The sequence below is a fragment of the Daucus carota genome, chromosome 5 (genome assembly GCF_001625215.2).
Source record: "Daucus carota subsp. sativus chromosome 5, DH1 v3.0, whole genome shotgun sequence".
In the NCBI taxonomy this organism is placed as follows: Eukaryota; Viridiplantae; Streptophyta; class Magnoliopsida; order Apiales; family Apiaceae; genus Daucus; species Daucus carota.
In genome coordinates, this window is record NC_030385.2 from 30,420,186 (window position 1) to 30,492,274 (window position 72,089).

At 39.4% G+C, this 72,089-nt stretch overlaps 4 protein-coding genes across 6 annotated transcripts; 2 read left to right on the top strand and 2 right to left on the bottom strand.

Moving 5' to 3' along the window:
- Nucleotides 1-17,386: 17,386 nt before the first annotated feature.
- On the top strand, nt 17,387-22,857 carry LOC108223741 (uncharacterized). Of its 2 annotated transcripts, none has more exons than XM_017398139.2 (15): nt 17,387-17,681; nt 18,124-18,420; nt 18,529-18,617; nt 19,134-19,234; nt 19,347-19,469; nt 19,624-19,693; nt 19,965-20,051; nt 20,164-20,229; nt 20,360-20,452; nt 20,723-20,779; nt 20,877-21,005; nt 21,110-21,200; nt 21,520-21,608; nt 21,843-22,036; nt 22,446-22,857. In XM_017398139.2, exons 2-15 carry the CDS (start codon nt 18,201-18,203, stop codon nt 22,546-22,548), a joined length of 1,512 nt encoding a protein of 503 aa, XP_017253628.1. In that variant the 5' UTR covers nt 17,387-17,681; nt 18,124-18,200; the 3' UTR covers nt 22,549-22,857. The 2 variants fall into 2 exon arrangements, with proteins under 2 accessions (XP_017253628.1, XP_017253630.1); XM_017398141.2 differs by having other exon boundaries at nt 17,541-17,681; nt 18,133-18,420.
- Nucleotides 22,858-23,904: 1,047 nt separating this feature from the next.
- On the bottom strand, nt 23,905-28,841 carry LOC108220194 (uncharacterized). Its single transcript, XM_017393888.2, has 8 exons — nt 28,527-28,841; nt 28,311-28,435; nt 28,190-28,227; nt 27,446-27,556; nt 27,285-27,364; nt 26,729-26,765; nt 26,123-26,164; nt 23,905-24,292 (listed from the first exon to the last, which is right to left on the bottom strand). The coding sequence occupies exons 1-8, from the start codon at nt 28,740-28,742 to the stop codon at nt 24,222-24,224; spliced, it is 720 nt and encodes a 239-aa protein (XP_017249377.1). The 5' UTR covers nt 28,743-28,841; the 3' UTR covers nt 23,905-24,221.
- A 4,371-nt stretch (nt 28,842-33,212) lies between these two features.
- Nucleotides 33,213-41,528, top strand: LOC108222924 (uncharacterized). 2 transcript variants are annotated; one of them, XM_017396909.2, is made up of 14 exons: nt 33,213-33,523; nt 33,668-33,698; nt 33,802-34,011; nt 34,116-34,252; nt 34,446-34,595; nt 35,218-35,319; nt 36,136-36,300; nt 36,421-36,531; nt 36,720-36,817; nt 37,527-37,650; nt 37,844-37,933; nt 39,059-39,103; nt 39,921-40,241; nt 40,994-41,528. In XM_017396909.2, the coding sequence occupies exons 1-14, from the start codon at nt 33,479-33,481 to the stop codon at nt 41,021-41,023; spliced, it is 1,659 nt and encodes a 552-aa protein (XP_017252398.1). In that variant the 5' UTR covers nt 33,213-33,478; the 3' UTR covers nt 41,024-41,528. The 2 variants fall into 2 exon arrangements, with proteins under 2 accessions (XP_017252398.1, XP_017252397.1); XM_017396908.2 differs by having other exon boundaries at nt 33,341-33,523; nt 33,650-33,698.
- A 952-nt stretch (nt 41,529-42,480) lies between these two features.
- LOC108222926 (UDP-glucuronate 4-epimerase 1) lies at nt 42,481-44,359 on the bottom strand. Its single transcript, XM_017396910.2, has one exon. It carries the CDS (start codon nt 44,147-44,149, stop codon nt 42,854-42,856), a length of 1,296 nt encoding a protein of 431 aa, XP_017252399.1. The 5' UTR covers nt 44,150-44,359; the 3' UTR covers nt 42,481-42,853.
- Between the last annotated feature and the right edge of the window lie 27,730 nt (nt 44,360-72,089).

The following is a 72,089-nucleotide window of genomic DNA, read 5'->3' on the forward strand; positions in this document are numbered from 1 at the left end:
CATATATTTCACACATGCAGACTACGAGGGCATCAACCCGGATCACAACGAAGCCCTGGTCGTATCCCTGGACATAGCAGAAAATGAGGTAAAAAGAATATTGGTGGATAATGGCTCCTCTGCGGACATCTGCTTCCAGCACACCTGGGATCGACTGCGCCTGAACAACGCGGTTCCCGAACCCTGCCTTGAAGAGACACCTTTATACGGTTTCGGACACAACGCCGTGCCCATAGCGGGAGTAGCCCATCTGCCAGTCACCTTCGGGTCACCCCCCCACCAAATCACCAAGACAATCAAATTTTATATCATCAACGCGGTTTCCTCGTACAACATGATCCTAGGGAGACCAACCCTGAATGCGCTCAGAGCAATCCCATCGACCTCACACCTCAAAATGAAGTTTCCAACTCCCGCGGGAATAGGCGAAATCAAGGGGGATTCTGAAACCTCGAAGCGATGCTATGGGATAGCCTTAGTCCTAGCGGCCACCGAGCCCGGAAACATCAAGCGGGAAAACGCCGACAAGCGAAAACAGGAGAAGCGAAAGAAACACGCAGAGAATCTCCAAAGGAAGAACAAGCGGCACCGAGAGGTACAAGTCATAGAAACCCACGATCCCACACACGAAGAGCCCCCGCGCATGGACGCCGAACTCAAAAAATGCTTGTTACGGGATGAGCAGCCCGTGGCAAAACCTGCCGTGGCAACAGAGCAAATTCAGCTCTCTCCCACCGACCCTACGCGGAAAATCAGCATTGGGACCGGTTTGGAGTCAGTGTTTAAGAAGGAACTCACAGATTTGCTGCGTGAATACGCAGACGTCTTTGCATGGAGCCCAAAAGACATGCCCGGCCTCGATGAATCCGTGGCCATGCACAAACTGAGCGTCGACCCCAAGAAGGCACCAAAAAAGCAGAAGCGGCGCAACTTCGCGCCTGACCGCCAAAAAGCAATCGACGCGGAAATAGATAAACTGTTGGACGCAGATTTGATCTGTGAGGTCTCATACCCGGATTGGGTGGCAAACGTTGTGCTCGTCAAAAAAGCTAACGGGAAATGGCGCATGTGCGTCGATTACACAGACCTTAACGCAGCGTGCCCTAAGGACCCATACCCGTTACCAAGCATAGACCAACTCATTGACGCAACGGCCGGGCACCTCATGCTCAGTTTCATGGACGCTTTCTCAGGGTACAACCAGATTAAGATGGCACCGGAAGACTGCGAGAAAACTGCTTTCATCACTCATAGAGGAGTATACTGCTACAAGGTCATGCCTTTCGGTCTCATCAACGCGGGCGCCACCTACCAACGCATGATGAATAAGATCTTCGCACCGCAATTAGGACGCAACATGGAAGTCTATGTCGATAACATGATTGTCAAATCTATGCTCCAAGAGACGCACTTGACCGACCTGCGAGAATGCTTCGCAAACCTCAGAAAACACAACATGAAACTTAACCCCGACAAGTGCACTTTCGCCCTGGGAGCGGGAAAATTCTTGGGTTTCCTGGTGAGCCAACGCGGGATCGAGGCCAACCAGGAAAAAATCCAGGCCATCATTGACATGCAGCCCCCAAAAACCATCAAGGACGTTCAACGCCTCACGGGGCGCCTCGCGGCATTGCGACGGTTCATATCCAAGCTTGCGGAACGATGCCTCCCTTTCTTCGACACCCTCAAAGGAGCACTCAAAACCAAAAAGCTCACATGGACAGAGGAATGCAAAAAGGCCTTCGAGGACCTCAAGACATACCTGGCGTCCGCGCCACTCTTGACGACCGCGTCCCCTAGCGAACCATTGTCACTATATCTGGCAGTTTCTGACAAAACGGTGGGCGCAGTGCTTATTAAGGAAACAGAAACGGTGCAAAGGCCAGTTTACTATGTCAGCCAAACACTAAAGGACGCAGAAACCCGCTACCCCAATACAGAGAAAACAGCCCTAGCCCTTGTCATGGCAAGCAGGAAGCTTCGTCACTATTTCCAAGGACGAGAGATACGGGTCGTCACGAACCAACCCTTGCGCAAAATTCTCCACAAACCTGAGCTGTCAGGGCGCCTTATTAATTGGGCGATCGAGCTCAGCCAATTCCACCTCACTTACGTCCCGAGAACCGCGATCAAAGCACAGGCCCTGGCAGACTTCGTCGTGGAATGCAACTTTACTAAACCAGATGAGGAAGCACCGGACAACCAAAAACTCACCCCCGTCGCGAAAGGGTGGAAGCTCTACGTGGACGGCTCCGCCACCAACACCAGATGCGGGGCCGGGGCCATACTCATTAGCCCGGATGGCTTCTGCATAAAACAAGCCCTCCAGCTCAACTTCAAGGCCACCAACAACCAGGCGGAATATGAGGCCCTACTTTCGGGTTTAGACCTCGCCATCACCCTACAACTGCAGAACCTAACCATATACAGCGACTCCCAACTAGTAGTCCGCCAGACGACGGGAGACTATGCGGTCAAAGATTCGACTCTAGCTCAATATCAACAACAAGTGCAGACCCGCTTGTCCACACTCAAAAGCTACCAGCTCCACCAAATAGACCGAGAAGACAACTCACTGGCTGACAGCCTATCCAAGCTCCTAGAGGGAGAATACACGACCTCGGATGGTCCCGTCTACTTCCTATCTCTCCCGCATCCCTCAACAGAAGCCAAGGAACAGCTCAGCATTACGCTCAACGAGGACAACTGGATGACCCCCCTCGTCGCTTACCTCCGGAACGGAACTCTGCCAACCGAGCATAGCAAAGCCCGGCAGGTCAAGGCACACGCAGCCAAATTCTTCCTACAAGACGATGTTCTCTACCGTCGAAGCTTCGACTCACCCATTCTCAAATGCGTCGATGACGATGAAGCAACATACTGCATGCGGGAAGTTCACGAGGGCATATGCGGGGATCACATGGCGGGCAAGGCCCTTACACATAAAATCTTGCGCCAAGGATATTATTGGCCAACCATGGCAAAAGACTGCAAAGCCTTTGTCAGAGCGTGCCACCAATGCCAGCTCTTCAGCAACGTCCCGCGCGCAGCCCCCGCAGTCCCAGTTTCAATACTCTCCCCTATCCCGTTCGCTGTGTGGGGAATCGACATTATGGGACCATTCCCCAAAGCCCGCGGGGAACTCCAATTTGTCATGGTGGCCATCGATTATATGACCAAATGGGCGGAAGCCAAAGCACTCAGGACCATCACCCAAGAAGACGCAATCCGGTTTGTCCGCAACCAGATAATCACCCGGTTCGGTATCCCCACGACTCTCATCTCTGACAACGGGACACAGTTCGTAGGAAAGAAATTCACCACCTTCCTCTCTGATCACGGGATCAAGCACAAAAAAGCATCGGTATGCCACCCGCAAAGCAACGGACAAGTCGAAGTCACAAATCGCATCATCCTTCGCGGGCTAGAAAAAAGCCTCACAGAATCCAAGAAAAAATGGCCAGAACATCTACCCCAAGTCCTATGGTCCTACCGCACCACGCAGAAAACAAGCACAGGGGAAACACCATTTAAACTAGCATTCGGGGCAGAAGCACTGGCGCCAGTGGAAATAGGATCACCGTCCTTCCGCATGCAAAATTTCAACATCAACGACAGCATTGAGGGAATGCGGACTAACTTGGAGTTACTGGACGAGGTCCGAGCAGACGCAGTCCAGAAAATGGAGCTTTACAAAGAAAAGACAAGGGACTTCTTCGGAAAGCGGGTCCGAATGCGGGCATTCCAGGTGGGAGATTTAGTCAACAGAGCAACCGAGGCATCAGACCCGCGCCACACGGGTAAGCTAATGCCTAAGTGGGAAGGTCCATACAAAATAGCACAAATCATCCGTCCCGGCTCTTACAAGCTATCCCACTTGGATGGCACGGAGGTCAACAATACTTGGCATGCAGAAAAGCTCAAGAAATATTATCAGTAGCAGACATGGCCTAACGATTCATAGCATGTAACCGGGCATCCTTTTGGACTTATATATATATTATTAACGATGTTTTCTGTTAATTTGCATCCTGGTGATTCATCCAACAAGAAGCACATAAAAAGCACAGTATATAAAGCACATCTCAACAAAAGCACACAAAAGCACATTTACGCACAAGACAAAAGGACACCTTATAATATATAATCCATAGTTTACAAAGATCAGCTAACGACCGCCGCGGAAACAACGCTACCCGGGTCAAGCCACATCAACATGTACCAAGCATATTACAAACACACGCATACGGAAAACATAAACAACAATGGACCCCCCAAACATACAACGGGGGTACTTAGGAAATACAACAACTAGCATGGCGATAACGACATCTAAAATGCCTCATCCTCCTCGCTCGAGTCACTCGCGGAAAGCTCGTTGTGAATGAGCTGCAACTGCGCCCAAATCGCACCACGGCGTTTCACCTGGCGGGCACGAACACGCTCCATCTTCTTGTGATAAGATTCATGCAGGTCTTTGTTCTTCTGCATCAACTCCTCAAGGGCACCTCGAGCACGAGTGCTAAGCGGCTCGTCAATCCACACTTCATAGTAACAATCACCCGCGACACAAGCCTCCATACGCCGCCCAGCATTCCGGCCACCCCAGATAGTCTTCATCACCACAGGACGATCACAGTAACAGCGAGAGCCTACAAGGTTGGACATGGTTAACACAATTTTTACAGCGCACAAGGATGAAACAACAAAGGTGTGAAGGAGCATAATACCTCCGTTTCGGGGGCAGGCTATTTATACTACTCCCGCGCACGTGCCTGGCAGCCACCTGTCACAAAGCAAGCATATAACCTAGGGGGAAGGACGACCACCGCCATCCCTCCCCTAAACCAAATCCACACGCAACAACAAAATATAGCAAGGCATGGCCGCGTATCCACAACCATGCCCTGACAACGGCAAGGCTCCCACCTGTAAACTCGAGCAAGCAACACAAAGCACAAGCACATACACGCAACTAAAAAGCAAAACAAAAGCATATTAAACGCACAGCCCAAATCCACACACAAGTCAACCGCCATTGTACGGCAAATTACAATCCCAAAAGAATAAGTTCAAATAGTCTAACCAGCCAAGTTCAAACGTAACTTAAAAAGCAACAGTTTAGAGACAAAGGAGTTAAATGGTGGGGGTCTCGGTCGAGTCATCAACAAGCTCTTCATCTCCCTCCGGGGTGGCAGCTTCGGTTCCGGGTTGCTTCTCTGCGTCAGCCATGACCGTGTCCGGGTTCTCCCTTTCCTCAGCTGCGGAGCGGGAAACCTCTGTTTCCTCCGCCGCGGGATTCTCATCCACGGTTTCCAAAGCTTTTGGACTCTTTGTCCCAGCACTACCTCCAGAGCTACCACCCGCGCTCTCAAGCTCTTTCACCCGATCGGCAAGCTTCTTGTTCTTCTTCTTCCTCTTATGTGCTTTAGACTTTGCCTTCTTCAAGGAGGATGCCAGATCTGCTACCCGCTTTTCCAAAGCGTCAACACCGGAAGAAGAACCACCCGCGCCCGCCACTAAGCTCAAGTACTCTGCACTTTCTTTCACAGAATAGACTCCCTCCTCAAAAGCTTTGGCCAAGGCAGCCCGATATTCAACACTAGCCTGATATTTCCGGATGGCCATCTCCTCAGTGGGTCGCGACGCAACCATAGCTTCAGCTTCTTCGGCACGCTTACGCAGCTCGGTGAAAGTCCGCTCCGAGGCCGCCTCCTTCCCCTCCCAAAACAGCCTTTGAGTCTCCAACTCCTTATCCACAAGGCCCCTTCGATCCGAAAGCACCTGCCAGTCAGCTTTAAGAGTCTCCATTTCTTGGGCAAGTGCTTTCTTCTGATCCTCGACTGCATGGAAGTTCTCCACCAAGGTCTTCTTTTGACCTTCAAGATCAGCAACCTGCTTCCGCAGTGCAATGTTGTCCTGACGGAACATTTCTCCCCGGGTGCTTAACGCCAAGTCATATCCTCGAGCCTGCAACAACCATCAGAAAACATATCACAACCCACATACACAAAATTAAAACGCTAAGTGCAAAAGCAACTGCACAACACATACCTTCCTGTGATGGAGCTCGGAACGACGCACCAGCTTTTTCCATCCCAACCCATCCAACTTCTCAAAATCATCTTCAGTAAGGCCAACCTGTCCTGGTGGCCCGGCTCCAAACAAATTGCCTCGCCCCACACGGCGGGCATCCACAGGTCCCAATTCATCTTCGGTCCCGGACGCATCCCCAGCACTGACACCCGCCATCAAATCCACATTGCCGCGGCGCTTCACGCGACGACCAATCTGGGCACTCAAGGTCAACTTCCGACCACTACCAGCACTGCGAGCCCGCTTTCTCCGTCTGGGAACCTCGGGAGTCCGTCCCCCTGTTGTCGGGTTCTCCAGCATCAATACAGTCGACGACCCGCCGACCTCAACACCTTCTTTCTCACCAGCTGCACGGGACGATCCCGCCTCCGCAACTTTCCCGCCAGCCTGTATACTGACCTCAGTTTCACCCTCCCCGCCAAGACCATCGTCAAACTCACCCGCGGTGGTATGACCGCCACCTTCTCTTTCCTCGCTGTCTGCAATCTCATGGATCTCAGGACTCCTCTCAACGTCCTCCTCATCATCATCATCTGCATCCCCAAACACATCTTGGTTTTCCACCTCCTCACTTGGCACATTTTCTTCCTGCTCAGTCGCGGGCTCCGGTTCATCCCTCAAAAGCGGCACGCGGCCTCGGGACGCCGTCCCCGAAGTAGAGGCACCAATGGCCGTTCCCGCAGGTTGCCCCACCGCCCCCCGTGTCGCCCTGGCAGCCGCGCGTCCCGCTCGGCTTTGAGCCGGCGTACGTCGCCTTGCCTGCGACCGCCCCTCACCTTCACCCCGGGCAGCACCCCTATACCTGGGGGGATTTCGGTTCAGCAGGCCCGTGAGCAGTTTTATCTCTTCTTCAGCCGTCATGCCCTCCAAGGGCGCCAACTCCGTCAATCGCGGGTCCAGGACTGCAAAATCAAGCAACATATCACAACACTATAAAGCCAAAAAACCACCAAACACAAAGCAAACCCCCCCCACATTTAGTAAAGTCAAAAACTTACGCAGGTACAGTTGCAACCTCCCGTTCTCAAAGAATGCATTCTTGGTCCAGGTACTCCCCAACGCCTTCGTAATACCAACCAGTATCTCCACGTCAACCGCGGACAATTGATCCCGCGGCGCGCGATAACTCTTCTCTACTTTCCGGGCCATATTAGGCATCCACGCCAGTTCGCCACCCGCCACCACCAGAAACTCATACTGCCAGTCCGTCATGCTATTCGGAAAATCAAAGGGCATATAGTCCACAAGCTCTCTGCCAATCACGCTGCTCTTATTGGCAAAAGGAAACTCCACAAACGGCTTGGCCGTGCTCGTCTTGATATTAAACAGGTGAAAAAAGGCCTTAAAGGTAGGCTGCTTCCCCAGAGCGGTGCAACTCGCTATAAACCAGTTAATAGCCCGGATCGCGTTGGGCGTGATCTGCGAGATAGAGCACTTCAAATGCACGCAGACAAGGTCCCACATAAAGCGGTGCATTGGGAACCTCAAGCCCGCCTTCAGCTGTTCGAGGGTCACGCATATGGACCCGCCAGCACCACGATGATGCAACCTCTCCTCTTCCCGGGCAGGCCTCCAGCTATAGTCACTCCCAAACCTAAACAACTTCGCCATGTATGGCCCATACTCCGCCACATTGAACGTACTCCTCCTCTGGAGATGATCACAGCCTGCCAGTTCTTGCTCCACTTTGGCATTGTTTATCTCCACAGGGCGTATCTTAAAGGTCCGGTAGAAACTACTCTGATCCTCAAAGAACCTGTAATGCAGATCTTTCGGCGGGAGTGGAATAGTAAACCGCGGAAAATCCCGCCATCGACCAGACAAACTAATCAGCGGCCTTGCCTCCCGCGTCACGGGATCAAAACAATCTTCCCCGGGCATGGCAGCCATTTCTTCTTCAGTACCCGGATGAATAGCTTCCAGACGCACCTCTTCAGCCACAGCAGTCATCAATTACCTGCAAGATGGCCACACAGAGAACAGCCCGTTACAAACATCACCTCCATCCCGTCAACATCAGAGGCATACAAATCAAAGACAACAACCCGTTTCACAACACAACCCCTCTTTGTTACCCGCGACCCTCATACAAACATATTATCAAACACCTACAGTACAAACACGTGCAACCGCCGCATATTACAAACCTTAAAACTTCAACCTAACCCTAATGGTGCACAACCCGAGACAATAATCCCGAGGTCGCTACACCGCCCTCAAACCGCAAACGCCACCGTACAGACGGCAGCCATGGCGACAAAAGTTTCACTACTACCATCACAAATCAAAGACGAAAGCACAAACATACAGACATTTCAAATACCCAACAGACAAGCCCTAAAACACCGATCTACCCACACTACGGCGCAACAACACGATTACGAGACTTATATACGCCGGCGAGCAACCAAATACGCAAAATACAGTAAGAGCGGCAACAAACGCGATGAACAAAGCAAAGTCTAAAAACATCAGCAAAATATGACTAAGCAGCAACATCAAGAGAAAAAACAAGCATAAACTTAAAGGATCGCCGGCGATGCTTACTTGTTAACGGAAATGACAAAAAGAACGGTTGCACTTTACTCCTCCGGACGACCTCTCGCAACTTACAGAGAAAGAGCAGAGCACTTCGGAAAAGCTAAAGCTTCAGACAAATATACTCAGAACTGGGTTTTAAGACATACATATATACTACCACAATTACCAAGAGATGCATTAACTACATGGCCACGTGTGCACACACGATTGGCTCAGAAACTGCACCATCACACCCACCTCTCCTCAAAAGCCGCATAAACCGTACTTCATCCCCAAAAAACCCCCAACTTTGAAAACCGATGCCTCTTCGATTACCCATGTACACAAATACATATACGCCACTCTACTTATCAAATCTCACCCACAACATTCTCGCATTCAATTTTATTCCCCATTTATTACCCACTTTATTACCAGTCATAAATTGGTCGAAGACAAAAAACATAAATACAAGCAAGCCAAAAGCCAGCGGGTCAGCAAAACACTTCACATATATATATTAAGATTCTTTTTTAATACAAGCCAAAGCGGACTCAGTCCGCGACAAAGAAGCCCTACTCTACAGCTGAGCCTCCAGGTCCGCAATGCGGGCTTGGACATCCTCTAATCGCTCCTGCAGCTCGTCCCTCTCTTCCCGGGCCGCGGTCAGCCTCTCCGCCACCGTAGCCTCCGGCACGGGTTCCGGCCGATCAATGGGCACATACCACCGCCCATTGATCTGCACCGCTGCTCGCCCGCGTCCCGGGACCAGCATCCTCTCATACACCTCCTCAAGGAGGTCATCGTAGGGAAGGCCGTCCTCCAGCATATCAGCCAACCTCCTAGCAAACGGATCGGTCGGCAAATCATTGAACAAGGTCAAAAGTTCAACCCTTCTCATCCAACGCATCTGCGTCCTGTAACTACCACTGGACACATCACTGCCATTACTCACAGATGCCGAAGAATTATCAGACATTTTTTACAGTAATTTCACAGGAAAAAGAACGATTTGACGAATTAGAAGAGAAGAAAGAAGATGAACGCACAGATGAAGTGCACAAATGAACTTCTCTAGCCTTTATATAGCCACAGCCACAACTCCGCAATAAAAGCAGATGGTGTTCCCAAAGCGTTCAAACTTCCCACAGGCGTTTCCTAGGTCAAATATAACTCAAACGCACCTGGAAAACCAGCGGTCAACAGTCTCCTCGGTGAATGTCTGTGCAGTGCATTTAATGCACGCGGACACCCACACCCCTAACGGTCACCCGAGTCAACTACCCACGACCATGCCACTGCCACTCCTAGTACCATCCCGCCAGCTTAACTTCCCTCATTATTGGCCGCGTCCAGTACTTGGAGGGCACCTTTTCATTTCACTTCAAATTTCTAACTTCCCTCATTATTGGCCGCGTCCAATACTTGGGGGGCACATTTTCATTTTTTACCAAAATTTTTACCTTCCCTCATTATTGGCCGCGTCCAATACTTGGGGGGCACATTTTCATTTTACTTCAAATTTTTAACTTCCCTCATTATTGGCCGCGTCCAATACTTGGGGGGCACATTTTCATTTCACTTCAAATTTCTAACTTCCCTCATTATTGGCCGCGTCCAATACTTGGGGGGCACATTTTCATTTTTTTACTAAAATTTTTTCACCTTCCCTCATTATTGGCCGCGTCCAATATTTGGGGGACACATTTTCTTTTTACTTAAAATTTTTTCTAACTTCCCTCATTATTGGCCGCGTCCAATACTTGGGGGGCACATTTTCATTTTTTACTAAAATTTTTTCACCTTCCCTCATTATTGGCCGCGTCCAATATTTGGGGGGCACATTTTCTTTTTACTTAAAATTTTTTCACCTTCCCTCATTATTGGCCGCGTCCAATACTTGGGGGGCACATTTTCATTTTACTTAAAATTTTTAACTTCCCTCATTATTGGCCGCGTCCAATACTTGGGGGGCACATTTTCATTTTTTACTAAAATTTTTTCACCTTCCCTCATTATTGGCCGCGTCCAATATTTGGGGGGCACATTTTCTTTTTACTTAAAATTTTTTCACCTTCCCTCATTATTGGCCGCGTCCAATACTTGGGGGGCACATTTTCATTTTACTTAAAATTTTTAACTTCCCTCATTATTGGCCGCGTCCAATACTTGGGGGGCACAACCATCATTTTTACTACGAGTTCTGTTCGCTTCAAAACTTTATCGCAGGAACTAAACTCAAAACACAGAGGCAACACAAGGCAATAAGCGAATAAACGGTTTCACATTAAGGCAGAAATTCCATTACAATCAGACACGGGCTACTACCGCATCGAAACTACCTAAGGAAGCTGAGCCCTCAGCTCCGCAATCCGCTCATCTACAGCTTCCAGCCTGGTAAGCAGGCCTTCCCTCTCCACCTCCGCGTCCCGCAACCGCTCCCGCACCGTAACACCAGGAGGGACCGGCGGGTTGTCAATCGGCACCATCAAACGCCCATCCACCTCCTCCGCGTCCCGGGCACGACCCGGTAGCAGAAGCTCATGGTAAACAATCTCCAGAGCAGACTCATAGGACTGCTCCTCGTCCTCCAGAGCCTCCGCGATTCTCACCGTGATAAGCTCGGCCGGCAACCGGCGAATCCGGTTGATCAGATCCTGTCGCCGGCGCCACTCGCTCGACCGACCATAGTACAGGTTAGAACTAGCTGCAGAGCTGTCAGAAGACATATCACCTGCACAAAACAAACCACGGCAAGACGACCGGTTAAAAGTTCCGATCAGATAACAAAGCAAGAAAACAGATGATCACTACGCCGGCAAAGCCTAGACTCGAACACTCACCAATATTGCAGAGACAAGCTTTTACAAAGATACGCGGTGAACTGAGCACTTTTCACCGAGATAAAAACTCCCTTTATATAGACAGCACTCCAGCCCTTTGAACTTCAGCCGTTACTTCCCTAGGCAGTTGAAGCGCCAAAAAATACACATCCATCACCCCCGTCAAAAGCCTCATACATGTATCTGTGCCAGTAATTAATTGGCACAAATATCCGCACCAAATACCATCAGTCAAATTAACCTTGCATGCAACTACAGCATCAACCACTCACAGTAAGCCACGTGGAAACACCGTACATTCCCCATACGGAACGACAAGACCAGGCGGCAAAAGGCTTCACACCTTTTGAAAAATTTTGAAATCTATGGCCCAGCAAAACACAAACCGGGTGAAGCAAGCCAATAACCCGCCACAGCAACCCATTCATTCCAAAATACACACTTGCACAAATACAACCCGGGATGGCAACTTTGCGGGAGGCATTTTACTTACCCCTCCCACCCGCTAAAGCAGATGGGAGGCGTAGGGGGGCAATGATAAGGTACCACGCTACAGTGACCGCCAACAGTACCCGCCCTCGCTACAGGACTTGAAGACCCCCAAAGTCAGACCTCATCAGACCTCATCATTACTAAGTACAAGGCAAACAGGGTAACAAGCATGCACCAACCCCAAAAGGACAGAAAAAAGGACAGTAGGTGCACCAAAACAGCCACCCATGCTGGGGAGTGGCTATAGACCCATACCCGCCACTGTAGCAACAGTGGCGGCCAAGGGCCTATATAAGGAACTCCCCAGCCAAAATGGAAGGTAAGTGCAAATTTCTCCCTAAAACTCTCTCTGAAAAGCATCTCTCGCCATACATTTAGAGTGAAAACTCTCTGATTTCCCTTACTTGTCAAGCACATCCAAATCACTGATTATCACGCCGGAGGCGCCTCACGGGATGTCACCCCCCGTGTAGCGTTGTTTTGCAGGTTAGGTCCTGCCTGAAGCTTCCCGGAACAGTGCACTGGAACCCTAGACGAGATTTGGAGTTATCAGTTTGAAACCAGGACGAAAATGATGACTATTTCCGTTTTTTGGTTTTTCTTCCGCTGTTATTCGTGACTCTGACTTGAAATTGATATTACTAATTTTATTAAAAAGATCTAACTTGAAAATAAAATAAAGCTTATTACTATTACTAGTAGTATAATCCTCCAGAAATAAGAGCTTAAAAATACGTCGAACAAGAAGAAAACGGAGCCTGAGAAAAGCTCCCGAGTCTCTGACAGCTACATTGGGCCTGCATCAAAGCGTAGCCCACTAATGATGAAAAATATGGTGCTACGGAGTGGCAGTAGACCCTGGCAAGCAACTGTCAATCTATTTCCCGGTTCCTACCTACCAGGCACAGGGGATTTGGGGTCCTCTCTCCGCTTATCCAAAAATGTCAAGCTTTAGTAACCGTGTCCAACATGGGATTTACATGAAACAATCCGGTAGCTTAACTTTTTTTAAGGCTCCGCTCATGAAAAATAATTTGATTTCGAAAAATATATATTTCCTAAATTATTTTAATTAAACTGTTTTTGTAGAACCATTTTTTTAGAAAAATGCTTTATTAAATATCGTTTTCTGCAAAATATATGTCCAAAATAATTTTTCTTAATATGTTTTAATTTGAAGAGATTTTGGAGAAAAATATTTCAGAGAAATTTCGATGTAATATTCTTGAGAAATTTGCTTTTGAAAATTTTTCCTTGAGAAGAAGAAATTTTCTGAGAAGATATTTGCAAGAAAGTTTATTCGAGAATTTTTTGAGGAAATTTTTCAAGAAAAAATGAGTTTCGAAATTTTTTCAAGGATTTTTGGGGAAAAAATCATGAAAATTTTGTAAGAAATTCTCGAGACTATTTTCCCTGAAAAATATTTAAATTATTTAAAATAAAAGTACAATAAAATCAGACCAACGTAGCATTAATTAACTCAAACCCTGTTTAATTCCTCTTAGACAAACTAGTTGAGAAACCGCGCGTTGCGGCGGCTATAAAAATTATATTAATGATTCAAAATTAATATGAAACAAAAAAAAATTTATTTTTGATATTTTCATCCAAAAAATTCAAAAAATTAGAAAAATAGTACGGAGGTATCTGAGAGGCGTGCACGCCCCTCGCGGCGGCCTATAAAAATTATATTAATGATTCATATTAATATTTGTAAAATAAAATAATTTTGTGGCTGTCTATAAAATGTATATTAATGTTTCAAAATTAATATTTGTAGGATAAAATAAATTTTATATTATAAAGATCTTGATGTACTACCAATACTAATATATAATATTGAAAAATTGGACTATAATTTATGGTGAGAAAATGAAAATAAATTTATACACATAATTAACAATTTAAATCACGATGAATCTTTATTTTTTTGTTTTTGTTTTTTTTAAGTAATCATGTTTTTACATTGTCACCTTCCTCCAATGTTCTTAAATCACGACGAATCTTGATTTAAATCCGTGAGATAGCGGTCTATAACTACTCTTACTTGTAACAATCTTTATTTTTTAGTATTGTATAAACAGCTTTCACTTAAAAGTTGCTTGAACGAAGCAAACAGATTATGCATGAATAATTTTTTCTTGTATACAAAGTAAAGCATATAAAAATTAACAACAACAAACATGTTCGGTGAACAAAACAAATATTATAAAGGAATAACCAACAAACATACATCACTAATAGTTAATTTATTGATATCATCCATCAATATCATGTCAAGACGATTGGATTTGTCGACTCCCCCGTAGTGGTCTATAACTACCTTTCCTTGCAACAACATCATCCATCAATATCATGTCAAGACGATTGGATTTGTCGACTCCCACATGGCGGTCTATAACTACATTTGCTTGCAACAACCTTTTTTTTAATACTGTATAATCAGCCTTCACTTATCGTTGCAGAAGAACGACACCACCGAGTTAGAATTCGAGCAAGATAACTATCACCAGAGAAAAGTAGGGTTGTGGTATTAAAAGAAAGGAGCGTGTGTTTAGATAATCCAAAACCCTACAATTTATAGGGGTATTTATAGGTGCAGAGAGACTTGTGTGCTACTCTTTCCCGAGTTGTGTGCTACTCTTTCTCATAATTAAATAATTTGTAACAAAATTAGATTAAAACATTCAATCTACTATATTCTATAAATAATTTGAAACAAAATCAGATTCCGAAACTTGCTTCTAATATATCCGAAATTAAAAAAGGTAATTCTAATTTTTGATATTTTTTCATCCAACAATTCCAGAAAATTAGAAAAATAGAACAGAGCGATGTTAGAGGCGCCACCTATACGCCCCTCGCTTCTCCTTTATATAAGTATATTGATGGGTTGGATACGAAAATTAGTGAAAATTTATAAAATAGTGGGAAATTGAAAAACAAATGAATAAAATGATAAAATATATCTAATATATAAATAAGTATACTGAAGTAAAATAGTAAATATAATTAATATTTATAAGGTAAATATTTATAATAAATTCCGAAAACTTCCTATACTCGCTAAGTGATAACAGGCCGCGTATGATGAACTAACTGACATCAATAGTAAAACACAAGTGTTAGACCTCAGCCCAACTAAGGAGCCCGCTTTATAGAAAAAAATATAACGACAAGAAAGTGACGATTGTAATAACCCGAAACCGCCCATGCTTTTACTATCAGCGTACGTTTATTATAAATAGTGGGGGTCACGGTCAAGGTCCCAAGGACATGGACCACAAGACTATTATCGAATGAAAGGTATGGGCTGGGCTGGAAATTTGTTGCCAAGTTTTATCCGACTACTTGATCTCAGTGTAGGGGGTAGTCCAATTTTAATTATCTTTATTACACAGTTGGTAAGGTTGTGGGGACGGGGACCATGCATTCTTCTGTAAAATTATAAGCATATTCCACTATTTCTCCCTCCATTCCCCTCCCACACACAGTGTTCTAAAAATCCCCGATTTAACCGATAAATTCCCGATTAATCCCCTGAAAGATCGGCCACTGATTCGATTTTTGAAATTCGATTAATCCTTATATATATTTCTTAATGGAAGTATATATGAAAATTATTAAAATTAAAATACTATATTACTTTAAATATGAATAATTATAGAGTTTATGAATATAGTAAATATATTAGTTACTAAATAGCTAAGATAATGATAACTGAATATTAAATAATATTTTAATATTAAAATAAATCTGATTTTCACTTTGATTAATCCTTCCGATTAATCCCCGATTTCTGATTAATCCCTGAATCGGTAGCTCAACCGATTAGGTCCGATCCCCGATTTCTGTAACACTGCCCACACATATTAATTGAACGTTTTTTTTTTTTTTTTTGTCACAGGTTAATTGATCACCTAGTATAATAGACTTAGGTACTGAGAACTGCTGTGTTGATACTAAATATTTTAAAGTATGTATTAGCAAAATTTAATATAGATATTTCATTTTTAATAACAAGTAACTGGAAATAATTATATTCATCTTCTTATATTTATTGTCTTCTTATGATCCATCTTTATTAATCTTAATCTATGGCGGACAAGAATTAAAGTTTAGTGGGGTCACAACATTCGAATAATAAAAAAATTAGCAGAAAATATGTAATATAACATAAAAAAAAAAAGATATTATGCGACTCCGTCTTCTTTGTTAGCCGATTAGTATATTATATAAGATCCTCGTCCCTCGCATATGTGTTAAGTAACTTATGATGAATGTATTAAAATTTTGTTATACTTCTGATAGCTGGATATTCATCCAACAATCAAGAATTCAGGTATGTCAGATATCACGATCCTATTAGATAATAGACTTCTTATTATTAGTGTATTTTATTTGTTGGTTGGACGGGGCATAATAATTTAATTAATGTGAGTATGTGACATCTGTGTGAAGCTATATACAAGATGTAATCATGTTGGATCAATTTGACTGGGAGCCATGCCCCCAAGTGTGTTAAGTGTACGTCCGTTCCGGGCTCTGTCCCAATCATTTTTTTATATTTTTCTTTTTTTCTTTGAGATATCCTTATTAGTTCATTACATTTTAAAATTTAACAAATATAATCAAATTTAATAATATAAAGGTCAACTGTTTTATATAATTTTTTTCACTATACATTTTTTTGAATAACTTCTTCACTATACTTATTTTATATATTAAATTTCAACTTATTTTTCACTCATATTTTATTTATTTTTTAAGCACCCTGTCCCATCCAAATGTTTGGGTGGGACCGAGGATAATACACCTTACAGTATTTTTTTTTTATGATACCGTTGATGTATACAAACACTGATAAACACTAAACAGTACCATAAAGAGAAGCCAGCATGATACTCCCTCCGTCTCAATTTATAGGTCCAGTTTGGAAAAAAAATTTGTCCCAAAATATTTGTCTCTCTCTTCTTTCAATACAAATTTATCTACGTATTAATTGTGATTTTTTTGAAACTCAACATTATTCTCATTTCTCAATGCACTAAATCCCTATATTTATTGTGATTTTTTGAAACTCAACAATATTCTCACTTATCAATGCACTAATTAATGATACATGAGATAAGATTCTATCTAACTAACTTTTTTCTTAATATGTGTGTTTATTCCAAAATGGACCTATAAATTGAGACGGAGGGAGTATATTTCTAGAATTCTTACTTCTTCTAACGCTGCTGTATAATTTTATTTAATCATATCTTGGTTTTATTCTAAACAACTTAAATTCAAGAAAAAAGGAATATTTCAGTATCAATTCATGTCACGGAAATATATTTTCACCCGTGCCCCACTGACAAATGACCACATTACACGGTTGAACATGCTGGATGAGTCAGATAAATTGAAAGAAAGAATCTAATATAAAGATGATCAATGTGTCAAAACAGCACATACATATAGAAAATATACGTACGCAACCAAATAATAAAAAAAAGGCTGCAGGCTCAAAGAGTTTTGGAGACCCGGATCCCATTGTGAAACCTCTCTCCTTTTTATACTCTCTTCTTCTAAATTCTAGGAGTCCCAGAGATTAATGCTTACATGTTTTTTTATTTCCCAAAAAAAAATATAAAACAAACCCATATATCTATACTCTCCATACCTTCTCCGGAACTTCATCTTTCTTGACTTGTGTATCAGTTTTGCCATTATTGTCCCATCAAGGTATTGTCTATCTACTCTTCTTGACTGCATACAAAATATAATCTTTTTTATTAATTGCTTATAAAGTTACCAGCTTTATTGCATAATTGTTCCTAATTTGCAGGATGGTATCAAGATTTTGTGACATTAGTAGTCATTCTTGTAAATTCTGCTTCTGTGTGTGTATATACATGCTTATATTAATGGATGAACATAAATTTAATTCCTTTGATGGATCATGTGAATTTTGTAAAGTAATTTGTTCTTAGCAGTATATGATATTCTTGGTTTGTTAGAAAAGGTAAAAAGAAGGATTGGTTGATACCATTAAATAGTGCTTTAACTGAAAGATATTCATGTAGTGGAAGATTTAACTTTTTAGATTTCTTGGTATATTTGTTGATAAGATAGGGGTTATTTTCATCAGGAAATTTTCCATATAATTTTTGCTGAATTGATTCAGATTATTCAGATACTTATGAGCACCTATTGGAGGTGTTCATCAAGGTAGTGATTTGAATTTCTGGACCCAATTTGAAGATGAGAAGATTTGTTGCTTGCGGACGACATCTAAGATCAGCTTTTCGACGCCAGAGTGATATTATCTATTGTGGAATAGGCAGAAGAAGTTATTTTGTTGATACAAATCGGAAGGCCCTGTGTAAGCAATCTTATAATGTCGACCAATGCTTACATGGACACCTCTCTTTTGTGATATCAAGAACTTTATATGCTGATGTTTCAAGAAATACTGATGAAGGTATATTGCCATTTTCTTTTTTGTTTGTGTGGTTTTGCCCAATACTGTATTATTAATGGACTTCTGTATCATATAAATATGCTCTGGCTTTTGATCAATATATCACAGAATTGAGCAGTTCTTGGCCTTCTGGCCCCTTGGTGGAGTACGAACGTAGAATTGCTGCAGGGGAACTCGTGGACGGTGATACTTGCCAGGTATAGATGAATAGTTACTTGCAACATTCTTAAGCTCATGTGCTCTGGCTTATGAATAGTCCATTTTAATTTTCCCCAGTTCATTATTATTATAACTGGAGTAGGTATGCTAGATTAATCAACCTTATTACAATTTACAACCCTTCCAGATTTTTGCATATGTTCATATTTTAATTGAATTTAACTTTTGGTGGTATCAGCTTGCTAATAGAAATTATATATGCACACTTTGTCTAATTCACTATTACTTCTTGCATAAATTGCTGAAAGTAAGTTCAAAATTTGAGCAAACATTCTAATTGGTTGTATGTATTGAAAATTTGCAATCACATGACACACTTCTTATTCCTATCTGTCAAGTAATATTATAAATTTCTAGACCTCAGAGTAAAAGCAGTGAATGAACTTTTGTTCTAGAGTGCTGGAGAAGTAGTAAATCGTAAGCAAAATGTATATTTTCTGATATGCAAAGTGAAGTTTTCCTCTATTAAAGTACCTTATTGCTACCTTTTCCAGATAGGAACCTTAAAAGAACTTCAAAGACTATATGATGAACTTGTCAAGTCAGCTGATGCTTGTCGTTTAGATCGGTATGCTGCTTCAGAAAAAGCAGCAAGGTAAGGTCTTTAATAAATAATTTCTCAAAGCTATTCAGGGATATTGTGATTTTCGTTTGTAGGCCTGCACGTATATATTCATATGTGTGTTGATGCTTTTGTTCAAGTTCAGGAGTAGGTGGTTATGGTCCCGTTTTATGCCGCAGTCATCATACTCACCTGTGAAAGGTCTCTATCTTTATGGAGGTGTTGGCACTGGGAAAACTATGCTGATGGATTTGTTTTTTGAACAGTTGTAAGAATTTTTATTAATAAGTTCCCTTTTAATTACTTTGATGTTGATAAGAATACCACTCGTTTCACTTTATGTATATAAGCATAATGTTCAGAAATTCGCTGCTCCCTTGTACCATATAGTCATCTTATCTTGTTGTGTCTTGTACTCCCAGACCTTCAAATTGGAGGAAAAAGCGGATCCATTTTCATGACTTTATGTTGACTGTTCACAGCCGCTTGCAGGTAAACATATTTCGTAATGTCATATTAGCTAATTCTGGAGTTGGTCACCGATTTTTCCTCAATTAGCATCTCCTATCATATTCCTGTGTTTTATTCCTCAACTAGGAAGTGCCAAAATATTTACATCTTATTAATGAGATATAGAAATGGCATTAATACCACAGCAGAAACAACCTCATACTTCGACTATTGCATATTGTTCTTATTAGTTCCAAAAGGAGGATCAGTTATCATGTGACAGGAGAATAATTTATAATTTAATGTATTGCAGAAACACAGGGGTGTTGCTGATCCCCTTGAAGTTGTTGCAGGGGAAATCTCTGATGAATCAATATTGTTATGTCTAGATGAATTTATGGTATGTCGTGGCTACCCAAGAATCTTGGCCTTACAAGCTGACAGTGTCTGAAGGTCCCTATGTTTGCTCATTGCTGGTTTTCTTATACTTCCTTCCTCCTTTTGTCTTAAAGGTCACTGATGTTGCTGATGCATTGATACTAAATCGCTTGTTTGGACATTTGTTTAACAACGGTGTTGTAAGTTGACAAACTTCCTGTTTTTTTGTCTGAGTATTCTCTTTTTTTAATTCGACTTTTGATTCACTTTTAGAGTATGACTTGGAACTTTACTTGGTGCTTATTCATTGATCCATGAAAACTACTGTAGATTCTTGTTGCTACTTCAAACCGGGCTCCAGATAACCTGTATGAACGTGGACTGCAAAGAGATCTTTTTCTACCTTTCATTGCTACTTTGAAGGTATGCATTAGTCAAGTAATATGGTGATAGAAAAGCTAATTCCAGTAAACATCTCATTTCTTGCAGCAATGTAAGAAACAAGTTTGCGTTTAAATCCTTAACATACACTTCTGACATTGTTGAAAATTCTGTGCTGGGTTTAGCTTATCTGGTCATTTGCTACTCTGTAGCTCTTGGGATAATGTTTGAGTTGGGTAACGGGTTATATGTCTACAGATATTTAATTTGTTATTCTGTTGGATTAGTAACTTGGAAAATGTCTAAATGTAGGAAAGATGTGTAGCTCATGAGATTGGTTCATCAACAGACTATCGAAAAATGACTTCGGTATAGTATCATTAACTCTGCAGTTTATAAGTACTCAATATTCGTATTTCTCCACTTTTTTGCCGAGTGCCTTATCATTATTTCACCTGCACTGCAGGCCGAGCAAGGATTTTATTTCATTGAAAAATACGAGTCAGATGTTCTTAAGCAGAAGTTTGAACAATTGATTGATAGTCATAGTGCTGGTCCGCAAGAGGTGGAAGTTGTTATGGGAAGGAGGTTGCTGGTGTGTATGAAATAAGCCACTTCTTGTATTTATTTACTTTAATAGCAATTCTTTTATTGGGGCGTCTATTCAACAATTTTAATTTCAAATATTTTTCTGGTCAGGTTCCACTAGGTGCTAATGGATGTGCTTACTTCCCTTTTGAAGAACTTTGTGACAGACCTCTTGGAGCTGCAGATTATTTTGGATTATTTAGTAAGCCATGTGTCAGTTATAATGGTTCCCACACATATACATATACAAGTTGTTTTGGCTGCAACGAAGTAGCGGGGTGATTTATGTAGTCGGGTTCTTTGAAAACATATTGTTGGAACATGGGCAACTCTCCAAGAACGACATATTACACTATTACAGACTCACTATTACAGACTCTTTGAATTTTCTATTTGTTTCTTATGAGTTGTGGGTTCACTTATTTAGTTTGTCCATCCTTAATATTTGAGAGAACATAAAGAAAATGAAGCTCGCTATTGCTTCAAGTTGTATTCCTAAGCAGTGTTCGTCATTTCTGCAGAGATTTTCCACACCTTGGTTTTAGATGGTATACCAATCTTTGGGCTCCACAACAGGACAGCAGCATATCGGTTTGTTACTCTAGTTGATGTTAGTAATTTTCTTTGTAATTGATTCCCACATTTGGACATGTATAGATTGATTAATATCGCACTGTGGCACAACCCTAGGGATCTCTATCAAATGATTCTTACAGTATTGTAGCTCCTGGAAAAAGTTAAAGCTCAAATCTGAAGTTCAAGGGTCACATGACATGAGACTTCAAATTTTGAAAGTCAGATTTGTGATATGCCCTCTAATCTGTGGATACATTCATATTTACAGGTTATGTATGAGAATAAAGCTAGATTAATGTGCTCAGCTGAGGGGACCCCATTTGACCTCTTTGAGAGGATTGTTACTATCTCTGATGCACAACAGATGGCACCTCGAACCTCTTCAAGATCAAGAAAAAATGATGAATATGATCTTTGTGTGGATAATGAACTGGGTTTTGCGAAAGAACGCACGATTAGCAGGTGTGATATTTTGTCTTGAATCTCTGTTATCATTCTAGCAGAATAGACAAGTGATTCTTGTTTCCCGTGCTTTTCTTCCTGTTCTCTATTTTAACATGCATGCCAATATGCTACGTTTTTTTTTCTTTAAATCTTTTTGCATGTTTCCTGCAACTTCATTTTTCCGGTAGCATTCCGTGGCTATTTTACAAGCCTACATGAACACGGAGAATTCTTTGCATTGCTAAGTAATTACATCTTAATGTTTCGTCACAAGTTATGTTAAGTGCATCATACATCTTTTGCCTGCATTTTCTTAAACTTTTTAAGATTTTTCTCCATGCGAAGTTTGCACCAAATTAGGGTAGTGTTCCCCCATTGAGTATTTGAGTGCCATCATTCATAAAAGTGGTTGAAAACATTAACACAGGTTAACCGAGATGAATAGCTCTGAGTATTTGGAGCAGCATGCTGAACTATTAGCAGAGAAGTGGCTCCCACAAAGTGACAACAAGGAGGCCATACAAGCATGAATGCAGCTCTTGGATCTTGGGCAGATAGCTATTGTATTGTATGATTCTGTGATTATTACAACATGTTACTACAAGATGTCTGTGCAATTAGTATCTAAAAATTCAGCAGCATTGTTAGATATAATTTATCTTATAGACATATAGTAATAAACAGACAATCAGTCGCGATACCGTAAAAGCTGTAATGTTTACCCGTCAGTTGTACAACTTGCACTGGGGTTTAGCCGTTTAGGTATACAAATGAATAACTTTCAGTTGTACAACCTACATTGTGGTTTTGGTATACAAGTGAATAACTGTTATCTTGAACTTGTGCCTAAATATTTAGAAGCAATTTGGTTTTTTGTGGATACAATTAACAAGAGTTATGTACAGAACTAACATTTCTTTTATGGGTATGGATCCCAGATCCCTTGCAAGCTTGTGTTGCAGCAAGCTATTTGCTTTACAGCGGAAAGAGATTATACTAAATTTCTTATGTGTATGCAGGAGACCCGTCAGATTTTTTGCTTTTCGCGATATTTATTATTCCTAACAATCATTTGTCAGGACCATCTCTTCTTTTATAGATAGTCTTCGAATTTATTTTATAAGTTTTCTTGGAGGATTAAACTTAATACGGGAAAATGGAAATTTATTAAAAGTGTTATCTTTTTCCCTCTCTTTTTTTGATTTTACTATTTTCCAAAAATACAAAAAAACAAAACAACACGGCATTTTAGGTAGCATCATAATTATACTTTGTGTTTTCCCTCTGAAAGTTGCTTGATACAAAAATGGACTCCTTGCAATGTATTACAAGAGGAAGAGTCAGACTCAAAAGCATGTCTGTTATTTAAATCCTCCGCCGCCGTTGTTGCTTTATTCTCCGCCGCAGTGTCGCCAGATTCTACCACGCGGCCACTTTTACTTCATTGGGCACGACTGCTGCTTCAATCACCACCATCTCTCTTTTTCCAGTTTCAAAATCTGCAGAAACCTCTACCAAAGCGTACATAAACATGCCATTCTTTTTTTTTTTTTTTGACAAAATAAACATGCCATTCTTGTTAATTTTATTATTATTGATTGAAATTATTTTACTTTTTAATAGATTTTTTTTGTCAGACTTTTTTATAGATTTTTGAATGATTCAATTCTATATAGTATATGTCATGAGTTATTTTAAAACGATCAGTTTGTAATAAAATTAACATTTCTGTTTCGGTCCAATCATAAGTTTAAAGTTCAATTTTAAAACTTCTTTTTAGTGTAATTCATCAAGGAAACTATCAAATTATTTGAAGGTTTTTTTTTTTGCGATTTTACCAATTCATGAATTATTTTTTTTGCAAAAATACAACTCAAACTGAAACATGGAAAAAGAAACTACTGTAATATTTTTATTGCTGTTAGTAATACCTTCAAATTGATCGAATAGTAGCCTCAGTTGCATTGACAATATGCCAAAAGTACATTAAAGATTCTCCGATTAATGAATCCCCCATAACATGGTAAAAGCCAAACAGGCATATGCTTTCAAAGTTTTAGCCTTCCTTGAATCCCTGATTAATTCAGCTTAGTGTAAAGTAGATTCAGCATGTTAAGCCAAAACTATGGTACTCTTCCTTTTTCTTGATACTTGTTCAGATGCCAAGGTCTTTCCTGTAATGAACTTCCCTGCAGTGAAACTATCATTCTTTTGTTTTTCTTCTTGATGCTATCTCTGCTGCCCAGGCCTTGCCCACATCAGTTTGGAATTTCCCTGCAGGTGGTTAACACATATAGCACAAAGAATCAACATACACAATCTACACCCCATTCACATTGCTACAGTAGCATTGCTACCTATAGCCATTCAGTAAGATCTCTATATTGATGAGAGATTAAAGCGGTCAAAATGATATTGCAACACAAGGAACTATAGCTTTATAAGAAGTATACAAAATAATATTCTGAAAATATGCATAAATATATAGTGGAGTTCAGTTTGAAAACCTTCAGATCCTTTCTAAAAGACCTTGTTGGTTCTATCTAGGGATGGCAAAATAATCCGATCCGATGGATACCCGATCCGAAACCCGAAATTTTGGATTTAGATATTAGGTACACCGATCTGAAACCCGATCCGAAACCCGAAACCCTAAAAAACCCGAATATATAATATTATATATATATATAATATTATATTATATTATATATACTTTATAATATTATATATAACTTTATATATTACATATTATATTAAATATATATACATATATTATTGTATAATTTTTAGAACATATATTTATCTTTAACCTAATTTTGACTAATAATTAAATTCAATAAAATTAAGTTATAGTATAATTCAATAATTCAAAAGGATAATCTGCTAAATAAAACATTTCTAATGATAAATATTATTAATTGAATTGATTAATAAAATATTAATTATACATATACACTAACTAAAATGATACTGTGATATAATTCTTGAACTTTGGAAATGCTGCTACTTGCCTCTCTTCTCATTTGGAAACGCAAAGTAAATTTGCAATCCATACACACCCGTATCAGCCAATGACATGCATTTCAACTTATCATGTGGATCAACAACATCAACCGTCCAATCAGAATTCAGATCCTAAATCCAACGACCACAAACACAACCCGACTCAACTTCAACTTTCCAAACCCCCAAATCTGAATCTGTAAAAACTAAATGCCAAGCCTCACAAACAAACACTCATCCAAAACCAAGCAATTAAGATCTTCATTTAACAAATTCTTCCGAATGCATGGGCGAGGAAAGTGACTGGGCAAGGACAGAGCCAAGAGGCATCACAAAGTGCTTCGAGACAACATTCAGGGCATCAGCAAGCCTGCTATTCGATGTCTTTCCAGAAGAGGCGGTGTCAAGAGGATTTCAGAGAAGAGACGGTGGTCTCATTTATGAAGCAAATAGTTCTGAAAATTCGGGTTTCGGGTATTACCCGAATCCGATCCGAAATCCATTGGATCGGGTTCGGGTATTCATTTTTCGAGTATTTTTTGGGTTCGGGTATGGATAAAAATTTCGGGTTTGGATATGGATTATGTCATACCCGACCCGATTGCCATCCCTAGTTCTATCACGGGCAAGATATGCCTGCTTCAAGTCAAATACCAGAAACTAATATTTATTCCAAAACTATTAAGTTATCTTCTGTTGGGGCACTTTAGTTTTGAATCTATAAGTTTTGAGAATACAAATTTGTATGAATTTAATGAAAAGCACACGCTGTAGGATCTCTACACCACAAATAAGTCAGTTGAGTCATAAACTGAATCAGCATTTTATCTTAAATTTTAGTGTCCTATCTACACACACACACACACACACACACACACACACAAACATAATTGGGTTTCACGGATATATGTAATACCATATTCATCTGCGTATGGTTTAGTCAATTATGAGCAAAAGATTCTGACATTCTTATTATTAACAAAACAAGTACTGTTCACTTACTGTCACAATCAGTTTATAATTGTGAAGACTACAAAATTAATCATATTAGAGCTGGATTGCAGATCAAGACCAAAATAGAGAAACTTCAATATTATGTACCTGCAGTTGACTGAAAAAACTCCTCCAAATTTCGCCCTTGATCTGTATATAGTGAAGGAAAGCATAAACTTAAGTGTCACAATTAATAGGTAGGGAGTAACTAACTACAATATAATTATTTATAATCTTAAATTATACAACAAGATTCTGTCGCAAGGAAATTGCAGACGACTATCCAACAGAGACACATACGAATCCTGTAGAATTTTTATTACTCTCTCCTATTACTCTTGAAGTTGCCAATTGCAGAGATACAGCCTAGGGTGGATTCACAAATCACGAACATAATTCTACAGGGACATGTTTTCAAGATCACTAGGACTCCCTCCAATGAAATGTCTTAGAAAGAACCCCAATTAAGGTTATTAAAATGGTGCACACTATTCCCCGTAAGAGCCTAATTCGTCTTGATATATATAAAAGATTGTGACTAAGCTTGCACTAAATTCAAATCACATTTCACATATTTTAAGTACAATGTCTTTTATCTAGACTCCACCTTACAACCCAGAAAGTCATAGTAGTAACCAGTGATACTAACTATCAAATACACCAAAACATATATACGCATACATCATGGATCAAAGAAAATAGCTGCAGACATACCAGTTTCATATTCCAAGGCTTGAAGTATCATTTCCACCTGAATTATACACAAGTCAATCACATAAATCTCCATTATATCCTATAAACCACTCAATTACCTCTATAGTATAAAAGCCAACCAGTGTTATTAAACCACAGCATAGCCCTCATATAGTTATACGACAAAATATCTCTACAACCAACAGGTTAATAGAACAAAATATTAGAGGCTAATAGGCTAATAAATATGAATTTTTACTTGCCTCAGCTTTAACTTGAGAAATAACTCACTGAGAGGGGTTAATAGTACTCAATGGGAAAAATATCTAAGATTTAATAAATTATCATAAGCGGTGCACTATTAATCTATTATCTATTTTGCAGTACACTTGACAGCAACACAGCTGATGTCAGTTTGCAAAAGCTCATACATAAGCAATATTAACTTCATTTATACATAGTTTGTTCCAACCAATTTGAGAGCAAGATAAATAAACCTCCATTTCCCATGCCAACAAAACTGTCAAGTTTATGGCCACTTTTGAGCTATTTATCACAACATGGCAACATGCTATACCTTGTCAAAGTCCTTAACAACCTTAGCTTCTTCACTTGAAGCTTCTTCATACTCCCTCCATAGCTCGTGTATCTCTTTCGCTGCAGCCAAATGTACAAAGATATCATGAAACACAACAGTAAGTTGATTTCAAAGAAGAATGAAGAGAAATGAATGTATACCTCTAGGCCCCCCACCCAGCAGTTTACACATGTGGTCAAGTGCTTCTTGCTCTCTACGACTCTTTTCCTCCTTTGGAACTCCGTCTGAAGGAGTAATGTCCCCAACAATTGCTGTTTCAAACATAAAAATGTTAGAAATGAGACTCACTTTACTGACTAGGAGTTGAGAAACTGAACGACTGCTAAAAGTGGATTAGCATTAATAAATTAGAACTGGGCTTAAAACTAAAAAGCATTCTAGTTTGCAACGTGCCGCCCAAGTTCATTCGAACCAGGTTTGCTTATGACAAAATATTGTAATTTCAAAGCAACTACTGCTAAAAAAATACCACAAATGATGTGTTTGGCTGTGATCAATGAAATTGGTGAGGTTTACAATATTTTTTTTATAACTATATTGAGTTACTATTTGTATTCATTTATATTCCTACTAAAATAACAAGAGATCGAATTCACTGATTCTGAAAAGCTATGCTCCGTTATCCTACGTACGCATTTTACTTGCAAACTTCCATTCTGAAAATTTGCACTGCCTTGTTATTGTTCACTCTCCCCTCTTACCTCCTTATTATCCCTTCCGCAGATTATTCATAATCCTCATTCTATTATTAGAGTAGTCTATTCTCTCCGACCATACAGATAATGAATATATTTATACACAACATGTTGGAGTTACATAACTGCCGTCGAGTAAGAAAAACTCTAGATTTCCAAATTTAACAATCAAAAAACATAATGTCTCACCTTCCGCAATGTCGTGAACAATTGCCATTTTGATGCACCTGCAAGCACAAACAATATTACACAAACTGAATCACACACAAATCTCACATTGCATTAGAAAAAGTAAAAGGCGTGCACAAACTTGTCGCGATTAACGCCAGGCATATCGGAAGAAATGAGAGCCATAAGACCCATCCGATACATATGATCTCCAATTGACTCCGGATCCTGAATCCCTCTTTTCACCCATCCAGCTCTCTTAGTCGTCTAAATCACAGCACACTCCAAATTAATAACAAACAAAAATGCACAAACACAAACACATAATATAACGAGTGATAGCATTAGTAGTAGTTACCTTGAGGCGGTGACAGAGAGATAAAAAGTCGATGGCGGAGGAAGCGGAAGTGTCGGAAGGAGATGACGTGGATGATGAGTCAGCGGACATTTTGAAAACCCTAGAGGCGGATGCGGAGGAAGAAGAAGCCAAGGAATTGAATCGGTAAGCTGCGGGGAGTGAGGGGATAGAAGATAAAAGGGATTTGCAGAATAAAACTCGGCTCCCGCTACTCATTTCTCCCTCTTTGTTTTTCTTATTTTTTTGATTTTTGTCTACAGTGTTCCGGTTGCGAGGGCACGCGGCGGACGCCTCTTACAACAAAAAGCTCAGAAATCACATTTTTTTCATACGTTTTTTGTTTGGTGTGTATCCAAAAATATTTATTCCAAAAACTTAGTGCTTGTTTGGTTATCAAGAGGAAGTTAAATCTTATGTAATTTGTATGAAAATCATCAATCAATATACTCATATAAAGGAGAAGCGAGGGACGTGTAGGTGGCGCCTCTCACATCGCTCCGTTCTATTTTTCTAATTTTTTAGAATTTTTGGATTATTAGAACTACCTTTTTTTTGTTTTCGGGTATATTAGAAACAAGTTTCAGAATCTGATTTTGTTTCAGAATATTTATGGAATATAGTAACTTGAAATCTGATTTTGTTTTACATTAGAAGCGAGGGGCGTGTAGGTGGCGCCTCTCACATCGCTCCATTCTATTTTTCTAATTTTCTAGAATTTTTGGATGAAAAATATCAAAAATTAGAACTACCTTTTTTAGTTTCGGGTATATTAAAAGCAAGTTTCAGAATCTGATTTTGTTTCAGATTATTTATGGAATATAGAAGCTTGAAAGTTTTAATCTGATTTTGTTTTAGATTATTTAATTATGAAAAAGAGTAGCACACAAGTCTCTCTGCACCTATAAATACCCCTATGGATTGTAAGGTTTTGGATCATCTAAACACAACATCCACTCTTTCAATACCACAACCCTATCTCTCTGGTGATAGTTCTCTTGCTCGATTTCTAACTCGGTGGTGTCATTCTTCTACAACGATAAGTGAAGGCTGTTTACAGAGTACTAAAAAAGATAAAGGTTCTTGTAAGCAAAGGTAGTTATAGACCGCTATGTTGAAGTCGACAAATCCAAACACGGGAAAAGAATATAGTCTTGACATGATATTGATGGATGATATCAATAAATTAAGTGTTAGTAATGTATGTTTGTTGGTTATTATTTTATAATATTCGTTTTGTTTTTCAGAGATGTTTGTTGTTAATTTTTATATGATTTACTTTGTATACAGGAAAAAAATTATTCATGCATTATCTGTTTGCTCCGTTCAAGCAATTTTAAGTGAATACTGTTTATACAGTATTAAAATATAAAGGTTGTTACAAGTAAGGGTACTTATATACCGCTATCTCACGGATTTAAGTTAGATGTTTTGTTTACAATCAATCCAAAAAAATTGGAGTACGGTGACAATGTATGAACATGATTACTTTAAAAAAACACAAATAAAATTAAGATTCGTCGTATTTTAAATTTTTAATTACGTGTATAAATTTATATTCATTTTTTCACTATAAATTATAGTCCAATTTTGCAATTTTATATATTAGTATTGGTATTACATCAAGATTCTTATAATATAAAATTTATTTTATCCTACAAATATTAATTTTGAAACATTATTATACATTTTATAGACAGCCACAAAATTATTTTATTCTATAAATATTAATATTGAATCATTAATATAATTTTTATAGGCCGCCGCAACGCGCGACTTCTCAACTAGTTATAATAAATGGGAAGTTAAAATTTGTGTTTGGTTGATAGTCATTTAAAATTCCAAGGAATTTACCCTTCCTTAATTAATGTCAACCAAACAGTTTCATCAAATACTATTTCCTAGGAACTTCTACTCCCCACATATCTAGATGTCAACCAAACAAGCACTTATATCAACCGTTACTCCCTCGTCCCTAAGTCTTAAAATAATAATATTATTTCAATTTAATTTAGTCAGATTATTAAATTTTGACCAGTAATTATATTACTAAAATTTTTTAAAATATATTATCAAAAGTATATTTGATCTATTTTAACTAATACTTTTCAGTTTTAAAAATAAATAAAAAAATAATTGATGATGAAAAGTTGTTCAATTTAATTATCAAAAATTTAAACAGGACTATTATTTTAAAAACAGAAAAGATTTCTCTAAAGATATTTGCATTCACATTGAAGTAAAAGAAACACGAGTACTCATATAATCATTTTAGTATTATATCCTCGTAGATAATAAATATAAGATAGACAATTTGGTTAGTTTGTATAGTATACAAAACATTAGATCTTATTATTGAATTAACGATTAATGTTGCATAATATTAAAAAAAAAAATTAAATATATGTATACTCATTTTTTTGTCATAAGACACCTTCACATGAATGAGTTCACACGAATAAGCTGTATTGAGAATTTAGATATTTAGTGATGTCTTCGAAAATTAAGATAAACCCTTCGATGTTGAAAAGAAAACATCCAAAAAATAAAGAAAAACCCGCGATGAATAGAGATCGAGAGATTTCATTCACCAAAATCCATCATATGTCCCCGAATTAGACAGTGAAACTTCCGTGCCCGAAACAACCCAAACACAAAACAAAAAGTCTGCAGGAGAGAGGATGAAAAGAAGGCAAATCAAGAGTGCAGATGAATAAAAATCAAGAAATTTCATTCACTAAAATCCACCATCCAACCGAAAGTCATGTATAGATGTTCTCAAACATTTATATAGCGAAACTTTAATACTGAACAACCCAAACACATAGACACAAAGTTCAGATTAGAATGCAAAGCTCCCCCAGATGAATAAAATTGAAAGACATGCACAAACTTCCCGGATATTTAAATAGTGAAATTGAAGTGTCTAGATAATCTAAACACAGAGACAAAAATTTCTTATATTTGAGTAAGGGGAATATAGATTTTTTTGCCACTCAACTTATAGCGTTTTTAGAAACTTACCACCCAACTAATTTATTTTTCTTTTAATCACTAATGTTAGGTTTGGTTTTTTTTTAGCCACTAACTTAGGTTCGGATTTGATTACTAGTATTATGATATTTTTTTGTCACTAAACTTATTGCGTCTTTATAAACTAACCACTCAACTATAATTTTTTTATTTTACTCACTAGTGTTAGATTCAGCTTTTTTTGTCACTGAAGTTACGTTCGGATTTAATTATTAGCATTACATATTATGTGTAGCATTATTAAAATATAGTGGTAGTCTGTAATATTTTAATAATTTGATATATGTTTGTATTTTTATATATAGTACTTTTTATGTCTCCAAGGCCGTTTACCTTGGATGATAAGAATGTTACACGCATTTCATGGCCTTTAAAAGATGTAGTTTCAAATATAACTTTTTTTTTCCGATGAAAATTCAGCGTTTGAATATTTACACACACAAAAATCACGAAAATAAGTTATGGAACTATGTTTTATAAGAGTCTTAAATACGTGCTAAGCAGTAGAAGAAACTGTAAACTGATGAGAGGGACGAAGGGAGTAATAATAATTTAAAATGATGTATTATATATAGAGGGCAATCCTCGAAAATTAAGTTTTCCTCTCTCTATTTATTTATCTTGAAAATTGTAATAAGACAAAGTTATTAAAATTTTTGAAGATAAATTTAAAAGAGATCTTAAACTGAGCTAGTCGATTGAAACTTTAATAGCGAAAGGTGATGCGTCATATGACTCAATTACACTTTATCTTATGATAGGAGGTCAATTGTTTGAAGTCATTAATTTCATATTCATGATTTATTGAATTTTTGGAATCTAATTATGATTTTTCCTGATTTTAATTTTCATCGGCTCATTTTATATTATTATTGCTATATATAAAGATATAAACATACGACACATTATCAAAATATTACATACTATCACTATGTATAAATGATGCTACAAAAAATTATTATAATGCTCGTAATCAAATCCAAACCTAAGTTGGTGGCCAAAAATAAAACCAAACCTAACATTAGTGACTAAAAGCAAAAATAAATAAGTTGGGTGGTAAATTTCTAAAAACGCTATAAGTTGAATGGCAAAAAAATCTATTTTCCCTTTGAGTAATTGTCTGTACATGCGTGTTAATTTATTATTTATATAAAAGAGTTCATTTTTCTTAGTGTATATTATCGAGTCGAGTTGGGCAAATAAAAAACTCGATTCGACTCGTTAAATTTATCGAATAATTTCGTTTTTTCGATCTCGAACTCGTTACCGAATCGGGTCGAGACCGAGCTGAATTTTTACATGATCGGATCGATCTAACGAGTCCGGTTCGTTTACAGACGTTAAATAAAATATATTAAAAATTGGATTTTATCACAAAATACTCAAAAAAATTTGACTCTAAAAATTTAATTATACCATGATTTTAATTATATCGTACTCAAGAAAGAACCAATATTTAAAATAGAACCATAGAACCACTAAGGTTCTGCTGTAGGATCCAGTATTTTACATATATTTTTAAGATCTAAATCTAAATACCTATTTTTTTTCCATCGTTGTGTGTTCATAAGCAATTTTAAAACATAACACGTGAAACGGAAGAATATTATTTATACGGATAAATATCATCCATCGTTTTATCCCAGCCCACTGTATCTTTTGTTGCTATTTTGGAGATAAAAAACACAACGAAGGAAAAAAGAGAAGACTTTGAACACCGAATGAGAAAGTAGTTGCTTTACATTTTGCAACCCTTTGCCACTCTCTGTAAGAACAGAATTACAAGGAGGCGATTAGTATAATAGTGAAAAGGCGGGGACGATAGCTAAGCAAGTGTACAAAACTGAGAGGCTCCCTCCACCAATCAAACAACAAACACAAAACCCTAACGATTAATTGCATGCTACCTCACACAAATTGAAATGGCATCTCTTCGCCGCCTCCTCCCCCTCCGCTCTTCTCTTCTCGTAAGCATACCCTGTCTCTGCTCGTAATTTCTAATCATATACATTTTCTCTAATTAATTCAATTCTGTTTTATGTTCACGCTTTGCGTTATTCGATAAATACATCATCCAACGTATGTAATCGCAGTTCAAATTTTCGTTGCAGAGTACTAGTTTTTCACCGGCTTTTCGACAAGGTATTCTCTGGCTGTAATCACATATGTAGTATACAAAATGTTCCTGTTACACTCGCGGTGTATTGGAGATGCGCTTTTCTTATTTTCTATTTAATTGTATCAGGGTTTGGCGGTAGCTGTAGGAGTTACAATGCTGGTATAACATCCACTGAAGGATTAGTCAAATTGGTAGACGAAGCCCAGTTACCTGATGCAGATACTGCTGCTTTCGAGGAGAAGGTGGCTAGAATTCGCCAGGAATTTGATGCTGCAAAGAAGATGTTTTTGAAAATTCCGGACGCTCTCAAAGAAATGCCCAAAATGGATCCCGAAGGTTATCTTTTAAACTAAAGACTTTGAATGTTTCTACTTTCTATTTATGTATACTTGCGATTATTGATAGTTGCTGATCTTATTATTGAATTTTGTTGGAAATAGGTATATATGTCAATAAGAACATGAGATTGGACAACATACAAGTTTGCGGGTTTGACTATGATTATACACTGGCACATTATTCCGATAACCTGCAGAGTTTGATTTACAACCTTGCAAAAGAGCATTTGGTTAATGAGGTCTGTAGCTGAACATAAAATGTAATTTGTTATATCAGGTTGATCTTATAAACACGGTCACATCTCCTTTTTTGTGGCAACTTATCTTATATTTGAAAAAGAGCAGGATTAATTAATTATGATTACAGACATAAGATGCTAAAAATTCTGAAAGAGTAATATAATGTGAATAGCTATTTGTTCATCCTTTCAGCTGAAGTATCCTGCTAGTTGCTTGGAATTCAAATATGACAATACCTTTCCAATCAGAGGGTTATATTATGACAAATCAAAAGGGTGTCTCTTGAAGTTAGATTTTTTTGGATCTATCGAGCCTGAGGGATGCTACTTTGGTCGGCGAAAGGTACTCCACAGTCCACACGCATAGAATTGTTAAAGTTTGGATTGATTAAAAGAGGTTAGATGTTGATAAAAACATGTTTCTTCAGAACATTTTTTTTAAGTTATCACAACTTAATGATATCTAGTGATCTACTGTTTCGCATTACACCATCAGTATTGTTCTAATCCCATTTTAAATGGCTTGTTCTAGTGCTCCTGGGGAATGTTTGGCTAACTGTACTAAAAGTTATTTGTATTATAAGTAAATATACATCTCTGAGCTCCTCTTATTTTAAAGGCTTACCAGTTGCTTTTTGTCTCTCACTTCAACACTTAAAAAGCTATGTAAAAGCTTAACTAAAATTTGGATTCTGGAAACTAAATGATACTAAATAATTGCAACAACAATAGAACGAACAACTAAATTTATCTAGAGAGTTTATGCATGCCAACATTATGCCCTAATCATCTTCATATCTTACCATGTCACACACATGTCGCAGCGGAAAGTTGCCAACGCTTCTTAGTGCATGGATGTGATCAATTTTAGCATAAGATGCATGCATGCTTGCAGTAATATCTGCTAAAGCAACCATATATCTAGCACAAGTTTTATTAATGTTCTATTAATGTAATTTTTGTAGCTTGGCCTAAAGGAAATAGAAGAAATATATGGCACCCGGCATATTGGTCGTGATCAAGCACGAGGGCTTGTTGGGTTGATGGATTTTTTCTGCTTTAGTGAGGTTGGTTATGTTCCAATGGTGATGACTGGCATTATGCGTATGTCTGATCTGAAGTAATCAACAGCATCTCTAACGCTTTAGGTTATATGTCCATTTTCTAATTAATTGGGCCCTGTTCTTCCTCCTTCCAATAAATTTTGAATTTACAGTTGTTTGTATGACTTGCATGTGAAATCTTATAGTAGCTTCTGTGCAACATAGCAGCCAAAGGAGTTCAGTGGATTTTTTAGATTTTAGTTTGTGTGTACTGCTCATAAACCACACAGGGATTTTCCCCCTCATTTTTTGGCATGTTTAAATTAAGTACAAGCATGTAAATCAACCATTAGTAAGATTAACATTTATTTCACTTCTGGATGAATAGCTTCTTATCCAGAATATTTATTACAAAATACTTTACTAATTTTGTGCTTGCTTTCCTCTATAATAACTTATAATCTTGTCAGGAAAATAAAACCCTTAGAGACTCCATTCACCATTCACCTACTGGTGTGGGAACTGAATTAAATTCCAGAATGAAACTGATGATGTTTTGTTTTTGCTTAAATTTAACAATCGTGTTCATATCATACTGACTATATTCTTAACTTGCTGTTTGCTAATATGACCTATTTTGCTCTTCTACAGGAGAGTTGGTTTAAATTATGGATCAGAGACATTAAAATGTTTGAAATACTTTAGAGTTTGCTTTTTTGTGCATAATTGTTCTATTGGGTTGCTTGTTGAGCCTCACTTAACAGCTCTTTTAATTAGTTTCTCCTCTATATTATGTTAACCTTATTATTTTATCTTTACTTTATTTTTTTAACTTTGCAGGCATGCTTGATTGCTGATATTGTCGAACACTTTGTTGATGCTCAGCTGGAATTTGATGCTAGCTATGTTTATGAGGATGTAAATCGCTCAATTCAGCATGTTCATCGAAGTGGTTTGGTTCATAGAGGAATTCTATCTGATCCCCAAAGATACCTTGTAAAAAATGTTAGTGATAGTAAATTTGTTCATAGACTTACATAAGTCACCCATGTAAGTGTCTCTAATTCATTCTTTGTTATCTTTAGTTAGCATTGTCTTATGTAGTGTTACATGTGTAACATGCAGGGCCAGCTTCTGCAATTTCTAAGAATGCTAAAGGAGCAAGGGAAGAAGCTTTTCTTGATGACTAACTCTCCATATTATTTTGTTGATGGAGGAATGCGCTTTATGTTGGAGGTAATTTGTGTAATATTGCATCTTGTAAATTTACCTTTCCCCTTTACATATTATAGAAGATCTGTATCCTTGCACGTATTAACTGATCAGTTGGATGGAGTTCCTTTCTTTTATTTGCATCTTTATGAAAGAAGCATAGAGAAATCATTTATGAAGTGTTCTCTAAAACCATTTAATTTCTGAATTAGGAATCCCTGGGCAAGCAAGACTCGTGGAGGGAGCTTTTTGATGTTGTGATTGCAAAAGCCAACAAACCTGACTTCTACACGTCTGAGCATCCATTCCGGTAGTTTTCCTCTACACTCTAGTTCTTATTATTCGTCTCTATTCACATATCAAACTGATATTGTCCTTCTTTATTATGTTATGGAAGTCTGTCTGAACAATTAGCACTTATCTATATATTTGCATCTTTGTATACACTCTACACTTTTCCCAAATATGCAAGTGTTACTCAACATTTATTAAGAAAGGAGTTCTATGTAATGTTTAATATAGCTCATCGTCGTCAAAAGCGCGTGCTTTGGGTCTTGAAACGCAAGGTTCACTAAATAAATTCTTTGGTGAAGTTCCGCAATCAAAAAGCACATTTCAGTGAAGTTCAATTAATCAAAATAGGATTATTGCTAAACTTAACTATAGCATGTTTCTTCTGCGATTTGTGCTTCGCACTTCGAGACCCTAATGGCCCTCTTGGTTGAAGTCGCTTATGGTGTCCTGAAAGTCTAAAGATCTTATATTCATTTCTTCTAGAGTTTAATTTGTAAAAGCTATGTGGCATGTACTTAACCATAAAATGTCCTTGTTAAAATCTGTAATTGAAAACTCTTGACGAACATTTGCTGGTGGTTTGTAAGAGGATAAACAGGAACTCTCTATTCTAGTAGACTATTCTAATAGACTGGTTTCTCCTTTTCCTTCCATTTGCATCTTTAGCCATATTGGTAGTTTTTCTAAGTTTTAGAGCTAACTATTCTTTTTCAAATTCAATTTAGTTGTTATGATGTTGAGAAGGACACTTTGGGTTTCTCGAAGGTGGATGCTTTCCTACCAAATAAAATCTATTACCATGGATGCCTCAAAAGTTTCTTGCAAATCACAAAGTGGAAAGGTCCAGAGGTACTGATTATGTTAACCTGTAGAATTTACATGTTTAAGTTCTATATTGTTGTAGCAGATTTTAGATTCATCATACTTTACAATGGCAAGATTGTACTTGCTTCCTCTAAATTTCTCTGTAGATCCTTTTCTACTGTACTAAGCCTAATTAGTTTTATTAATAAGCTTATATGTTCTCTAATGGGAATTATAGGTGATTTACTTCGGGGATCACCTTTTCAGCGACCTAAGAGGACCTTCCAAGGCTGGATGGCGCACTGCTGCAATAATCCATGAACTAGAAGTATGACTTCCATCCTTCACCTTCACAATTCTTACTGCAACTTTATAGTTAGACTTCGACATGTGAATGCTTTGTATGAAGCTTATAGGTAATGCTGCAGGTAAAACCGGAAAAGAAAAAGATGATCAGATATCTGTTCAGATAACTTTTTAATACTCTTATCTAATATATGAGGGGTTCTCGCATTGAAAAGAAAATGTTCCATACTAATAGATTTGGGATCATAACCGAAAGTTCGAACGCACTAGTAAAAAATGATGTTGGAAGAAGAGAATCACCTTAAAACATTAGATGATATAATCCTAACTGTTAACAAGTGTACTTCTATATTTAATAAATATCTTAGAATCTATATGTTGCAACCACTTTATTTTCATGAATTAATATAAAATAAGTAATAATAAATTCCCTAATTCCAAGATACGCATCACAAAAGAACGAGACAACAGAATCTAGGGTGATAAGACCACTAACTGTAGGGGTTGTATAAAAATTAGAAGAGTGTAAAGCTGAATTCTAATTCACATGGGTAATAATTGGTAATTATTAAGAATTAATTAAACCCTAAGAGTGCTGTAGTACTTGGTACTTAAAAACAATATTCCTAATAATTTTGAATTTGATAGAAACAAAGGTGTTTCTTTATAATATTTCAAACACTAAAACAGGACATAAATTAAAGCAGCATATAATAAAAATATTATTAAATCAAGACCCGTCCCTAATTTTAACCCTCTCAAGGCATGAAGTCATCCACCAAGCTAACCAACATTCAACAGTAAGATCTTTGTGCTCACGGATTTTAAGTCTTACTCGTATCTAGTACGTTAACATATTGGGATGTGACTTCATTATAGCACAAATTTGACCTTGTTTGAACTGATACTTGAAGCACCCAAGACAGCTGCTTGGTGAAGCCTTGCTAAGGTTTTTTCTTGGGTTTTCTAAAATTTTGTGGTGAACATGAAACTATAACCACTTATTACCTGCAACACTCCTTGCTAATTTTGACGCAATAATATCTTTTTTTACTTTCTTTGTTGTGGTATTTTATCTCAAGTTCTTACTCTTTAAGTGATAGCTGACTGTGCACACCCATTTTTACAAATCAATTTCTTCATGCAGAATGAGATACGCATACAGAACGGGGACAGTTACCGATTTGAACAGGTATTTACTAAAAATTTGAAGTTATCTCATAATGTATACAGGCATTGTCTTTTTCTTAAATTTTCGCACGGCTGCTAAGTATTTTGTTCATTAGAAGTTGTCTGAATTTAGTGTTCAAATAATCTCCTGGAAAAAGTAGATTTTGCGCAAGCAGAAAACTTTTGATCCTGGAATATTATGTTGTTAACATTCAATTGTTGTTCATGGTACTCAATCGCAAGCTAATGACTAATTCTAAATGCCGAAAATAATTTTTGAGTATAGCTTCTACGGAGAAACTAATTTAAATCGGATGCTCCTTTAAATCTATTATCTGTACCTTGATTAATGCTGTGGCTGTCACATGTTTAATAGTTCTATTATCTTTTTGGTCTTTGTTTTTTTATGCAATTTACAATTTTCAAGCATTGCTAAATATGGCCTTGTGTTCACATTTTACTCACCTCTGTATGGACCACTAATGTGTACAGTCACCCCAAAATTCAGGACTGAAGTGATAGATCAAGGCATAGAGCCATAGAAAGAATGCAGGATTTGCAAATAAATTTGAATCCTAATACATTAATGTAAATGTATAATAGAATGTTATTTCTTAATTTCCTCTCATAAAAAACTTATTTTACTTTCATAGCCTTATTCTCTCAATAATAATACACGTTACACTCAATGTTGATTAGGTATATCGGAGAATCCTATTCTTAATTCATAGTTGGTGAATACTAGTAAATCTGAAACATCAAGAATCTGAAGTTATATGAACCTACCAAAAAATGTGTTAAAAGTCTACATTCTTTTCCCCCCTCTTTTCCTATTGCAGGCAAAGTTTCATATAATACAAGAACTTCTTGGTAAGTTGCACGGTACAATGTATTCTTATCAGAAGAGTAAAGCATACATATCTCTCTTTGAGGAACTAAATCAAGAGAGGCAGAAGGCACGTTGCACTATGAAAGGCATGTTCAATAGATCTTTCGGAGCTACTTTCCTGACTGACACAGGTCAAGAATCTGCCTTTGCTTATCACATCCATCAATACGCTGATGTTTATACCAGCAAGCCAGAGAACTTTTTGCACTGTCCGCCTGAGATGTGGTTTTATGTACCATATGATATAAAAATCATGCCGCACCATGTGAAGGTATGACTAAATCTTCCTGAGAGGGTCTTCGTTATCTTTAGGCTTTTGTCTCTGTGATCAAGTTCTAGTTTTTGCTAATGACTATACTATTCCAGTCCGTAAGGCACACACCAAAATTTGATTGGCACATCAATGTATCAATTAAAGCCTTAGCTTTATAACATTACAAGTAAATATTGGTTGAAGTTGTTTTTGGTCTAATTTTCAAGTTGAGTTTTTATTTTATTTTCTATTTGAATATTATTAAGATTGTGCTTTACAAATTGGGATTACATGCCAAGGCCCAAGATATAAGTTATTTCAGTGGATGTTTAAAAGATGATGGCAGTTAGCAGATAGGAAATGATAGTAATTTAATTTGACTTGCTGCTTTTAATTCCATTTTTCTATAAACTTTGTTTGGTGGATTACTAGTGTTGATGTTTTCGTGAAAGGTTATTCTTTGTTTTATGATCTCCTGTGGTTGATAAGTAGAAATGGTACAAATGAATTTGCCATAATTACATCTGAAAAACCTTAAGAGTCTGCTAAAGATTTGTGGATGGATGAATAATATTAGAACAAGCCATTAATCTTCTGGTATATGCTTGAATTTTTGGGTATAGTGTGTATTGAAGCTTGTTGTGTTAAATTCATAAAATATTAGTCTATAAACCAGATTCATATTTGATTATGTGGTCTGCATTTGAATCAAGTTGAACACACTGTCATTTTTGTATAGCATCATAAATCTTGGCTAATTTACCTCCCAGGTCCCTTCAAGCTTGTTCAAGATTCACTAGTATCAAACCAGGAAAGTGCAGGTGGGAAGAACAGAGTGAGATACGCAAGGCTGAATTACCTCGGTGGTTCTTGTATTGAATTTTCGGAGAGAGAAGCCTAACCCTCTATGCCAGAGGAAGAAACCCGAAAATCTTAATCTTCAATGGTCAAGGGGAAAAGATGTGATGACTATATGAATCTCCACCATCCTCTAAACCTGTAAATCTTAGCTTTATTCTTTCATTCACAGAATAAGATCTCCTATTCATGAGGTGTACAAATAATTATTTTTACTCTTGTAGTGGATAGCTAGCGTATTAGCATTCACAACTTTCTTCTTGATGAGTAGTTCTAACTTAAAAATAAGTATATTGCATTATGCGGATCCTATTTTGGGGATTCCTGAAACAGTAAATTATACTGAAGCCCAAAATCGGGTTCCCAGGTTGTATTGTTATTATTATTATTTTGATAGAACGTATTGCTATACAACACTTTTGAGCTGAAATAAGTTTTCGTTAGTGAGACTGGCAGCCAGAGTGTAAATATTGTCCGATGCTATGTGAGGGCTTGTTTGGGTGCTTATACAACAAGTCAAAACAAATTAGAAAGCGTGGAAGCACGTCGTATTTTAGCGTAAAACTGCGAGCTGAGGCTGGTGAATGGTAACCTTCTGTAGCACAGCTGTAATTTTCAACATGTATTAACTTATTTCTCGACAGTCTCTCTGACCAGAAATTACTAACCGGGAGAGACGGGAATAGACAGACATGAGAGTTTGACACAGGAAAGTTCCAGCTTCCTTCTCAAATCTCCATCCCTTTCTTTCCTTTGTGTACGTACATAATGTATTAAAAATGTTACATAAAAACAAATGTATAATTATGCTCATACTGGCATGCATGACTGTCTAGTGTCGGCAACAAAAAGCCAGCCAGTATGTAAAAGGACTCGTACATCTTTACAGCTGTGTACATTTGTCTCCAATTAATATTTTACGAATATACCTTTCACAACTTGTGATGATTAAATTCCACTCTCTTTTTTCATAAATTAATCTCGCCACCCAACTGTCACTTTCCTCTTAAAAATATATACTACAAAACATTTAAAAATCTATGCACTCTTGGCAAAAAAAATAAAAAATCTATGCACAAAAAATGAACGCAGTAAATTATGCAAGATAATTACTCCATAAACAAAAAATAGGAGTCATATTCAGAAAAGAAGAGTCAATTGATTACTGATTAGCATTGTACTCCCTCCGTCCCTATTTATCTGTCCACTTTGGAAGTAAAAATTTATCCCTATTTATCTGTCCATTTATACTTTCAAAACTAATTTAATGATAGTTTTTCAAATATATCTTCATAATTTCAATTTTCAAGACTTGACTTATTAAAAACTTGGTTGAATTCATGTTTTCAAGACATAAAGTAGGGGTATTCCACCATTTTCAAGATATTAATTAGAGGCATTTAATGAAAAAGTTTATACAATCAATTATTCCTTGGTATGTGTTTTTTTCTCCAAAATGGACAGATAAAAAGGGACGGAGGGAGTAATAACAAAAAGAATTACATACTCGTATCTAATCCCTTCCCTCTTTCAAGCGCTTACAACAAGACAGGAGCAAATTTAAATTGAGGAACCTTTTGTCAAGCCACAAGTAAAAGAATCGTCTACATTTCCCATAACATATCCTTGTTCTCTCCTTTGCTGCACGCACTTTCTCCCCACTGTTTTTCCCCCATTTTTTTACCGCCATCAAATTTACCAAAAGACAAATCGAAACCCCAGTAAATTTCTAAACAATTAACCAACCCAAAAAAAATAAAAGATTAATTACCTTAATATACAGGCCTCCCATGATTATAACCATAATATGATAAATACCATCTAACGAACTTTTTCAACCCGGTTTGCAAATCGGTCGTCGGTTTATACCCGAGTTCTCTTTGGGCCAGGCTTATATTCGCATGGGTGAACGGAACGTCACCGTTTCCAGGCATATCGATTATGTTCTTCTTCGCCTTGACTTTCAGATGTCTTTCCAATATGTTGACCAAAGTGGGTACCGTTACGGGTGACGTGTTACCCAAGTTGAATATCCGGTAAGGGGCGGGTCCTTTCTTCTTGCCACCCGACCCGGTACTCTTACCCGCGGTATCCAATGACCCGACACACCCTTTCACGATATCATCGATGTAAGTGAAATCCCGGGCCAAGTCGACCTGGTTCTTGCCCCGATAAACTGTGATGGGCTTTCCTTGCAAAATATTCCGGGTAAACGAGAAATACGCCATGTCGGGCCTGCCCCATGGGCCGTAAACGGTGAAGAACCGTAGCCCAGTAATGGAAAGGCCGTAAATGTGGTTGTAAGTGTGGGTGATCTCCTCGCCTGCTTTCTTTGTGGCCGCGTAGAGAGAAGCGGGTTGGTCGGTCCGATCCGATTCGGAGAAAGGAACCTTCTCGTTCAACCCGTAAACCGAACTGGAACTGGCCCACACAATTCTGGGCTGTGGGTTGGCATTTTTGCAGGCCTCGAGAAGCGTAACAAGCCCAGCTATGTTGCTGTGGATATAAGACTGTGGATTCTCCATCGCGTAACGCACACCGGCCTGGGCCGCCAAATGCATGACGTGTGTGAACGCCACCACATCGAACAACTTGGCGAGGAGCTTCTGATCGTTGACGTCACCTTCGACGATGAAGACATTATGCGAATTGAGGAGGGCTTTTCGGTCTTTCTTCAACGAAGGGTCATAATAGCTGTTGAAATTATCGAGTCCAACGACGCCGTCTCCTCGTTTCTTCAGAGCTAAGGAGACGTGGGACCCGACGAAACCGGCCGCGCCGGTGACAAGTACGGACATGCCATTGGGCCGCCGGATCTGGGCCGAATCACGGACTTGTTTCTCCCATTGAATACCGCCCCAAGAAGCATTGAAATATTTATGACCCGAATCGACGAAGCTGGCAAAACTCATGTACGAGGCCATGAGAGCAATCAGGAAGAGGGCCCACAAGAACATAGATGACGTGGAGGCAAAGCATCTATGAAGTGAACGATTAAAATGAAAAGACCTGTCAATCTTAAATTTCCCAGGTGTAGATGGAAACAATTCTTCCTCCAAGGAAGGCATGATGATGATGATGGATGTTGTTGAAGAGAAATATACAAATAAATGAAGTTAAAAAACGAACGGGGTTTCTGGAAAACTGGGGAGGGGCAGGGAGAGAGAGAGATGCAGACGACAGAGATGGAGAGAGACGAGAGAGATGGGTTTGTGTTTATTGTTTGATCTGCACCTGCCCAAAGAAACAAGGGGGGAGGGGAAGAATATATACTGGTAATAATCATGATGTGTGTGGACAGCACTGCTGTTAATACGCGTTCACGCGTCATGGTGCAGATTTACTCACGGTCTATTTTCCAAACTAGATTTGCGTACATTCTTACCATTTACTACTATTTACTAAAATAATACTGCTGTTTACCATTTTCATTACATTTTTACCATTTACTATTATTTACTATAACAATACTGCTATTTTCCATTTTCATTCTTTTAATTACTGTTTTATTTTTCACGGAAAAAATAATTTTTCTGAGTTTTAATCGAATATAAATTCCTGTAAGATATATGCACCAAAACTAAATAAGAGCTGTTTGTATATTTTATTTGGTTAAAGATAAATTCTTTTGTTTTCTAATTCATCCTAATTTATTTATAGAATTTTAAATAACCTTCATGATGAGTAAAAGAGAAATTTCCTTTTTCCTAGTATAAAGATAATTTCGGGATCATTAGCATTTTTTGATAAGAGGTAGATATTTTTAACAATTTTTTCTTGTAAAAATTATTTTTTAATAATTCGGAAAACTTTTGCTTTGCACAAAAGAATGGTCACCAGAAACAAGTTTCCAAAATAAGTATATATGAGACTGGCCAAAGCATGCTAAAATCGTTGATTACTTATCAAACGAACAACTGTAGTAGTACTAATTTGTCGCGCTTGAAGTATAAATGAAAGGAGTGGAACAAAGTGTTGCTTCGGGAAACATGGGTAGGACTTAGGAGGAAGCACCCGCCACACTAGAATAGCTAACATTAGGGGTGTACACGAATCGGTGAAACCGACCGAACCAACCCAAACCGATCATATTTCACCCGAACCAATCCGAAGTTTTTTGACCCGATTGATAATTGGATTGAAAAATGAGTAACCCGATTTAATTGGGTTGGACACGGGTTTCGGTCTTTTTTAACCGATCCAACCCAACCCGATTAAAAAATATTAAATTACATATAAAAATCATTCACCCCACCCTAGTAACCCATAATATGTTAGCCTAGTCCATTTAACTAATTGTTGTTTTGTTGTGTTTTGCTAATTGTTGATTTGTTGCGCTTTACTAATTATTCATGTTCAACTTAATTTTTAAATTTATTGCTGTAATTATGAAGTTTGTGATATCGAGCTTAACTTGGTATCGTGCTTTAATTGTTTTGGTCAGTAGTATAGGTTTTTTAAAATGTTATAGTGCTTAACTCATTTTGTATATACCGGATATTTCACCTACTTGTTGTAGTACATTCAGTTAAAGTTTTATCTTTTGATGTGTCGAAATTTGGTTTTCCTAGACTATGGAAAAAAAATTATTTTATATTTCATAACCCGACCAAACCGATCCGAACCAATCCGAACCGAAGTAATACAAATTGGTTTGGGTTATGAATTTAATTTTTATGGTTTGGGTTGAGAATTTGAAAAACCGATTTAATTGGGTTGGGTCGTTAAATTTTTTTAACCCGCCCAACCCGAACCGTGTACACCCCTAGCTAACATATATCATCATATCTGTAAGAAAAATATATGAAAATACTTTAAAGCATTATAGCAAAATGGAGGGGATACGTGATTACTTATCATATTTTACATGGCATTTACTCATATTTTGCTGCGATTGTATATACGTAGTATGTGTATGACCATATTTCATAACAAAATTTGAAAATAGCAAAAAGAAAGAAGCTAACTCAATTTTGTTTGAGATATTTGATACTCATAGTATTTTATACTCTTCTTCATTTCAATCAAAATTAATATTTATTCTATCATAATGAAAAAGGACTCTCTATAAATTTATTATATAATTTATTAAAATTTTATTACATAGACAATTTTTTTATTCAAAAGAATGGGATTGTATAAACTGAACAAAACAAATAATTACGGACACGTATTATTATATTTAATTTAATTTGATGGTCAGGAACTTGTTACTGCCGGTGGTTTCTCGCAAAACCATGTATCGCACCGCCGAGTAAAGGCAGCAGTCAGATAAAAATTGACCAGACAAGAGCATGGATATTATATTTATTTATAAAAAATTACCTGCTATCTACGAAGTCGGTTGTTTTCTGCACTGCCAAATCCGTGGCCTAATTTCCACAGCCAGCCGACCATGTGTATCTGGTCATTCTAACATTCTGGATATTATATTTATATTTATTTAATAATATAATTTTTATTATATATATATATATATGTATATATAATATTACTCTGTTCATCTTGATTCAGATGAGTCTTTTATAAAAAAAATATCATAAATTAATTAATCATGTTCTCTTTTTTTCAAAACATAATATCAACAATCTTTCATAATTACTTGTTGTGTTTGTCATTTTTAATGTAATTTCTCTCTAATTTTAATCTAATAAATATGAACAGATGAAAAAGGATTTATAATTTTTTTTGATATGTGTGAAATATAAATATACGTAAAATTAGGATGAAGAAAGTAATTTACTTGAGGACATGTGCAAATAGTGCAATTCCGAGAAGTTTCTGAACTACACTTGCAGTGATATTGTTAAGTCACCACTGCAGGCATCGATGCAGAGATTATTATAAAAAATGATTACACATGTATCAAAATTAATTGTAACACACGTCAATATAATTTATTAGTAGCAGAACATGTATTTTATAAGTTTGTTATTGTTTCTAAGTGAAGCGTTCTAGACTTTATTGGTTTGCTTCTTAACCTCTATTTTCTGCTGATTATAAAGTTGAGTATCGCTTGTAAAGATTAATGTTCGAAGCTTTCTCCCTTGCATTACGACAACATCCGAAGAGGCCAACTTAAACTCTAATAATTTATTTATTTATCCAGGGGTAAAAAAACAACAGAAAATTAAATTTACCCGGGGATTATTCTTTAATGACGAGGAGGAATGTAAACCTAAATGATTACTGATAAGGTACCACGCTACAGTGACCGCCAACAGTACCCGCCCCCGCTACATGACTTGAAGACCCCTAAAGTCAGACCTCATCATTACTAAGTACAAGGCAAACAGGATATCAAGCGTGCACCAATCCCAAAAGGACAAGAAAAAGGACAGTAGTTGCACCAAAACAGCCACCCATGCTGGGGAGTGGCTATAGACCCATTCCCGCCACTGTAGCAACAGTGGCGGCCAAGGGCCTATATAAAGCACTCCCCAGCCAAAGTGGAAGGTAAGTGCAAATTTCTCCCCAAAAACTCTCTCAAAAGCATCTCTCGCCATATATTTAGAGTGAAAACTCTCTGATTTCCCTTACTTGTCAAGCACATCCAAATCACTGATTATCACGCCGGAGGCGCCTCACGGGATGTCACCCCCCGTGTAGCGTTGTTTTGCAGGTTAGGTCCTGCCTGAAGCTTCCCGGAACAGTGCATTGGAACCCTAGACGAGATTTGGAGTTATCATTTGGCGCGCCAGGAAGGGGCCTTCTCCCTAAGAGAAACCTAACCGTATCCCTAGAAGTCGGGCAGATTTATGCAAACTCGATCCGGACTTATAATAAGTCAGACCAGCAACATGGCAAACCCTCGCCCAAACATGCAAAATACCAACCTGCTAAACCCCGACCCTACCGACCCTAACGTTCAAGTAGTCGGCGACGACGTACTCCTGCAAAACTTATCCCCATCCGGGAACTCCATCCCCAACGCGGGACCAAACACCAACGCAGTACCTCCCCCGCTCACTCAAGGGGGGCCCATCGATCTGACAAAGTTCACACAGCAACAGATCGACATAATGCTAAAAGTAGCATCCGCCTTCCCACAACCTAGAGGGGAAGCGCGCGGAAACCATGAACCCCAAGATGAGGAGGAGCGAAGTGAAGCTCATAGCCAGCCTCACCCACAAAAATCCACAGCATCACACCTTGGACCGTCACAAAACACGAACCACAAAAACCACGGTGGTCAGCAACACCGCCCCTCAACCTGGAAGGAAAATAGGAGGATCCGGGATCTGAAAAAAGAGCTCGAGGCCAAGCAAGCAGAGTACGAAAAGGCCCGCGCCCGTCTCGAAGGCCGTCGTACCGAGACCCCTGAGGTCCGCAATGACACAGGGAGCGTCAACCCCTCCAACGCGGACATGCTCAACACGCTCATGGCCCTAAAAAAGCGCCTCGAAGATGGCACCGGTGGTGAAGTCGGAGAATCCCCTTTTACAAAGAGACTAGAAGACGAACCAAAGCAAAGGCACATCAAGCATCTCAACCTGAACCCCTTTGACGGGATGGGAGACCCCGAGGAGCACCTCAGCTACTTCAACCAACTGGCCCTGCACTACGAGTACCGCGACCTCACCAAATGCCGTTTCTTCGCCGCCACCCTGAGGGGGAGCGCGCAGCGGTGGTTCAGTCGCGTCCCGGCCAGGAGCATAGACACTTGGGCCGACTTCAAAAGGGCATTCCTGAACAAATTCAGGGCGAACCAACCTCAGGAGGTGCATACTTCCTACTTACAAACCATCGGGCAAAGAGAAGGGGAATCCCTACAGAGCTACATCAATCGCTTCAAGGAAGCGGTCAACAAGATCATCTGTGTAAACGAGATAGAGGCCCTCGTCCATTTGAAGAGAGGACTTGACCCGTACGAATGCGAAAAATACGTTGTCAAACTAATGGAGGTACAGCCTACAACATTAGCCAAGGCATATGACCTGGCATCCCAAGCCGTCACGGAAGCGGAATCTCTGGCCGTGTTGAAACGGGCACGAGCACCTCCCGCCAGCAATCAGAAACACTACCCACGTGAGCGACACGCCCCGTACCAAAAGCCCGTGGAGCAGATGCAAGTTCAAACTACGCATGGACCTCCCGCCAACAAAAACAACAACATATCCGTGAAAGATCGTCTAGGCCCCGCGGTGGGTCCCCGCCCCGAGAAGCGCCCTGAGCCTAATTGGACTAAGTTCAGCCTCACCCGGTCTGCCCTGTTAAGAGACATTAAAAACAAGCCATTTTACCAAGCACCGCCAGCCATGTGGACAAACCCGGAGGACCGGAACAAAGAGCGCCACTGCGAATATCACGAAACACATGGGCACTCTACGGATAGCTGCCTCGCACTCAAGCACTTCCTGGAACGACAAGCTAAAGCGGGAAACCTAAACCAGTACCTCCCTCGCGATTTGCCACCACCACCGCCACAGGACCACCGAGACGGTAGAAATGTGGTCAATCCCGTCTTCGGCGGCACCGTCACGCCCCCTGTCCCCAGCGGGCCTTCAGTATATGCAATCGCCCAGGGAGAGGTGCACAGCCCCATATATTTCACACATGCAGACTACGAGGGCATCAACCCGGATCACAACGAAGCCCTGGTCGTATCCCTGGACATAGCAGAAAATGAGGTAAAAAGAATATTGGTGGATAATGGCTCCTCTGCGGACATCTGCTTCCAGCACACCTGGGATCGACTGCGCCTGAACAACGCGGTTCCCGAACCCTGCCTTGAAGAGACACCTTTATACGGTTTCGGACACAACGCCGTGCCCATAGCGGGAGTAGCCCATCTGCCAGTCACCTTCGGGTCACCCCCCCACCAAATCACCAAGACAATCAAATTTTATATCATCAACGCGGTTTCCTCGTACAACATGATCCTAGGGAGACCAACCCTGAATGCGCTCAGAGCGATCCCATCGACCTCACACCTCAAAATGAAGTTTCCAACTCCCACGGGAATAGGCGAAATCAAGGGGGATTCTGAAACCTCGAAGCGATGCTATGGGATAGCCTTAGTCCTAGCGGCCACCGAGCCCGGAAACATCAAGCGGGAAAACGCCGACAAGCGAAAGCAGGAGAAGCGAAAGAAACACGCAGAGAACCTCCAAAGGAAGAACAAGCGGCACCGAGAGGTACAAGTCATAGAAACCCACGATCCCACGCACGAAGAGCCCCCGCGCATGGACGCCGAACTCAAAAAATGCTTGTTACGGGATGAGCAGCCCGTGGCAAAACCTGCCGTGGCAACAGAGCAAATTCAGCTCTCTCCCACCGACCCTACGCGGAAAATCAGCATTGGGGCCGGTTTGGAGTCAGTGTTTAAGAAGGAACTCACAGATTTGCTGCGTGAATACGCAGACGTCTTTGCATGGAGCCCAAAAGACATGCCCGGCCTCGATGAATCCGTGGCCATGCACAAACTGAGCGTCGACCCCAAGAAGGCACCAAAAAAGCAGAAGCGGCGCAACTTCGCGCCTGACTGCCAAAAAGCAATCGACGCGGAAATAGATAAACTGTTGGACGCAGATTTGATCTGTGAGGTCTCATACCCGGATTGGGTGGCAAACGTTGTGCTCGTCAAAAAAGCTAACGGGAAATGGCGCATGTGCGTCGATTACACAGACCTTAACGCAGCGTGCCCTAAGGACCCATACCCGTTACCAAGCATAGACCAACTCATTGACGCAACGGCCGGGCACCTCATGCTCAGTTTCATGGACGCTTTCTCAGGGTACAACCAGATTAAGATGGCACCGGAAGACTGCGAGAAAACTGCTTTCATCACTCATAGAGGAGTATACTGCTACAAGGTCATGCCTTTCGGTCTCATCAACGCGGGCGCCACCTACCAACGCATGATGAATAAGATCTTCGCACCGCAATTAGGACGCAACATGGAAGTCTATGTCGATGACATGATTGTCAAATCTATGCTCCAAGAGACGCACTTGACCGACCTGCGAGAATGCTTCGCAAACCTCAGAAAACACAACATGAAACTTAACCCCGACAAGTGCACTTTCGCCCTGGGAGCGGGAAAATTCTTGGGTTTCCTGGTGAGCCAACGCGGGATCGAGGCCAACCCGGAAAAAATCCAGGCCGTCATTGACATGCAGCCCCCAAAAACCATCAAGGACGTTCAACGCCTCACGGGGCGCCTCGCAGCATTGCGACGGTTCATATCCAAGCTTGCGGAACGATGCCTCCCTTTCTTCGACACCCTCAAAGGAGCACTCAAAACCAAAAAGCTCACATGGACAGAGGAATGCCAAAAGGCCTTCGAGGACCTCAAGACATACCTGGCGTCCGCGCCACTCTTGACGACCGCGTCCCCTAGCGAACCATTATCACTATATCTGGCAGTTTCTGACAAAACGGTGGGCGCAGTGCTTATCAAGGAAGCAGAAACGGTGCAAAGACCAGTTTACTATGTCAGCCAAACCCTAAAGGACGCAGAAACCCGCTACCCCAATACAGAGAAAACAGCCCTAGCCCTTGTCATGGCAAGCAGGAAGCTTCGTCACTATTTCCAAGGGCGAGAGATACGGGTCGTCACGAATCAACCCTTGCGCAAAATTCTCCACAAGCCTGAGCTGTCAGGACGACTTATTAACTGGGCGATCGAGCTCAGCCAATTCCACCTCACTTATATCCCGAGAACCGCGATCAAAGCACAGGCCCTGGCAGACTTCGTCGTGGAGTGTAGCTTTGCTAAACCCGACGAAGAAACACCGGACAACCAACAACCCCTCCCGGTCGCGGAAGGGTGGAAGCTTTACGTGGACGGCTCCGCCACCAACACCAGATGCGGAGCCGGAGCCATACTCATTAGCCCAGATGGCTTTTGTATAAAACAAGCCCTTCAGCTCAACTTCAAGGCCACCAACAACCAGGCGGAGTATGAGGCCCGGCTTTCAGGTTTAGACCTCGCCCTAACTTTGCAACTGCAAAATCTTACCATATACAGCGACTCCCAGCTGGTAGTTCGCCAAACAACGGGTGACTACGCGGTCAAGGATTCGACTCTAGCTCAATACCAACAACAAGTGCAAACCCGCTTGTCCACACTCAAAAGCTACCAGCTCCACCAAATAGACCGGGAAGACAACTCACTGGCTGACAGCCTATCCAAACTCCTAGAGGGAGAATACACGACCTCGGATGGTCCCGTCTACTTCCTATCTCTCCCACATCCCTCAACAGAGTCCAAGGAACAGCTCAGCATCACGCTTAACGAAGACAACTGGATGACCCCCCTCATCGCCTACCTCCGGAACGGAACCCTGCCAACCGAGCATAGCAAAGCCCGGCAGGTCAAGGCACACGCAGCCAAATTCTTCCTACAAGACGATGTTCTCTACCGTCGAAACTTCGACTCCCCCATTCTCAAATGCATCGATGACGATGAAGCAACATACTGCATGCGGGAAGTTCACGAGGGCATATGCGGGGATCACATGGCGGGCAAGGCCCTTACACATAAAATCTTGCGCCAAGGATACTATTGGCCAACCATGGCAAAGGACTGCAAAGCCTTTGTCAGAGCGTGCCACCAATGCCAGCTCTTCAGCAACGTTCCACGCGCAGCCCCCGCAATCCCGGTTTCAATACTCTCCCCTATCCCGTTCGCTGTGTGGGGAATCGACATTATGGGACCATTCCCCAAAGCCCGCGGGGAACTCCAATTTGTCATGGTGGCCATCGATTATATGACCAAATGGGCAGAAGCCAAAGCACTCAGGACCATCACCCAAGAAGACGCAATCCGGTTTGTCCGCAACCAGATAATCACCCGGTTCGGTATCCCCACGACTCTCATCTCTGACAACGGGACACAGTTCGTAGGAAAGAAATTCACCACCTTCCTCTCTGATCACGGGATCAAGCACAAAAAAGCATCAGTATGCCACCCGCAAAGCAACGGACAAGTCGAAGTCACAAATCGCATCATCCTTCGCGGGCTAGAAAAAAGCCTCACAGAATCCAAGAAAAAATGGCCAGAACACCTACCCCAAGTCCTATGGTCCTACCGCACCACGCAGAAAACAAGCACAGGGGAAACACCATTTAAACTAGCATTCGGGGCAGAAGCACTGGCACCAGTGGAAATAGGATCACCGTCCTTCCGCATGCAAAATTTCAACATCAACGACAGCATTGAGGGAATGCGGACTAACTTGGAGTTACTGGACGAGGTCCGAGCAGACGCAGTCCAGAAAATGGAGCTTTACAAAGAAAAGACAAGGGACTTCTTCGGAAAGCGGGTCCGAATGCGGGCATTCCAGGTGGGAGACTTAGTCAACAGAGCAACCGAGGCATCAGACCCGCGCCACACGGGCAAGCTAATGCCTAAGTGGGAAGGTCCATACAAAATAGCACAAATCATCCGTCCCGGCTCTTACAAGCTATCCCACTTGGATGGCACGGAGGTCAACAATACTTGGCATGCAGAAAAGCTCAAGAAATATTATCAGTAGCAGACATGGCCTAACGATTCATAGCATGTAACCGGGCATCCTTTTGGACTTATATATATATTATTAACGATGTTTTCCGTTAATTTGCATCCTGGTGATTCATCCAACAAGAAGCACATAAAAAGCACAGTATATAAAGCACATCTCAACAAAAGCACATAAAAGCACATTTACGCACAAGACAAAAGGACACCTTATAATATATAATCCATAGTTTACAAAGATCAGCTAATGACCGCCGCGGAAACAACGCTACCCGGGTCAAGCCACATCAACATGTACCAAGCATATTACAAACACACGCATACGGAAAACACAAACAACAATGGATCTAAAATGCCTCGTCCTCCTCGCTCGAGTCACTCGCGGAAAGCTCGTTGTGAATGAGCTGCAACTGCGCCCAAATCGCACCACGGCGTTTCACCTGGCGGGCACGAACACGCTCCATCTTCTTGTGATAAGATTCATGCAGGTCTTTGTTCTTCTGCATCAACTCCTCAAGGGCACCTCGAGCACGGGTGCTAAGCGGCTCGTCAATCCACACTTCATAGTAACAATCACCCGCAACACAAGCCTCCATACGCCGCCCAGCATTCCGGCCACCCCAGATAGTCTTCATCACCACAGGACGATCACAGTAACAGCGAGAGCCTACAAGGTTGGACATGGTTAACACAATTTTTACAGCGCACAAGGATGAAACAACAAAGGTGTGAAGGAGCATAATACCTCCGTTTCGGGGGCAGGCTATTTATACTACTCCCGCGCACGTGCCTGGCAGCCACCTGTCACAAAGCAAGCATATAACCTAGGGAGAAGGACGACCACCGCCATCCCTCCCCTAGACCAAATCCACACGCAACAACAAAAATATAGCAAGGCATGGCCGCGTATCCACAACCATGCCCTGACAACGGCAAGGCTCCAACCTGTAAACTCGAGCAAGCAACACAAAGCACAAGCACATACACGCAACTAAAAAGCAAAACAAAAGCATATTAAACGCACAGCCCAAATCCACACACAAGTCAACCGCCATTGTACGGCAAATTACAATCCCAAAAGAATAAGTTCAAATAGTCTAACCAGCCAAGTTCAAACGTAACTTAAAAAGCAACAGTTTAGAGACAAAGGAGTTAAATGGTGAGGGTCTCGGTCGAGTCATCAACAAGCTCTTCATCTCCCTCCGGGGTGGCAGCTTCGGTTCCGGGTTGCTTCTCTGCGTCAGCCATGACCGTGTCCGGGTTCTCCCTTTCCTCAGCTGCGGAGCGGTGTAAGTCTAAATGTAAAGACAACCCTATCTGTTACATAGGGATGATAACTCAACAATAGAACAGGACAAGTAAATAACACTATGCCTGCACCGGAATCGGAAGATACGAAGACAAAGGTTGAAGAAGCCATCTACAGTCTTGAAGGAATAAGTTCACTGGAAGAAGTTCATTAATATGTTCATGCCTCAGTGAAGAATAAAGATTGAAGTATTCAAGATTGTGGAAGCAATGAAGATGTTGTCCAAGTACTCGGAAGATTTCAGTGCAACCCCTGAAGCAAGATATTTCTATATATCTTGGTTGGTTATTTATAATCAACAAACTGAAGCATAAACTAACCCGGAACCGACTGATCAATGGTTGCTGACAAAGACGGTACAATGTTCAACTTCAGTGTTAGTCGCTTGTGAACCAGACCAGTGCACTAAGCGTCAGCACGTACGGAGCTTTGCAAAGTATTTATCGATCGAAGAATTGATCCAGTGATATCAAGTCATTTGTTCCAAAGCCAAGTCAAGCCAAATGCCAGCTATGCCAAAGCTTACTGCTCAAATGCCATATGTCAAAGCTTCCACAGAAAGCCATATCAGGAAGTGACATTTTATATATGTGTGCACTTATATATTTGTTTATGTACAAATATAATTATATATGTATATATGTATATTTAATTAAATATAATATATATAATATATATGTATATATGTTTTAAACATATGTATATGTATATTTATATGTATATATATTTAAATAAATATATATGTATATAGTATATGTATTTATATTTTACATAAATATTTATATATTTAAGTGTATATATATATATATATATATTATATTATGTGCATAAATATGTGTATATTTATATCTATAGATAATTATATATATATATCCCTATATATATTTATATTTATATTTACATATAATTTTATGTATATTATATATATTTAAATATATGAGAATATATTTAAATATATGTATATATATATATATTACTATATGTTTATATAAATATTATTTATATACATTTATATATATATCTTTATTTATACATATATTTATATAATATTATGAATATAATATAAATATATGGATGGAGCAAACTCAAGTCAATCTCAGTCAAAGGAGTGATAACAAGGAAAGCTCTTACTATGTGAGGAACAACATTTGACCGAAGTCAACAGCTCTTCCTCACTTAGAAAATTCTCTAAGTACATCACAGTGAAGACATAGCACTCTTGAGGCGCAACCTTTGACCAAAGTCAAAGTTCGTCCCCAAGAGATGAGAGATAACAGGGGAAGCATTACAATGGTGGAGCAAGTTCATATTTGCCTTAGAATTTCTCTAAGTCACCATATACCTCTTGCACACTCTATGGCGCAACATTTGACCAAGGCGCAAGGTTTGACCCGGGCGCAACATTTGACCCAGGCGCAACATTTGACCCGGGCGCAACATTTGACCGGTCAAATGTTGCTCCTCTACTAACAACTCTTGGCACTAACCCTTTGTGACTTAGAATAATTTCTAAGTCACAAACTCTACAAGGGATGCACTATATTGGAACAACATTTGACCTGGTCAAATGTTGCTCCTCTAATCAACAATCATGGCGCAACTTTTGTTACTGGAATTATTTCTAAGTACCAAACAGAGGGGCAACCAAGCGCAACATTGTTGAAGCGCAACATTTGACTTGGTCAAATGTTGCGCCCCAATCCAACATCTCCTGGCGCCAATTCAAGTACTTGGGAGTTAGATTTATTTTGTTAAATCGAATCCGTCCAGGACGAACTCAATCCGTCCAGGACGAACTCGTTAACCATGGTTAGTTTATGAAAGCCTATAAATATGTGATTGTGGTTCTCACAATTTACAACATCCTTCGGGATGGATGGCCAAGTGCTATGCACAAACTCTCTCAAATATACACACACCCTAGCCTAGTTTTGTACCATAAATATTTGTAGTGGATAGGGCTTGTAATATTTAGAGGAGTGGTCATTGTAGCCAACCTTCGGGTTTGGATTTGTAGCACCCTTCGAGGTATTTATCAATATACAGATATACCTTGGAAAATATTGTGTGTTGGTTTAATATTTTCATATCCTCAGAAACCGACCCAATAAATATCCGGAACACGAAACCCATTACAGGACTGCAATTTATTTATCCGCAAGATTCGAAAGAATTTTAAATTGTAGTGAGTATCGTATTCAACCCCCCCTTCTACGATACTTTGGACCTAACAATTGGCATCAGAGCGAGGCTGATTGATATACAAATCAGGATCCTTATCGTACGGAAAATCAAGAACCTAGCTTTTGATATTTGATTAGGGGAAATGTTCTTCCGGTTTGTGTTGCTGAATTTGTCCGTAGGCCTAAGCAAGGATTATCTGTCGGATATTGAACTTTGGACCGGGACTTATAAATTTATACTTTAAATTTTAATAAGTTTATTTTATAAATTTGACTTAATTTATTTTAAACTTATTAATTGAGTTTATTATGAATTAATTAAATTTATCGTATAAACTTAATTAAATTTACTTTATAAACTTTACTAAATTCATTTAATAAATTTGCTTAAATTTATTTTAGACTTGTAAAGTTTACTCTTAGACTTTATCAAGTTTATCATAAATTTTTATAAATTTATTATTTAAATTTGTATAGTTTATGATTTAAATTTAAGTTAAAATCTAGAATATAAATGTTAGAGGATTTTATTGAATATGGATATAAGTTCAAGTTCAAGGGTTCAATTTGATTTGTTCAGAAAGTAGTGATTTAATTGGAGACGAGACACTTGAATATTTTCAAAAATTAAATTTATCTAATAAATTTTAATATATTTACCAAATGAATTTGAAATAAATTTATTCTAAACTTATTCAGTTTATTATGAATTTATTTGAATTTATTTTTTAAATATAATTAAATTTACTTTATAGATTTAACTAAGTTTATTTTATACTTTATTTTCTTTTATTTTTTAAAACTTATTTTTAAATTTATTTTCTTTATAATTTAAACTTAGTTTAAATAATCAAGTGTCCCGTAACCTTTTTAATTATTCTACTCCAAGACAAATCAGATTGACATTTAGTTGAGACAGATCAGGCTGACAGATTACAAGACAAACACCGGGCTTTCAAATACCAGATTCTCAGAACCGGTAATGGAAGTACGTTGATGACCCAATCCAATTGATTTCTCAAAGGATTATTAGAAGCAGTTTTCTATGTTCGACAAAGATGATTGTGATTCGAAGAAGATTCTATTGAAGACTAATTTGGTACTACTAAAAATGGATTTTGAAGAAGGTACTTCAGGCCTTGATCTGAGTAATTACTCCAACTTGATTATCAGATCACCAGATCAGGATGGGAATGTGCTACATCTACAATGAAGCAATTTCCAGGGCTCGGAATGTCAACTATGAATGACACCACTAGTAGTAGGAAAAGAGAAGTTTTTGCAGAAGAATCTTCAAGGGATTTCAATCTAACTCAGTGATTCAGGGATATACAATTACACAGTAAATTGTATCAATGTTAAATCCATCCAGAATCAATTTAACCAAAGACGGAGAACTGTGGAGGTTTAAGGATATAATTATTGAGTTGCTACCGCACCAAATCAGTTTCGTGCATTTATGTCAGAACCTTAGGATTGAACAGAAGAGTTTTGTAACTGCTGAATTTGAGGAAGCTCAAGTCGACGAAAGTTAACACTTCTGAAGAATGTGAGGATAGAACTTCAAGGATTAGCATAACACTATCTGAGAGGTTTAGTCATGTCAGATTTAGATGGAATCCATTGGTTTCAAGTGGAGACTCTTCGGGGTTCAGTTCGACAGGTTGTTTGAAAACTGAGTTGGTCAGTACACACAATATTGTTTGGTATCTTAAGCAAAGAAGGGTTGCTATATATATTGAAGCCTCGACAAACAAGGATGATAGGGCTTGTCTGAAATTCAAGTGGATGTTTTGAACGAAGCATCACAACAAGTTCTTATGCTACTTAAGGAAAGGTGTGAGCTGGATAAGTTGCTGATGAGAAGGATGATTATGGTTATCTGGCTATCCTAGCATTCTCTGAAGATGACTCAACTCGCACATCTCAGGTACGAATTCTTTCTAACTATGCATTACATATTTCTTTATATTCAAAGCGTGTTATAAATCTCTGAGTAGAATTGTTTAACACACAAGCACAAGCTAATCTTGTGCATGTGTCTTTAGCAGATTCTTAACATGTGTATGAATATTTAGGATTTGATTATTTGCAATGGTGAGATTAGAAGCTTTCCTTTGGAACACGACTCTTAGTTTTAGGGGTTATGATCCTAGCATGTATAACTTTGTTAAAACACTTTGTTTCAGATTCCCTAGTACAATTAGACTTGCTTATTTATCTGAATTGTTTGTTAAGGAATTTATTTGTTCTATGATGGAATGTCTACCTTGTGTCAGTAGAAATTTTAGAACTTCATGTTAGATCTAAAACTGACTTAGGTAATAGAGATAGTATAATGCCATATAACGACAGATTGGAATCAGATCCTTATGCTCTTAGAAGATTATTGAATATATGTAATTCTACTTTATACCTGTTGCACTTGTGTTAATTGGTTTAAGTAGAGAGTACTGAATCTTCTGAATTGCATAACTGTCTGTCTTGCTATTGTCTTATCTTTGATTGTTTGCCATGTGTATTCAACATCATGTCTGCTTATTTTCATGTCATGAATGCATGTCTTTGTACTTGCATTGATTTTAGAAAAGCATGTTTGAGAATCACATTAGGGCAATGTCTAGATAAGAATTAGCATGTTAAGGTTGCTTCTGTTGTTACCATTGTTAAAGAAAAATCTCTAATCCATCCGAACCCAGTTATGATTGGGGACCATAGAACTCTTTCCATTTATGATTGCAGGTTACATATGATCCATATGATTTTTGGTGCACTCTGTTCGCTGAGTAGCTGAAATCATATGATTCACAAAAAGTACCCTGTTAGCAAATGTGATCGTGTGAGCAGTTCCGTCAATAATCTTTGAAAGATGACAACAAAGATTCTCTTGCGGGACATGCCTGTTTTCATAGATGTCATCATGGAAGCATATCTTTCTTGCAAGGAGTCAAAGCACACATTCCTAGTATCAGACGGTTCTCTGACAAAGAACATTATGTCAGTTCATGGAATAGTGTTTTATCTTAAATCAGGAAGGATGTGAATTTTGCTCGTAGCTAATATGGAACTTCAACTGAAGATGGAGTGAGCTGTTTTGATAGTAAAGCTTCATCGGATGAGTGTTAGCTATGGCACTTGAAGCTCTCAAACTTGTATGTCAAAACAAGGAGCTCTTTTTATTAGTAAGAAGAGATTTGGTGAGAGGACTACCTCATCTGGAATTCATTATGAATGAAGATTATGAGGTATGTCAATAGGGAAGTCGAAGGAGCATCGCACAGAAGCAAAGATATGATCAACATTACTGAGCCGCTTCAGATGATACGTATGGATTTCTACGGAGCAGCTAATGTCATGTCTGCAAACAAATCCAGATATCTTTTTGCGATGATCGTTGACTACTCTAGTTTCTTTTGTGTTGTTCGTATGTGTTCGAAGGACAAGACGTCACAAATGAAGGTTGATCAAGATGAACCCTGATCATTGATAAATCCAGAAAGGCACCATTCTTAGTGGCCAATCAGAAGCAAACACAAACTCTTGGTATGTGTTTGGAGGAATATGCCACTTTGGAAGTCTTGCATCTAAAGCTCAAATAATATCTTCCTCGGCTACTCAATGGAGTCTACAGTCTACAGGGTGATTGTGATTAATCAACAGAAGGTGATTGTAAGTCTGGACGGGACATTGAATGACACTTTGCTCCAAGCTGTTAAAGGTGATAGTATTAGTTTAATAATGATTCAGATCCAAGCAGAATCTCTTTGCAAGGATAAGGATTATTAAGGAGATCCCAGCAACAGCTTAGGGGGAGCATTTGTTGGATCCACTAGTCAAACTCAACACCACATTGAAGATGAACAAAACATATCAAGAACGCATCTGCTTAGACAAAGGGTTTGAAGTCAATATCATTCCCGGGTTCTAGTTCTTAAATGTTCCTAATGGTGAAGTGAAGACTGGGAGAGCTATTGTCAGAGAATGTTGTTTCTTTAGGTTTCAATCTGAAGTGACACTTGAGGAAGATTCAGAAGCTCTTAAAGGGATCCAGATTGAGTGATTGCACAGCAAGATGATCTCAATCAATTTGAAAAGCAGATTGTGCGGATTCTAATACCTGACCTAATGACAATTTAGTACTTAGTACTTGTCGGGTATTTAGATTCCAACTGGATGTTTTTGGCTCTGTTACGAGGGACAAGCCAAATTTGGTTGCTTAGAGTTACTTCAAAGGAGAAGGTCATAAAGATGATGGAAACAGAATCATCAAGTTCAGGACTCTACATCTTAGGGGACTCAACGACCTTCATGATTAAACTAAAGCACCATTGACGAGACTTGGGTTCAGGATATTACAGTGAGCTAGAAGATGAAGCTTCATGCAACATTTCAAGGGCTTTGCAGTTGCAGATCCAACGGAATTTGTATATCTCTTTCTTCATCAGCTCTCTATGAGTTGCTATCCAACACCTGATGATCGTCACGAACATGGTATGACTTCTGACTAGCATATTATTTTAATATCTGTTTGCTAGAGTCATATTTGGTATCCAAATTATTACCTCTCATGATACAAGGCACACACAATACAACTATTTGTGCTGTGATACCATGATTATATTATATGTGGACTAACGTCACTTGTGCAAGATAATTGCTAAGTGAATGCAGATTAGTGATATGATGAGTTTGTTGGAAAGTTGCATTTCTTCATGATCTACTAGTTAGCCTAAAGAATGATGGCAATAAAAGGAAGTCAAGGATCTTTTGAATATGCGCATTTTGGAAGATTCTAGACCTGCCAAGACTTATGCCAACAACCACTGGACTTGATCAGTACAAGAAAGGTACATCAACTGAAATGTCAAGTCTCAGAGGTATTCAACTTATCACGTTACTTAACTGCAAGTAGATCACATACTATATTTTACATAAGGTATTACTTCATTCATGAGCATGTCTATCGTATTTCTTGAATGAATTCATGAGTATTAAATTGTCTATACATAGGACTTGTGAATTTATTTAAAATCCAGTACCTCGTGCTTTTTGCTATTATATATGATTGCCATGTTTATTGATTTGCATGCTTAGATGGTGATTATATGTTTTAGCATGAGTATTTGTTATTTCAAATTATTTAAATTGTGTTGCATGACAATTAAGTGACTTATTTGTTCATGATTTAAATGATTAGAGATGACATGAAGCATGACTTAATTATGTTATCTTTCTTGATCTATACCTCTTTAACAATTGGTATCTAGTAGAGAACTTTATCATAATCTAGTCGTGATATATCTGTATTTGTGAAAAGACTTAGGATTATCTTCTAGGTTGAATTCATTTATATTGGTATATAATCTGAAGCATGACTTATTTGTTTCTAGACTTGTGACTTGTATCAGTAATTGGTATCTGGTTAGAATCTAGTTAGAACTTAGTCATGATATACTAGTATTTGTGGAGTTACTTAGATTCTCTCTAGGATGAATCCATTTATATTAGTGTATATACTTGAAGCATAACTATTTGTGTTGGATATTTGATGATTTATTAATTGATATTTTATTTCATGACTAACTGCATATAGTTGTGATACTTTTAGTGTTAGTGATATTTTGGATGCTTATATGTAGATCACTAATATTAATTGTTAATATTTTCTGCGAGGAGTTGTGTGAGTTTACTTGTACTTAATGCTTACATGTATAGGACTTGTGAACTTTTCTTCAACTTTCCCTCGGGCTTGCGAATATCTTTGTATGATTGTCATGATTTTAGTTGTTATATGCTGATCTGATAATTATATGATATTGCGTAGGTAATTATTATTTTATCTTAGTTAAATTGTGATCTACAATTATATGCTTATTTGTTTCATGATTGACTTTGATAGAATAATAGAAGCATGATTAATTCTTTTTTGAAATATTTAATTGGTATCTATTTTTGATGCTTTATTGATGTTTTATTTGTGAATTGATTGTGATGTATTGGCACTGGTGAAATATTGTTGCATATTTCTTAAAACCACTAGTGCAAATATATATTAGGTGTTTAATATTCTGAGTACAAGGGAGACAACAAAATCTTTATTTTGTCTCATATTTATGTTCTGGAGTGGTGAATTTCTTCAAAGAAATTTTCTTATCAATTGATTTCAACAATTGGTATCCACTACTCTATTTCATAAATATTTCTTAGAATATTTTGCATCTATACATGTAGCGTCATAGGACGAGACATTGATTATCTTGTATTTGTGTACTTGGTGATCTTTGTCACTTGTAGCGTATGTTTTGACGATGTGCTAGTATGAGGCCTTTTCACTAATTATTGTGGTGAGTGCTTTATACACTGTAGCGCATAAATTTTCTTTTTCCCTTTTTAAATTGTAGTGAGAAACAGGAGTCTGTGTCTTTTTCAAAGACAAGTTCATTTAAACCTTTTATGCATAGATTCAGACTCTTGTACTCAAACCAGTTTTTAATGGAAAACTTCGATTCTTTCATAGGTTGTGATTGTCATTCTTTATGCAAATCATTTTTACAATCACAACTGATTCATTTTTCTCAAAAGATTAAATGCAATTGCTTTCATTTAAAATCATAGATTTTCTAAAATGCATTTATATCCCTTTCTGTTCTTTGGAACTTAATCAGCCTCTTGGCTTTCCTAGATAGTCATAAGGTTGAAAAACCAACAATCTTTATCCCAGACTACAAAACCAAATTCAGAACACATCCCAACTTTCCCCCTGGAGTAATAAGGAACTTATTAGACTAGAGGTCAATGAGGGAGAAACTGTACTTGTTGCAGCAAATAAGGATGTGAGGGATAGTGTACCCGCAGCTCTACCTCTCAAGAAGAAAAGGTGTTTTCAAACTTGAGGTAACTGTTGCTCATCTGTATTCTCCCAAAAGAATATAGAGCTGAAAAGGCAATTAAACAGTCTCTGGAATCATTCTCTCAACAGGATGAGTCCATTGAAATTCGCTCGTCAGCTAGAGCATCTTGTATTGAGTCAAGCACATTATCAGTAATCACTCTGATGAAGAGCCTAAACAAAAAATCTTATGGACACAATACAAGAGAGTGCACAGTAAGGTTAAAGGTTTTGTTCCAGAAGCAACTTCTTCATTTATCATTTTACGATAAATAAGATGGTTGATGCCTTTACAGGTGTAAGGAGGAAACGAGGATCTCAATTGCCAAATCTTCAGGATTCTCGTCTCCCTCCCCAGATAAGAACAGATCTGGATCCAATCGGAATGGATTTCCTATTTATAGGAGATCGGCAACTCTCTGACTATGAGTCAATTTATTGATGAGTCAGTTGAGGATCGGGGATTTACGAAACCCCATTGCACCGCCAGTGACCTCTCTTGAAGGGGCTATGGTGATTTTCTCATGCAGGTACAGAAGACCATACTTTGAGTGCTGAGAGAAACACTGTGAGCAAAACACTGAGAGTCAAACACTTGGTGAGATTCTGAGAACATTCTGTGAGATATCAGAATGAGAAATATGTGAGCATGAGTGAGTGCAAACACATAGGAAATTGAGAAGAGTGAAACACTTGTGAGGTACATATTATAATATTTAGTATCGAAAACTCACATGTTGTTGAAAGAATTGAAGGAAGCAACTACGGTTCATTCCATTTCATGGTGTGAACTTATGGTTGATGATTCTCTTGAATCAAGTGTCTTCACAGACATTGAGGAGGACTTAGGCCTTTGCCATAATTAAGCCTTTGTCTAACCTCTCAGAGCAAACAACCCTGGATCCTTAATTGGATAAGCCACTTAGTGGTTGGCAACTTGTGGACAACGATTCAGATTTATCTGATGAGTCTGCAGGGACTGGGAATTACGAACTCCCATTGCACCACCGGTGACCCCCTTTAAGGGCGGCTAAGGTGATTTTCTTGCAGGTACTCGGCATTTTGGAAGCTCAATATTTGTGTGGAGGGATACACTTACAGAACTCGTGAGTGACACCCTTACCCAAAAACCGAGAGAAATTTGAGTGTTGAGTGATACACCTGCAGAACATTTTAGTGAGACACCTACTAATTACCAAATTTATACCTAAAGAAAAAGTGGATGTTGTTACTGGAATGTTAGTTTTACTCATTACTTTTCCGTTTGGAACCTATTCTTTCAGCATAGGGACCAACCCAATCAAAGTAAACCCTTTTTCTGAACTCTTTCTTTGACCCCAGCTTTAGCGTTGTTTACTTCTCTATGGGGAGATTATCTTTTGGTACAGGAAGTATTGTACTCGTTCCTTGACCATATTTGATACCACATATCCTCGGAGGATTCCACAACTAAGGGGGAGAATATATTTAGGGGGAGAATATATGAAAGGGGGAAGAAAAAGTAAGTTAGCTTTCTTTAGCTGTCTACAACTAAGGGGGATTAAACTACTCTTTAGTTGTGTACTACTAAGGGGGAGATTCTTCTTGAGACTAAGGAGGAGGATTGATCTTTCATCTAAGGGGAGACAACTACTTATCAATAAGGGGAACCTGATCAAGGTAACGGGAGGAGAAGTATAAGGTGATACATTTATTATTCAGTAAGTGGTAGACAGGAACTTATTCATTACCACTGAAGAATTCAATGAAGCTGCTGATTGTTCTTTGCATAATGGAATGTTTTGAATTCTCTTCAAGACAGACTATGAGGATTATCTGGCAGGTAAGCAAGAACCAGAGAAATAAAGGTGATATGCACATCTGTTATTTCTATTCATGAAATCTGGAAATGTATTATATGATCCAGAAACTTTGTAGCATTATTTACTAGTCCAGGACTTTACTTTTTCTAGTGTTAGTTGAGTTATCCTCCAGAGGATTTGCTTGTTATGATTAACAAACAAATAGGGGGAGATTGTAAGTCTAAATGTAAAGACAACCCTATCTGTTACATAGGGATGATAACTCAACAATAGAACAGGACAAGTAAATAACACTATGCCTGCACCGGAATCGGAAGATACGAAGACAAAGGTTGAAGAAGCCATCTACAGTCTTGAAGGAATAAGTTCACTGGAAGAAGTTCATTAATATGTTCATGCCTCAGTGAAGAATAAAGATTGAAGTATTCAAGATTGTGGAAGCAATGAAGATGTTGTCCAAGTACTCGGAAGATTTCAGTGCAACCCCTGAAGCAAGATATTTCTATATATCTTGGTTGGTTATTTATAATCAACAAACTGAAGCATAAACTAACCCGGAACCGACTGATCAATGGTTGCTGACAAAGACGGTACAATGTTCAACTTCAGTGTTAGTCGCTTGTGAACCAGACCAGTGCACTAAGCGTCAGCACGTACGGAGCTTTGCAAAGTATTTATCGATCGAAGAATTGATCCAGTGATATCAAGTCATTTGTTCCAAAGCCAAGTCAAGCCAAATGCCAGCTATGCCAAAGCTTACTGCTCAAATGCCATATGTCAAAGCTTCCACAGAAAGCCATATCAGGAAGTGACATTTTATATATGTGTGCACTTATATATTTGTTTATGTACAAATATAATTATATATGTATATATGTATATTTAATTAAATATAATATATATAATATATATGTATATATGTTTTAAACATATGTATATGTATATTTATATGTATATATATTTAAATAAATATATATGTATATAGTATATGTATTTATATTTTACATAAATATTTATATATTTAAGTGTATATATATATATATATATATATATTATATTATGTGCATAAATATGTGTATATTTATATCTATAGATAATTATATATATATATATCCCTATATATATTTATATTTATATTTACATATAATTTTATGTATATTATATATATTTAAATATATGAGAATATATTTAAATATATGTATATATATATATATTACTATATGTTTATATAAATATTATTTATATACATTTATATATATATCTTTATTTATACATATATTTATATAATATTATGAATATAATATAAATATATGGATGGAGCAAACTCAAGTCAATCTCAGTCAAAGGAGTGATAACAAGGAAAGCTCTTACTATGTGAGGAACAACATTTGACCGAAGTCAACAGCTCTTCCTCACTTAGAAAATTCTCTAAGTACATCACAGTGAAGACATAGCACTCTTGAGGCGCAACCTTTGACCAAAGTCAAAGTTCGTCCCCAAGAGATGAGAGATAACAGGGGAAGCATTACAATGGTGGAGCAAGTTCATATTTGCCTTAGAATTTCTCTAAGTCACCATATACCTCTTGCACACTCTATGGCGCAACATTTGACCAAGGCGCAAGGTTTGACCCGGGCGCAACATTTGACCCAGGCGCAACATTTGACCCGGGCGCAACATTTGACCGGTCAAATGTTGCTCCTCTACTAACAACTCTTGGCACTAACCCTTTGTGACTTAGAATAATTTCTAAGTCACAAACTCTACAAGGGATGCACTATATTGGAACAACATTTGACCTGGTCAAATGTTGCTCCTCTAATCAACAATCATGGCGCAACTTTTGTTACTGGAATTATTTCTAAGTACCAAACAGAGGGGCAACCAAGCGCAACATTGTTGAAGCGCAACATTTGACTTGGTCAAATGTTGCGCCCCAATCCAACATCTCCTGGCGCCAATTCAAGTACTTGGGAGTTAGATTTATTTTGTTAAATCGAATCCGTCCAGGACGAACTCAATCCGTCCAGGACGAACTCGTTAACCATGGTTAGTTTATGAAAGCCTATAAATATGTGATTGTGGTTCTCACAATTTACAACATCCTTCGGGATGGATGGCCAAGTGCTATGCACAAACTCTCTCAAATATACACACACCCTAGCCTAGTTTTGTACCATAAATATTTGTAGTGGATAGGGCTTGTAATATTTAGAGGAGTGGTCATTGTAGCCAACCTTCGGGTTTGGATTTGTAGCACCCTTCGAGGTATTTATCAATATACAGATATACCTTGGAAAATATTGTGTGTTGGTTTAATATTTTCATATCCTCAGAAACCGACCCAATAAATATCCGGAACACGAAACCCATTACAGGACTGCAATTTATTTATCCGCAAGATTCGAAAGAATTTTAAATTGTAGTGAGTATCGTATTCAACCCCCCCTTCTACGATACTTTGGACCTAACAATTGGCATCAGAGCGAGGCTGATTGATATACAAATCAGGATCCTTATCGTACGGAAAATCAAGAACCTAGCTTTTGATATTTGATTAGGGGAAATGTTCTTCCGGTTTGTGTTGCTGAATTTGTCCGTAGGCCTAAGCAAGCACTACCTCCAGAGCTACCACCCGCGCTCTCAAGCTCTTTCACCCGGTCGGCAAGCTTCTTGTTCTTCTTCTTCCTCTTGTGTGCCTTAGACTTTGCCTTCTTCAAGGAGGATGCCAGATCTGCTACCCGCTTTTCCAAAGCGTCAACACCGGAAGAAGAACCACCCGCGCCCGCCACTAAGCTCAAATACTCTGCACTTTCTTTCACAGAAGAGACTCCCTCCTCAAAAGCTTTGGCCAAGGCAGCCCGATATTCAACACTAGCCTGATATTTCCGGATGGCCATCTCCTCAGTGGGTCGCGACGCAACCATAGCTTCAGCTTCTTCGGCACGCTTACGCAGCTCGGTGAAAGTCCGCTCCGAGGCCGCCTCCTTCCCCTCCCAAAACAGCCTTTGAGTCTCCAACTCCTTATCCACAAGGCCCCTTCGATCCGAAAGCACCTGCCAGTCAGCTTTAAGAGTCTCCATTTCTTGGGCAAGTGCTTTCTTTTGATCCTCGACTGCATGGAAGTTCTCCACCAAGGTCTTCTTTTGACCTTCAAGATCAGCAACCTGCTTCCGCAGTGCAATGTTGTCCTGACGGAACATTTCTCCCCGGGTGCTTAACGCCAAGTCATACCCTCGAGCCTGCAACAACCATCAGAAAACATATCACAACCCACATACACAAAATTAAAACGCTAAGTGCAAAAGCAACTGCACAACACATACCTTCCTGTGATGGAGCTCGGAACGACGCACCAGCTTTTTCCATCCCAACCCATCCAACTTCTCAAAATCATCCTCAGTGAGGCCAACCTGCCCTGGTGGCCCGGCTCCAAACAAATTACCTCGCCCCACACGGCGGGCATCCACAGGTCCCACCTCATCTTCGGTCCCGGACGCATCCCCAGCACTGACACCCGCCATCAAATCCACATTGCCGCGGCGCTTCACGCGACGCCCAATCTGGGCACTCAAGGTCAACTTCCGACCACTGCCAGCACTGCGAACCCGCTTTCTCCGCCTGGGAACCTCGGGAGTCCGTCCCTCTGTTGTCGGATTCTCCAGCATCAACACAGTCGACGACCCGCCGACCTCAACACCTTCTTTCTCTCCAGCTGCACGGGACGATCCCGCCTCCACAACTTTCCCGCCAGCCTGTACACTGACCTCAGTTTCACCCTCCCCGCCAAGACCATCGTCAAACTCGCCCGCGGTGGTATAACCGCCACCTTCTCTTTCTTCGCTGTCCGCAATCTCATGGATCTCAGGACTCTTCTCAACATCCTCCTCATCATCTTCTGCATCACCAAACACATCTTGGTTTTCCACCTCCTCACTTGGCACATTTTCTTCCTGCTCAGTCGCGGGCTCCGGTTCATCCCTCAAAAGCAGCACGCGGCCTCGGGAGGCCGTCCCCGAGGTAGAGGCACCGATGGCCGTTCCCGCAGGTTGCACCACCGCCCCCCGTGTCGCCCTGGCAGCCGCTCGTCCCGCTCGGCTTTGAGCCGGCGTACGTCGCCTTGCCTGCGACCGCCCCTCACCTTCACCCCGGGCAGCACCCCTATACCTGGGGGGATTTCGGTTCAGCAGGCCCGTGAGCAGTTTTATCTCTTCTTCAGCCGTCATGCCCTCCAAGGGCGGCAACTCCGTCAATCGCGGGTCCAGGACTGCAAAATCAAGCAACATATCACAACACTATAAAGCCAAAAAACCACCAAACACAAAGCAAACCCCCCCCACATTTAGTAAAGTCAAAAACTTACGCAGGTACAGTTGCAGCCTCCCGTTCTCAAAGAATGCATTCTTGGTCCAGGTACTCCCCAACGCCTTCGTAATACCAACCAGTATCTCCACGTCAACCGCGGACAATTGATCCCGCGGCGCGCGATAACTCTTCTCTACTTTCCGGGCCATATTAGGCATCCACGCCAGTTCGCCACCCGCCACCACCAGAAACTCATACTGCCAGTCCGTCATGCTATTCGGAAAATCAAAGGGCATATAGTCCACAAGCTCTCTGCCAATCACGCTGCTCTTATTGGCAAAAGGCAACTCCACAAACGGCTTGGCCGTGCTCGTCTTGATATTAAACAGGTGAAAAAAGGCCTTAAAGGTAGGCTGCTTCCCCAGAGCGGTGCAACTCGCTATAAACCAGTTAATAGCCCGGATCGCGTTGGGCGTGATCTGCGAGATAGAGCACTTCAAATGCACGCAGACAAGGTCCCACATAAAGCGGTGCATTGGGAACCTCAAGCCCGCCTTCAGCTGTTCGAGGGTCACGCATATGGACCCGCCAGCACCACGATGATGCAACCTCTCCTCTTCCCGGGCAGGCCTCCAGCTATAGTCACTCCCAAACCTAAACAACTTCGCCATGTATGGCCCATACTCCGCCACATTGAACGTACTCCTCCTCTGGAGATGATCACAGCCTGCCAGTTCTTGCTCCACTTTGGCATTGTTTATCTCCACGGGGCGTATCTTGAAGGTCCGGTAGAAACTACTCTGATCCTCAAAGAACCTGTAATGCAGGTCTTTCGGCGGGAGTGGAATAGTAAACCGCGGAAAATCCCGCCATCGACCAGACAAACTAATCAGCGGCCTTGCCTCCCGCGTCACGGGATCAAAACAATCTTCCCCGGGCATGGCAGCCATTTCTTCTTCAGTACCCGGATGAATAGCTTCCAGACGCACCTCTTCAGCCACAGCAGTCATCAAGTACCTGCAAGATGGCCACACAGAGAACAGCCCGTTACATACATCACCTCCATCCCGTCAACATCAGAGGCATACAAATCAAAGACAAAAACCCGTTTCACAACACAACCCCTCTTTGTTACCCGCGACCCTCATACAAACATATTATCAAACACCTACAGTACAAACACGTGCAACCGCCGCATATTACAAACCTTAAAACTTCAACCTAACCCTAATGGTGCACAACCCGAGACGACAATCCCGAGGTCGCTACACCGCCCTCAAACCGCAAACGCCACCGTAAAGACGGCAGCCATGGCGACAAAAGCTTCACTACTACCATCACAAATCAAAGACGAAAGCACAAACATACAGACATTTCAAATACCCAACAGACAAGCCCTAAAACACCGATCTACCACACTACGGCGCAACAACACGATTACGAGACTTATATACGCCGGCGAGCAACCAAATACGCAAAATACAGTAAGAGCGGCAACAAACGCGATGAACAAAGCAAAGTCTAAAAACATCAGCAAAATATGACTAAGCAGCAACATCAAGAGAAAAGACAAGCATAAACTTAAAGGATCGCCGGCGATGCTTACTTGTTAACGGAAATGACAAAAAGAACGGTTGCACTTTACTCCTCCGGACGACCTCTCGCAACTTACAGAGAAAGAGCAGAGCACTTCGGAAAAGCTAAAGCTTCAGACAAATATACTCAGAACTGGGTTTTAAGACATACATATATACTCCCACAATTACCAAGAGATGCATTAACTGCATGGCCACGTGTGCACACACGATTGGCTCAGAAACTGCACCATCACACCCACCTCTCCTCAAAAGCCGCATAAACCGTACTTCATCCCCAAAAAACCCCCAACTTTGAAAACCGGTGCCTCTTCGATTACCCATGTACACAAATACATATACGCCACTCTACTTATCAAATCTCACCCACAACATTCTCGCATTCAATTTTATTCCCCATTTATTACCCACTTTATTACCAGTCATAAATTGGTCGAAGACAAAAAACATAAATACAAG

Coding starts and splice junctions, on each gene's coding strand:
- LOC108223741 (XM_017398139.2), top strand. CDS start 18,201: ATGAGAAGATTTGTTGCTTGCGGACGACATCTAAGATCAGCTTTTCGA. Junction 21,006..21,109: donor TTATGGGAAGGAGGTTGCTG/GTGTGTATGAAA, acceptor TTTTCTGGTCAG/GTTCCACTAGGTGCTAATGG. Junction 21,201..21,519: donor AGATTATTTTGGATTATTTA/GTAAGCCATGTG, acceptor TCATTTCTGCAG/AGATTTTCCACACCTTGGTT.
- LOC108220194 (XM_017393888.2), bottom strand. CDS start 28,742: ATGAGTAGCGGGAGCCGAGTTTTATTCTGCAAATCCCTTTTATCTTCT. Junction 28,436..28,526: donor CTCTCTGTCACCGCCTCAAG/GTAACTACTACT, acceptor GCTGTGATTTAG/ACGACTAAGAGAGCTGGATG. Junction 26,766..27,284: donor TTGTTAAGGACTTTGACAAG/GTATAGCATGTT, acceptor TGTATAATTCAG/GTGGAAATGATACTTCAAGC.
- LOC108222924 (XM_017396908.2), top strand. CDS start 33,479: ATGGCATCTCTTCGCCGCCTCCTCCCCCTCCGCTCTTCTCTTCTC. Junction 34,596..35,217: donor GCTACTTTGGTCGGCGAAAG/GTACTCCACAGT, acceptor TAATTTTTGTAG/CTTGGCCTAAAGGAAATAGA. Junction 36,818..37,526: donor ACGTCTGAGCATCCATTCCG/GTAGTTTTCCTC, acceptor AATTCAATTTAG/TTGTTATGATGTTGAGAAGG.
- LOC108222926 (XM_017396910.2), bottom strand. CDS start 44,149: ATGCCTTCCTTGGAGGAAGAATTGTTTCCATCTACACCTGGGAAATTT.